The sequence below is a fragment of the Phragmites australis genome, chromosome 14, assembly GCF_958298935.1.
Source record: "Phragmites australis chromosome 14, lpPhrAust1.1, whole genome shotgun sequence".
In the NCBI taxonomy this organism is placed as follows: domain Eukaryota; kingdom Viridiplantae; phylum Streptophyta; class Magnoliopsida; order Poales; family Poaceae; genus Phragmites; species Phragmites australis.
This window is the reverse complement of record NC_084934.1, coordinates 28,077,371-28,144,689: the sequence shown is the minus strand read 5'-3', so window position 1 is coordinate 28,144,689 and position 67,319 is coordinate 28,077,371. Positions and strand designations below refer to the sequence as shown.

The following is a 67,319-nucleotide window of genomic DNA, read 5'->3' as shown; positions in this document are numbered from 1 at the left end:
TGCTTTCACCAGTTTTATGTGTCTGGTCTCTGGTGTCTTGTCTAATTGCTCAGTAGAATATTGTGTGTATTTTCCACAAAAAACTAAACGAATAAAAAAACAAATATTGTGCATATCAAAGATAAGCAGCTTTTGACTTACTAAAATGTAAGAGCTCATTAGTGTTATTATCATCTGCTCAATCAAGAAGTGTGTTCACAGGGGCGTCACGTAGAAATTACGAGGGCTTAGTTTGTAGAAACCACTAGCTTTGGGGGGATCATAGAGTTGGGAAAGAAGTTCCTGAAACATTGGTGACAACAACCAGTCAAGATGGTCTTGGGAATTCTAGATTGTTAGTTATGGTATTACTAGTGTTTAACATCTCAATGAGTCTTTTAAGTAGATCTCATATATGCTGGTTTGGTTTAAAGCCTACTTATGTTACGTTTGAGACTCAGATACAACTATAAGTTAGGTTTTACTCAAAAATAAAAAAATCTTCACGAGAGCTTAGCTAGTGATAGTGGTAGGTGATGGAGGGGAGACATGAGAATCAATTTTTTTTTTTTGCTTGAAGCATGTCCTTAAGCTTAAAAGACCGATCATAACAACATGTATTTTAAGATTTTCTCTTATAATATATAAGATCCAGTCTTAAGATCAACATTTTTTTTTTTGACTTACAACCCATTTTTACACACTTTGCCTTAGCTCTACAGCTAACCTCCACCGAATCAGATAGAATATCACTCACAGCACGTGATGGAGCAGCGGGACTACCACTGGTTCATGCGTGTGACCACCATATCCATATGCATCCATCATGGGGTATCAACTGCCACGTTCAGTTCATGGGGCCGCCCGCGCGTCTCGCTGGCGACCATGCCGGATTGCCGGTCGCCGTCCGTCCATCGCTATCCGAAGCAAAGCATTCACCGCGCGCGGGTCGGTTCGCCGCGGCTGGGCATGCAGCCCGTGGCAACCGGCAGCGTGCGCAGGGACGTCGCGACGCGTACCGTGCCGTTGCCGCCGGTTTCTCCGGAGACCGAGGCCGCGCAGCGCAGCGCCGCGGAAGGCGGTGTCCGGGTGCGCGCTGCATCCTCTCTATGCGTTCATTGCTTTTAGTCTTACTGGCCATTGATCTCGTCTATGTGCAAATGTCAGACAGGAGCTGTAAAAGGTGATCAACGTATATGGTGCGCAGCATGCTGGGCAGTTCGGCGCGTGAGCCAGAGGCAAAATACGAGAGCAGGATTTCTAGAAGTAGAACATATGTGAGCGGAGTAGTAGAGATTAAGTGGTATGAGGTAGGTAATTTCTGTGAAGTTTAGAGATAGTTTGCAGAACTGGAGACGGTACGTTCTGTCTGATGCGAGAATCACAACGTATTTTTTAAATAAGAGATATCACATCTTTTTTTTCCTCTTTCTCTTTTTCTTCATTATCTTTTCTTTTTCATCTCTCTCATCTATGAAAAGAAATTGTTAGAGACTCAGATGGGTTCTATTAGATACGAAGCTGTAGGTGGCTGAGCTCCTAGATCTGCCCTGATTGTGTTGTAATATAAGCTTATGTATGGACTATGCGTGTGCACCGGGCCAGACCGTAACAAGAAATGGTAGTACATGAATGGCATCACAAGTACTTAATTCTGGATACTGCCCGTACAACTCAACACGTAACTGCCGGATTTGCACATCTGGTTTGAACAGTGTGTTTCGGATGGCTGAACATGGCTCGGTATGTTTGGCACGTTCTCTCGGACGGACCCGATCGACCGTAATTGCACCAAGACTACGGCTCTGGCGGCGGCGGCGCTTTTAGTACTCCACTTCAGAAAGCGTACGTGCACGCGAAGCATGCCCTCGATCAGCGTGGCTCATGTGCACGAGGCGAACCTCCAACACATCCACACCTCGGAGCAGCGAGACCGGCCGGCCGGCCGAGCTGTAATGCTATCAGTTCCACCACCTTCACGTGCTGTGACCCGTGAAAGCAGCGGCGCCGGCGCAACGCGTGCTCGATCTACACAACGCTGCCAGGGCCACATTTTGGCAGCCCGGGCTAGTTCGTACACCAGGGTGTCTTTGGTTATTTGAATGAGATGAATAGGTTAAGAAGAAATCGATAATGTTATATTTATTAAAAAGAAGTGTTTTGTTGGTTGTATCTGTCTAAATATATTGATTTGATTTTTTTGTTTGGTTAGCCGAATCTGAAGCCGTATGAGCGGATGTAAGAGTTGAGATTGTGATTAGTTATTCGTATAAAAATTATTTTATGACACTGGTAAATGAGTCCGTCTACATGAGTAGATGCAAAGTCTGCATACATCAGGACAGGCTGCGAAGTCGAGGTTCACTCCCTAGTCTGGATGAGATCGTATATTTGTATCAGCTAGGCTAAACTGGAATAGTGAATACGATCAACAAAGCATCATCCTTCCTAAAATTATACGTATCTATCGAACTAGACTAAGAGAAATTATGACAACCAAACACACCTAAAATTTTGGTGTGCCCATTGATCACTCCACAATGCAAGTTGCCTCTTCTCTTTGTTTAGCAAATTCTAATAGTAGGTCTTGAAAGTATTGAATGACCTAAAAGAGAAGGAGTAAATTGGACACTAATTAAAACCACTTCTACTGAGTACTAAAATAAGTAGTAAATTTATCCTAGAACAAATATAAAGTGACTATGCTAACAAGCTAAAGCGAGATAACTAAACAACCAAGCAACGACACTAAGTAAATTACATAATTTAAAGCTTGCAAGAGGGTAAATACTCAAAATAAATACGGGAAAGTAAAGAGATAGACAAGAAAATACCGATTTTTTTTCGAGGTATCGAGTAGTTGATACTCCCTCTTAGTCCTCGTTGGAGCATCCACCAAGGATATCGCTCCCCTGGAGTCACCAAAACTCAAGTGATTCCTCATGATTGTCATTTCTCCATCTCCAGATTGACGGGCATCAAATCAAGTACATCGCTCTTCCTGAGTCTCCCACAAGAACTCCAAGAGCCCACCGAGACACCTCCAATCACCAAAGACCGGCTAGGTGTTGTCAACCACTAATAGTAACAAGTCAATAGCTTCACTTGACCAAGATCAAGCTTAAACACAGCTAGATGCACACTTGCTAATCTCTAAGTATTAATAATACCCTTAATCTTCCAATTAGGAACTTTGCAAATTACTTAAGTGATTTCTCTTATTTATTGATGACACACACATTATATAGGCTCTTCTAGGTTGTAAGAGCTTGAATGAAACCGAGTGAGGGAATATTTATAGGCTAGAGGTCCAAATCTAGCCACTGTCCAACTACCCTATTTTTCTATGAACGCCGGAAGATCCGGAGTGCACTTGCTCAAACACGCCAGAACATCCGATGTATACCTTTTCAACCACTCCCAATTACCAGCTGTCAATAGCTGTTAAGTCTGTTAAACACTCCGGCAAAGCCTCCAGGCACACACCGGATCATTCAGCATGTAGAACCATGAAATCCAAACTTTAAAATTTTTCTCTACAAGAAATACTCTAGTGTATACTCCGGTGTACATGTCGAACCATCCGGCGTGCATATTCTTCAAACACCTCGCTGAAATCCTCTCTACAATAAATGCTCCAGCGTAGCCTTCTTTACACGCTGGAACATCCGGCATGGACTTCAACTTTTTGTGCTACGTCATCACACAAAAATACTCTGGTGTTAATAAGTCTTAGATCACTAGACTGTCCGGTGTACTTAAGATCTTTTTGCCTTGATCCAAGAAATACTCCGGTGTGTTCATCTCTGGTATCACCTGATCATCTGGTGTACTAAAAACATTTCCGATCTCATCCAATTTAAGCACTCTTGAGCTCTAACTTCTCGACATCTTAACCATGAGCTTCTTTGAGTTACCCGGTGCTATAAATTCATAAATGTACATCTAACTTTATGTAGACTCAACTAGATCAAGCTACAACTCTCAGCCCCCTTTATAGTACAGTTAAAAGACTAAGAAAATAGATCTAAACTACTCTAAGTATTTGAAAAGAGGCCTAAACTACTCTAAGTATCCTTCATTTATGTGTGACACTTAGAACTAGAAGATCCTTAATCTTGATATATATGTCATTCAATTGTCCATTATATTACCTTAGTGACTAAGAAATTCACTCATCATTGTGGACTAAATTTTTGATACACTTCTAAATACACATGTTAGTCGTAATAATACCGTTACCATTAATCACCGAAACACGCTATTAAGTTGATCTTTAGACGTATCGTACATGCCACTATTTGTTGTCGCCGTGTCTTTATGATTAGGGTTACATGTAATATTTGTCACTGTATGTCCCATGTAATGTTTGTCATCAATGTAACCTCCGTGCCGTGTAATATACTAATAGTGCTTCACATCTACAATTGTTCTTAAAAAAATAGATTTTGTATCATCCAAACAATACGTCACTACAAAATTACTCATACAATTTTACATCAAATAAATAAATAAATATCGATAAATTTACATCGATCCAAAATTTCCAAAAATTAACTACTTTGTGATGCCGTTTTGACCATTTTTTGACCGTTTCAATCTAAAATATCGACAACTAACATTTTTCACCGAATGAATATGCACTATTTTTAAAATTAGCGTATACAAAAATTAAATTAAAAAACAAATTTCCCCACCACCCCTGGGAGGACGGCAAGGGGCTACCCAACCTCTCAATAGGGCGGTAACGGGAGCGACCAAGGGGGCAGGCCCTACCCGCCCTCTGGCACCGTCACCTTTGACCGCCCTCTTTTAGGAGAGGGTAAACGCCTATAGTTGTCAGCTTCGATCTTTCATTCCAAACGTGAGAGGGAGTCTCGAATAATGTGTCACCGTTGCTTACAGTGAGGGCGTGTCTAATAATACATGTCATCTAGATATAAGATTGTCCATATCAGTTTGTTGTTGTTGTAGGTTTCATCTTTAGTCTACACCAAGTTGCTTAGGACAAAAACTTTATTGTTGTTGTTGATGCTGCTACTGCTTTTATACTTTGTTTACATATTACTATGGAAATAAATTGAAGACAATATCTTGTCCCAAGTGTTGTAAATTATTGAACAGGAGTGCTATTGAACTGCTGACTCGAAACTGCATGAGTAGTTTAACTTTAGGTTTGCTAATTAAATCAAGTGCCCAAAACACATGTTTGCAGTGGAAAAAAAAAAAGGCCGCCGAAGTACAGTAAAAGGAACAATTGCTGTAGAGTTTCAAGAAAAACTTCACCCATTAGACGTACAAGCATGCCAAGATATTTTTACATCGACGGTTGTCGAATAAGTGGAGTAGGACATAGGTGGTGATCCAAGATCGCAATGGGCATGCTGTGCACAAACGCCTTTGTGTTCCCTCTAGGTACGCTCTACTCAAACAAAACTGCAGGTACATAGCAAACTAGCCTGGTCTGTTCTTCATGAATGTTGGCAGAAAAAGTTTTCCAAATGTTGGGGTCAGATTGATATGCCACGATTTCGTAACATCATTGATCCCCTTTTAAAACTTCTTCCTTGTGTCCATGTTAACCCACCACTCACATGCTCTTGAAATGTTACACGCCCAGAAGTTTGATTTCTTATAGTCCACCATGTTACTGGACTAGGAGCTCATTTACGGTTCATCAGCCAGCTTACTACCCTTCAGGACCTCATCAATAGTCTTGTTGATTATGCTATCTCTGGCCTAATATGCATTTCAACACAGACTTCATGAATACTTTCTATACAGTACAGGGTATCGGAATAAATGAGAACAGAAAGCAAGCTGACCTTTACACCAATGGCGAGTGCTGTTCTGACATTCACCACGTGACCTAACCTCAGTGAGCCTCCTTTGTTGTCCTTGAGGCACAATACGGGAACCTGCCTCGTAGATGCGAGGGTTGGTATGTGTTTTGTTAACCATTTGGGATTGCAATCAGCAGCTACAAGGACAGCCTGCAATATCACATTACAAGATGAGAAATATTTGTTTCAGTCATTCAGTGTTCTGTGTATGGACATTGCGGTCATAGATGTGTAACAATTGGACATTAAAAGACCATGTTTACACTTTGCAGAAAACATCATATACTTGATGCAAGAATTTATTATTAAGTCTTGAAAACACAGCATGTAACTAAAATATGTTGAAAAGTTGTCACATTCAAGAAAATTTTACTAGGCAAGCAATACGACACTGATGTCTTTCTCTTCACTAAAGGAAAACGGCACAAATAATGCAATTAGATCAAATATATGCTGCAATTAAGAACCCATCTCCTTCCACCTAATATATACACAAAGGAACTCCAATTCCATAGGAAAGATTGCCTATGGAGGCACACCAATAGCAAATTAGGAAAGAAAATCAACCTGAAGTGGCACCATAGGAGCTCTACTCTGACCTGAGACAGTTTGTGCTTCACTAGAACTGTGAGTAGAATGAGTAGCAGGAGAAGGCATTCGCTCGAGAACCCTTGTCACATCATTGACCCCAATGGCAAATTGTTGCTGCAAAGGGCAAAAGTCATAAATGCAAAAGAAAAAACACAATCTACTGAGCTTGCTCAGGAGAACAAACTACCGGTAACAATGGTAAAAATTTAGCGAAACCAAGTAAGGATAACAATACCTTCATCCATATCTTTTCTGGTAGTCCTCCCTTTGAAGCCTTTGCAACCTCCACACTCCTAGAGAACAATACATTTAAGCTCTTCTAAGCATCAGAATGAAGCAGCAGGAAGGGAAAAAAAAACCAAGAGAATAACAGTTCTTACCTGACAAGTTTCGATAATAGGTCATCAAGAGCGTCTCCTCCAATGGAATCTGGAGTCAACCTGCTTAGAGAAAGAACACCAAATGAATTAGCAACGCGAAGAATCAGCTGAATTAGCATCACAAATCATAACTGGAAAGACCAATAAAAGGACAAAAACAGGGCAATGCGTGTACACTTCTTCAGCATCTTTCAACGACTTGGTTGGCTTCAGGGACTTCCTCTTGTTGATCATCGGCACCAAACAGGGAAATGCTAGTACCCAGGGGAGCACCTATTAAAAGAAACAGTAGCGGAATTGACCTCTTCATTTCAAATAAGGGATTACTACATTCGATTTACAGCATCCCCGATACTTTGAAGAAACACCTGTACACTGAACGATTCAAAGAACTATAGACTTGCAACACCAAAGCGCAGTGACTGAATCATGAATTGTTGGCCAGAGGTCTCAATGCTCATACAGACTTGAGTTAAAAGGGCCAATTGTGTACCCCCCCCCCCCCCCCACAGAGGCAGAGTCAGAAGATAGGCTCAAACACATGAACTGTGAGCATGAAAATAATCAGCAGTAATACCTGAGTAGCAGCCCGCCGCCGGGTTGAGGTCAGCCGTCAACACGTCGACGCCGAGTGAAGTCCCCTTGGGCCGTCGCGGCGGCGGAGGCGTCAGCGGAGATGTCCCTACCGTCCTTCCGCCCGCTGGAAGCGCGGGAAGGCAGCAAGCGCGGGGAGGCGGCGGCGTCCGGCACGGGAGGCGGCGAGCAGCGATCGCTCGGCAACTCGCAACTGCTTTGGCTGGCTAGGTTTTGACTTTTGTGGGCCGGGATTTGGGAAGGCCTTTCTCCATTAGAATTCAGGCAGCAACGCTAACGGGCCCGTTTATGTCTCCAATTGCCGGGTTTGAGCGCCGCTCCGATCTGCTGCCAAAACTGGGAACTGTTTTTATTTTTATATTTTTAAAATAAAAAAATTAAATATATTTTAAACTTTGACTATTAATAATTTTTAAAATACTTGCTTTGGAAACATGAAAAACGTATAGGTAGATTTAGGGGTGAAAATGGATAAAATATATCTGAATTATCCGATATTCGTATCCGTCAAAACACGAATATGGATATCCATATCCGTATTCGTTTCTAAAACAGATACTAAAATGGATGTATCTAAATTCGTTTTTGAGAATCCGATTCAAATGTGGATATTAGAATTGCTTTAAATTCAGATGTGAAAATAGATAATATCCGTATCCGCCAACCAGAGAACCAAATTTTGCTAATATTTTAGAAATTTCAGAAGTGAACAAAATTTATATATTTCGGATCAATCAAATTTGAACAAATTTCTGTCAAATTTGGCCAAAAAAATTAATTTCCAACATGAATTTCGAATTAAATTTCTAAAATTTCGGTAATTACAGTAATTTCAAATCTGAACAAATTTTTTGCGCACATAAATAAAAATTGTTATCGTTAAAAGTATAGGATATTTGCTTACAACCCGATCGAGTAGATATTCGGATGCGAATTTGGATTTGAACTATTTGATTTGTAAGATATTCAGATTTATATTCGTATTTGTATTAAAATATAGATAACAATATGAAAAATGGACTATTCAATCCGTTTCCATCCTTAGGTAGATTTAGTTTGAAAAATATTTTCATAACTCATAAATTTATTAAATTTATAAATATATTATAATAAAAAATATTGATCAAAGTACACATTAGAGACTGTGTCATATATAAAATGTCAAAGTATTTTTATTTTATTGGAGGGAGTAAAAATACAACGACGCTGGCTGCGCCCGATCCCGGTCGGGGCTAGTAACACGGCTGCCGTCCATCGCTCGGAATCGTCTACGCACGGCGCCTTTATCCGTCGTCCCTCAGAACCGAGGGTGCTTCTTCGTGCTGGGCTGAGCCTCCGAGGAGGTGCTGCACCGCTTGAGGTAGCCGTCGAGCGTCTTCTGCTGCTTGGAGGGGCTTGGTCTGCTGTCGCTCTGGGAAACGTCCAGTGTCTTCTCCTGCCCGTCCAGCATCTGGAGAAGAAAAAAAAGTTGCGTTCTCAGACTCATGGCATGAATCATTGGCATGCAGAAACTTGTATGTTACTGGTAGCTATAATTGGGTTCTTAATTACGCTGTACGCATGCACATGTTTGATTATCGAGCGTCCACATGTTTGATTATCGAGCGTCTCTACCACCACCTTGTCCGCTTCTACATACAACAGTGCCGCTGTCGCAGGATGTGGATCTTCAAATCTATCATGCCAGTGCTGCTTGAAGAGGCAACATTGTCTGCGCTGGACAAAGGTGCAGAAGGAGCAATGACACCATATTATGCCACAAGCGTCTCTACCAACACCTTGGCTAGGGCGTTCACGGCCTGCGAGGTAAAGCTCTTATCGGATTCGAAATCTGACAGTTCTGATACCAAATTATTATGATTTATAATCATAACAGAGATAAACATCCGTCGATAAGATAGCTGAGCTATGTCAGCTGCTAGAGATGGGATATTTAAACTATAGATGAGAGGGACGAATATTAAGGAGAATAGATTAATTCTTCTTACATGATCATATAGAGAGGAAATATTATAATCCTAAATTAACTTCAAATCCTAATTTATCAAACTTATCTCCTATTAGATTGAAAACTAAATCAAACTTTATCTCATAACCAAATCAAATGCAACTCTTATCAAACTTTATCTCCTAATTAAATGACGAGTCTTAATCACCATCATAACATCTACTAAACTGGTGCTACAGCAACCATGGTACTGTTCACACACGTGAATAGTAATTCTGGGCGTGAACAATAATCTCTGCACATTACACCTACCTTACTTAACTCTCGCCCAGAAGCTGCGGGTGAGCTTCCAGAAACGGTAACTTCAATGGCAGACAAAGTTCACATCTTGATTTCACGACGAAGTATTGCCGTCTCACCGTGGTTTATACATAAGAACCGGAACAGTAGAAAATACAGGAGAATCGCAACAGCAATGAAGAAATCAGCCAGTGCCAGAAGTGATCAACTTAAATCCAACAGTATATATAGCTTGGATCAACAAGGAATCAGGACCCCAGCATCCCCAAGTGCAGAAGCCGGTTCATTTCAGTTTTGGTACTTCACAGTAATAATTTAGTGAGGAAAGTACAGAAACTATGATCAAAATGGATATCCAAACTACAAATCAAGCGTGGTGTCTTCCAAATTGCAGTTGAAAGGCAGACAAGGTAATCAGCACTGGAATTAAACCAGCATTCATTGTTGTTCAATCTTTCCAAGTCGGCAGGATGAAAAGCACACACAATGGCTTCTTCCGAGTGAAGCAACCAAGCTTCACAATGATACAGTAAAACAAGTGTACATCTATATCTGCCCACTTGTTTTATTTTTCCTCTTTCTTCTCCCCCAGCCCCTCCCCATCTCTCTGGAGACAGAGCAGAGCCGAGGAGAGGGAAGATAGGTAGGAAACCAGAGCATAGAGCAAACCAGGAGGATCTGGCAACAACAGTAAAAGTGGCTGCAACAGGCATAGGCGAGCTGGTGACTAGAGCCCTCTCGTCTTAAGCCCACTTCAGCATTTCACAGTCTACCAACATAAGAAAAAAAAAGTCTGCCATTCTGACATTCTGTTGTATGCCGATATATTACGCAAGTTTCTGTTTAACATGATGTTCTGGCCTCCAAAGTTGATGCACAACAACAAACTCCAGACTTGAGAATGCCAGTGCATGTTATTGAGCGATAAGCTTAGAAACACAACCCTATTTCGTATAGGCTATATCTTTGTCTTATTCTCACAGGGAAAATAAAAAGGAAATTTGGATGTAATCGCATTGGACAGAATACTAACCATTTATTGCATGCAGATTTAACATGGTAAGTTTGCATGTTTACAAAAAAGAACCATAGCCATGATCAACACAAATCGAACTGTCACCTATTTGGTATATCCCTATTGCCTTTCTCAAGCTGTTCCATACAGCCTCTTTTACTCTATATGAATTCCATGACCTTTCCAAACATGACTATTCATCATCATTCATCAGTACTGTAACACAATCTAATCTGTTTAATATAATCATATAACTTGATGACAACACACACAAAAAGGGGAAAGGAAACCAAGGCAAATAACAATAATCCGTAATTTTGATAAATTATTTGCAAGTGTTCATCTTTCTATAGAGTAAAAGAGACGATCAGAATGGCAGCTGACATCACTGAGCAATTAGAACCATAAACAAACTAGTTCCAAGCCCCAACCCAGTTAACAATATCCTTTTATAGACGGAAATGTGCAGAAATACCTAAGCACCTACACTAAGAATTATACCAAGAACCCTAAAATGAGAGAGACCTTCTCGTCTTATCACACATCAAGTCCCAGGTGTGGAGGACTTGAGCTCCTCGAGCGTGGCATTCACCTGGTCCTGCAGCAGCTCGATCCTCTTCAAGTACACCTCCAGCTCCAAAATCCGCTGCTTCCTCCATTTTCCCCCTTCCATGGGCAATCCAAGCGGTGGCTCAGGCAGTTTTGAACCAAAGGGGTTTGCTCCGACATTTATCACTGCATGTATCATCTCCTTAAATAGAGGAGTCAGGCAACTCTTCTCAGCATCCAGAACACCTGATTGAGGTGACATGACCGGCAACCTGAGAGGCTCTGAGCCATCCATGGTCACCGTCACTGGCATTGGAGTCTGAGGAAGTGCAGGGAGGGAGTCATCCATCTTGACAGGCACTGATACAGGCAATTGCACTGGCTGAGGGGGCTGCACCATGTTGGTGGCATGGGCAGTGCCAGCGCCAGCGCCAACTTCCGTCGCACGCCTACGGCGACGCTGCCGCCCTGAGGGAGACTTGACTTCCCCATTGGGGCTGGTGTTCGCAGGTACGGGAGTGGCGGCAGGTGCTGCTGCAGAAGTGGCGACAACGTCTTCATCGTCAGAGTCAGCCGAGGGATCACGGCCGTGCTTATTTGCAGGGCGCCAGATGTTGCGTGCTATCTCGAAGATGGCCTGCTCGTGCGGAGAGCGGAAGGAGAAGGTGACGCCAGAGTCGCGGAGGCGAGCGACGCAATTGCGGTACTTGCGCTTGAGGCGGCGGAGCTTCTCGACGAGCTGGCTCTTGGAGAAGTCGAGCTGGAGGCGGCGGCGCATGTCATCGTAGAACGGGTCGGTGTCGTACTGGTGTGACGCGAACGCCGTGCCGCGCGCGGCGGTGAATTCCGCGAAGCCGCGGAGGATCACGATCTCGTCCTCCTCGGTCCAGAGGCGCTGGAAGAGGGGCCGCCGCTCGCTGCCATTGCCGGAGGTGACCGGGCAACCGCCGCTGCCGCCCGCCGGGACGGCACGGGGCAGGGCGGTGGCAGAGGAAGAGGTGGGGTTGGGGAGGCCCGGATCGGAGGGGTCGAGGAGGTGAGCGTCGGGGAAGTCGCCGTCTTCGGAGTCGCCGCCGCCGCCTTCCGCGGGGAAGGAGATGCCGGCGGCGGCGGCGACCGACGGGTCGTCGCCGGTAGGAAGCATTGGATCAGAGATGGGATTTGATAGGGATTAGGGTCCAGATGCGGGATTTGTGGGAATTGGGATCGACGGGGGTTTGGATTATCTTGGGTTTTCCCCATTTTGGGGGTCGCCGCAAATCGTTGGAGCTGTTCCATTTTCGTACCTCTAAAATTTTGACATTACATGTTTGCCCTTATTAAGTTGCAAATCAGTGTTTAGTTTGGAGTTGTTCCATTTTCGTACCTCTAAAATTTTGGTATTACATGTTTGCCCTTATTAAGTTGCAAATCACAGTTCAGTTTGGAGTTGTTGCATTTTCGTACCTCTACAATTTTTATATTACATGTTTTCCCTTATTAAGTTGCAAAGCCCCCATTTCCCCAATGCTCAATTCTTCTCACACCCTTCCATTCTTTGGTGTTCTTACGAAATGAACCCTAACCGTATGTTGGGCAAGAAATTTACACTGCGATTAACTTGACATTTTTTCACAGTCTAAAAAAATGTTTTCCTTTAATTTCGCGTGCCTCGATAGGGCACGTCCACACTATCCTCCACGGTGAAGCATAATTTTTTTCTTACCCTGGTGCATGTGCACCAAGGCAGTTGAACTTGGTTTCGCGCCTGCTCTCAGTGGGACACCGAAGTACCCATATCTGGAACGTGTTTATGATCGTAATGAAAAACTTTAATTAAAATTCTTAAAAAAGAAATAAAATGGTTGTCTCAAACCTCAGTACCTCAGCATTCTTCTACTTCGGCCCGGTCCAGCCTGAAAGCCCATAGGCCCAACACATGATCGGTCCATTACCTACCCACTAAACCCTAAACCCTTCCCCTTAAAACCACCCTTCCTCCATTACCGCCACGCCGCCGCCGCCCCCCTCACTTCCCTCGCCGCCAAAACCTTAGTACCTAACCCACCCGAACCGCCGCCATGTCGTCCACGCCGCCGGCCGTCGCGTCCCCCGCTTCTGAGCAGGCTAAATCCAAGAAGAAGAAGCACAAGTCGAAGGACGCCACCGCAGCCGCCGCCGCCACCGACCCGCCGTCGCTCGCCGAGGCCGAGGAGAAGACGGATGGCTACCTCATCAAGCCCCAGTCCCTGGTGCCGTCCCTCGACACCTCCACCTGGCCGCTTCTCCTCAAGAACTACGACCGCCTCAACGTCCGCACGGGCCACTACACACCGCTCCCCTCCGGTCACTCGCCGCTCAAGCGCCCCCTCGCCGAGTTCCTCCGCTACGGCATCATCAACCTCGACAAGCCGTCGAACCCATCCTCCCACGAGGTGGTTGCCTGGATCAAGCGCCTCCTCCGCTCCGAGAAGACCGGCCACAGCGGCACGCTCGACCCCAAGGTCACCGGCAACCTCATCGTCTGCATCGACCGCGCCACGCGTCTCGTGAAGTCGCAGCAGGGCGCCGGCAAGGAGTACGTCTGCGTCGCCCGCTTCCACGCCGCCGTGCCGGACACCGCCCGCGTTGCCCGCGCTCTCGAGGCCCTCACAGGCGCCGTGTTCCAGCGCCCGCCGCTCATCTCCGCGGTCAAGCGCCAGCTCAGGGTGCGGACCATCTACGAGAGCAAGCTCCTGGAGCACGATACCGAGCGCCACCTTGCGGTGTTCTGGATCTCCTGCGAGGCAGGTACCTATGTCCGGACACTCTGTGTGCACCTTGGCCTGCTCCTTGGTGTTGGTGCGCATATGCAGGAGCTGCGCCGTGTCCGGTCAGGGATCCTCGGGGAGCAGGACAATATGGTGACCATGCACGATGTGATGGATGCGATGTGGGCGTTAGATAACTACAAGGACGAGACCTACCTGAGGCGCGTCGTCATGCCGCTTGAGGTACTGCTTACTAGCTACAAGAGGCTTGTTGTTAAGGACTCTGCTGTAAATGCTATCTGTTATGGTGCCAAGCTTATGATCCCTGGGTTGCTCCGGTTTGAGAATGATATTGAGACTGGGGAGGAGGTGGTTCTCATGACTACAAAGGGGGAGGCGATTGCCATTGGTATTGCTGAGATGACCACTGCTGTCATGGCGACATGTGACCATGGTGCAGTGGCAAAGATCAAGAGGGTGGTGATGGACAGAGACACATACCCGAGGAAATGGGGGCTTGGCCCGGTGGCACTCAAGAAGAAAAAGCTGGTTGCTGAGGGCCTCCTCGACAAGCATGGGAAGCCAAATGAGAAGACACCAGCTGAGTGGCTTCGGAATGTTGTGCTTCCCACTGGTGGTGATGTATCAATTGCTAGCATCGCAGCTGCTCCTGAGCCACAGAAAGTGAAGGTGGAACAGGATGCAGTTCCGACTGAAGAGGTCAATGAGAAGAAAAAGAAGAAGAGACAGAAGGATGAGGAGGGTGCTGATGCCGATGCTTCCGTTCCTGCGAAGAAGATCAAGGTTGAGGAAGCTGCCGAGGCAGTGGAAGGGGAGAAGAGTGAGAAGAAGAAGAAGAAAAAGAAAGATAAGGGCGAATCAGGATCAATTGAGGCGGTGGAAGTGCAGGAGACGGACAATCTGGCTGATGAGAAGGATGGCAGCGAGAAGAAAAAGAAGAAGAAGAAGAGCAAGGAAGGAAGCGATGCTGCAGATCCAGAGAGTGCTCAAAATGGAGATTGCGTGGAAGCTGAGAAGAGTGAAAAGAAAAAGAAGAAAAAGAAGAGTCGAGATACAGAGGAGGCACAGTAGGTAGAACAGCTTGCATGGCTGGTTGTCTTTGTTCTGGACTTGCAGGGGAAGTTTCAAATGCATCTCTTGCTTGCTTTGTGTATCCCTTGCAACCGTTATAGGCCTAATGTACCATCCTTAGGTTGTTACCATTCTACTGCTTTGAACTACTATGACAAGTGGCTATATTTTCATTGAAACTCTTGAACAACGATGCCTGTATTGTTGTTTCAGTTATCCGATAATGCAATGAGTTTTGCTTCGTCTTGACTTACTGTGTTCTGTTGGATTGATATTAATGCGCTTGCCAATCTGTGATCAGTCTGCTTTGCTGATGTTCTTGTACTTAAGTTGCAATTCTTAAATATATTGTTGGATTTCAACATTTACACCACTGTAGGAGTTAGGTTCTGACGTGCTTATTGTTTGAACGATCGTAAAACTTGGATGGCATCTTACATTGCTACAGGGAGATAGTCTATGCTCTGTAGAGAGATGCATTAGATGGTCTCTGCTCTTGAGAGGTATCCTCATTTTTTGTGTCCAAAATGCAATGAATGCTTGTGCTGCAGGTGATTGCTGAGTGCCATTATAAAGTGAAACTTGCAACTTCATCCAAACTTCAACTTCACCTGTTTCTGAGGAGCAACAGATTGAGTCGCTATTCCTCGCGGCATGGCATTCAGATATTGACCATCTCTTCACAAGTTTGTCATACGAAAGTTTTACCAACTCATTGTGATATAGTACGCAAGTGATTAACGCATACACAATTTGTGATTCCAATGTAGACTACCAATCGGTTGATTGGTAGATATCCCTGTTGATGCTAGTGTCGTGAATGGCGAGTCCATGATCATCCTAGCTCTAGACTGTCAGGCTTCTATTGATTTTGTGTTTCCTTGCGAGGTCTTTCTTATCTGCTGGTGTCTGGTTGCTGTACAATGTGCCGTGCTTTTCTACATGATGCTTGTAACTCTTCTTTCGTGGTTGTTTCTCCTCCCCTACCTCTGTGTTTGCCTGACATGTGGTAGGTAGGTACACTGCAGTGGCAAATCACAGCAGCTGCTCGTAAGTCTTAACCCCTGCACTGCAGTCCTGTGCAATTTGCACCGGGAGTTCCCGTCCTGCCGCTGCAAACAGAGGTCTGCTCTCATTCTCAATTTACATCCATTTTTTGGTCGAATCCCACGTCTTTCATGCAAAATCACCGTGGAATTCCTAGTTTACAAGCAACTGCTGACAATCTGAGGTTTTGCTTAGGTTTTTTTAGCGGAAGTTTTGCCCTTAACTGGGGCACCTTGCGCTTGGAGGGCCTGTCAGTTTTTTATGGCACGGCAAGCTTCGTGAGGATACAGAACATGAGGCAAGGGTACCATTGAACCATGCTTACCTGGACAGGGGTCTATGCGCGATCAATGAGGCTCATGGCCAAGTTCAGTGACCTCATTGCACCTTTTTTTTACACCGGGGCCCCATTACCTGGGGTCTATATTGGAGGCAAAAATGAGGGGTGTGCGACACCCGGGAATCGAATCTGAGTGGGCTCGATCACATCCTTGTACTTTGTCACTGAGCTCCGTACTCGTTCGTAAAGTGAGAGCACTAGTTTACCATTTTTCAAAGTGGGAGAGTGGATGTTATTTGTGGCGGTAGGGGTATGCTTTCGCGCGCCCCTACCGCGTTAATTTGAAATTCTCTTTTCACGGGCCCTTTGAAATTCGATTTCGACTTCGATTTCGACTTCGATTTCGTCCTCAAATTCGTTTGCTAAAACGAGCAAGGCAGTGTACGCTACTTCTCCCCTGAATTTATCCACGGGCCTTTTAGTCCCCGCATATTGGTCACCAGGCCGACGGGATTACTCGGCCCATGCTGCGCCCACGCGCCTTAATTTTGCTGGAGCGAGCAAGGGCACAGGCCGAAGCTTGCAGGCCTCGTCAACGCCGAAAAATAATCCTACGTGACATGGTCTCATATATTTAAGAACCGGACCTAATTTATCATGTGATATGTGATAAAATTTTCATAAAATATATAGATAAGTTAGAGAAAATTATGGGTGAAAAAACAAAGAAGAAAATAAAATATCACATATCATACCATGAATTAGGTTCAACCCTAAAATACATGAGATCATGTCTCATACGATTATTTTCAAAAAACGTTTGCTCCTCCGGTGCTCGCCGCCCTCATAGGCCACTGAGTTCTAGAACCAACGCGTCGAGCTGGCCTGAGACATCGAAAAGTTTTAGGTTCAACTGCTTGAGACCAGTTGGTGGGTCGCGCTTTTTTTTGGGAGGAACCTACCTATTCGTAGAGTGACGATGGACGAAAGAAAATTAACATCTCCTTTCCTCACCGGGAGACGGATGGAAGGGAAAATTCCATAATATGGTGCGCATGTACTTTCTATTTTGATCTTGTATTAAGGTTGAAATTCGTATCAAAGAGTTAGGTGTAAAAAACATAAGGTATATGAAAGAATCAAGGGTTAGACGGTAATAATAGACGATGAAGATAAGGTGCATGCACAATAAAATCGTGGAGCTCGGAGGCGGACGGTTTCACTGCCTGCAAGGAGCATAGGCACAACAAAAAGACTCGTCGTTGCACCGCGCGATCCACTGGTTTGGCGCGGGGGTTCCCGTTGGCGCGATTGGGGGCGGCGCTGCACGCGTCGCATGGTGCTTATTAGGCTGGCGGAACTTGCATGCGAGGATGGTGGTCCAGCGAAAGGCAGGTTTGCCGGGTGGTCCAGCGCCGGTGATGATTGTGATCTGGCCAGCCTCTCCTCTCCGATCCGATCCGATCCGAATTGGCGATCGCCAGCCGCTTTGCAGTTGCTCTTGCCTCGCCTCGCCACGCGCGTGTGCGCCCTCACGGAGCTAGTTGTCAGATGGCGATCGCTTTCGGCTGTGGGGAGCCAGGTCGCACAAGGAGACGAAATCCTACAGCACGAGGGCATAGTTCTCTTTCTGAACCATATCCGCTGCCACAGGACGCAGGATTAAGTGTACTCATCGGTAGCGGATTAGAGTCACAAAGTAGAGGTTTCTTCCTTTTCCTTTCATCTTTTTCTCTTCTTTCAATTTCATGCTCGAAAATTGAAATGGAGGGCTCTGGGCTCCTAGTGCACCCCGGGAGTAGGGGGCTTGAGCTCCCTCCACCCCCTAAGGTGCATCAGCCTCCTGGTACTCATTCATGTCCATCTGGACAACCTAGGTGGTTAATGTTTCTAGAGATTTTAATATCGTTTTACAATTTTTTCATTCACCAATGAAAAGATCGAAATTCATAAAATTTTACCGAAATTTCGAACATTTCTTCGTCATCTGCTCTGTAGCTCCTACTTATTAGTGAAAGAAAATTCTAAAATTAGATATTTCATTCCTAAATAAATTTCTCAAAAATTATAAAATTTTAACGAAATTTTCATCCATGATGTTTCCCAAGGATTTGCATTGTGTGCAGGTACCGGTCGCTGCCGGGCTCTCGCTCGATCGGGTCAGGCATGGTGATTCGACGAGGGCACGTTTTAATCGATTAAAGCTGCTGAATGCCAACACCTGCTCAATGCTAGTATCTACGTAGTGCTTTGGGACGGTATGAGTATCTGTACAACTATGCTGGAATCTGATTTCCCAGTACAACGAGGATTGAAATCTGCATTGCTTCTTTTTTACCCCCCACATATGAAGGCAGAACGCTACCCCTCACATTAATTTTACTGCTACGTGAATTCGTACACGGTATGGGTGCATATCACATGGCGCTCAGCTGGCATTTTGTGACTTGTCACTTGTTCGCGTCGCCTATTCGAATGAAAAAACGAAAAGTAAAAGATATCGATAAATAAAATACTGAGAGGATTGAGATTGATACGAACAAAAAGTTCGACGGGGACTGGCTCCCGCTAGGAACGTCCATGGTTTTTAACGCCATTTCCCTCTCGATGGGTGTTATGTTCGATTGGTCACGCTATTTCCCTTCTTTACCGACGGCTCTCTCATCACCGGATTCACATCCATGTTCGTTACGTTAACAATTCTATTTTAAAGCTTTCATATTCCGATATTAATTTAAAGTGACAGGTGATATCTCTATCTTTTTCACTGAATCGGTTTGTTATTCACCGATCTCCCTCTAAATCCGGAGATAGAGAATCCCACCGGAGGAAACCTCGCTCTCCCTTCTCCTAACCCTACAGGCGCACTGTTTAGGCGTTTGAAGATTAGTAAGTGAAAAAAAAATTCTTGAAAAACAATGCTCAAGAGCCTAGTAGAATTTCTCGACTAAAACGGAGGAATTAATAATTGATCAAAGTACATGGACGGAAATGTGCAGAGGAACTGTATGGCACAATGGAGAGGGACGAGTAGAGCAGCAGCGAGAAACAGTCGCACTAGAACAGGAAGCTAAGCACAAACACCGACCAGATGTACCACACCCAACACAGTGAGCACCATCCAGGCCAAAGAAGGAAGGAACGAAAGGAACCAGAAAGAAAAAATTACATCTCAAACAACAGACTACACCAGGCACGACGGTTCACACGAGCAAGGTCCCCCATCATCACCTGCCATGAGCAAGGAGAAGCATAGATTGATTAGTTCATCCTTAGACAATATTAACAAAATCTTCAGCATCTCTAAACAAAATTGGGCTGGAAACAGCAAGCAAGGTGTGTTTGTTTGTTTGTTTGTTTTTCACTGTAAATTAAAACAGAATTGTAGCACTCTTCCCTTCCTACTTGTATTCAAGCTAGAGCACTTCTCAGTAAAAATAGCACCGAGTTCTTGGAGAAGTTGCATGCACAATACCTTTAGGGGTCTACTTGGTGATGGCCCAGACGGCGTAGATGATACCGGGGAGGTAGCCGAAGAAGGTGAGCAGCAGGCAGATCCAGAACTCAACCTGCAAGTCAGGCCACCGCAAGCAGTCAGAAACCACGAAGCTGCTGCCAGCTCCTGCACAAATCGTGCATGCTTGGCTGCAAAATCGAACGATTCAGTGTCGTACTCACCCCGCAGCCGAACTTGAAGAAGACCCCGAGCGGCGGCAGGATGATGGCGAGGATGATGTCGACGCAGGTCGCCGTGCCGTCCGACATCTTCTTCTAGTGTTATCCCGGCCCAAAGACTCGCAAGCTATCCGCTAGCAGCTGACGACGGCGAGCCGGGGGGATATCGAAGAGACCAAGAGCAAGCAGGCAATTGGCGAAGAGAGCTAGGTGTAATGCCAGACGGGTGTGCGAGTGCGATGAGCTGAGCTCGCTCACCTGCCGCGAGGCCGCTTATAAAGGCGAGGTCGGTGGCGAGGGCGAGGGCGCGGGCGGCCGTCACGTGGCCGGCGCCGTGCGATGATGCCGAGGCAAAGAGCGCGTTGGGGGGATCGGATCCGAAGGTTCCCCGGCCGCGTGCGCCTCGCTGTTCGCGTGCGCCTCGCTGTTCGGCTCGTCGGCTCCAACGGCCCGGACGGACGCGCCTCTTAAAGCCCGCGGGATTTCGGTTTGTTTTAAGCTTGCGTGCCGACTTTTGGTTTCGTCCACGTTCTGGCACACGGAAACTATACTAGGGTAAGCGGATGCGTGTTTTATTACGATAGTTTCATTTACATTTAGATTCGTGCTAGAAAGGTAAGTAAAAATTGATAGGGTTTGAAAGAATTGATAAATGTAGAGTATCCGGTTACAATAGTAAACAACCGAGATAAGCCATACGTAAATAAGAATATGCAGAGTTATATTTCCCGACGTTCTCTCTCACCTTTTACTGCGTTTGTGATGCTTAACGTTGAAGGCCATGATCGATCGAATTCGTGACACACGCAGTTCTGATCGGAGTGACACGAATTCGTCGGCAATCTCTCTCTAAGCACTTTCGAACTCGCTATGAAGTGCTGTGTAGCTCGGTCCGTCCAGAGTTCTTTTCAGAGCAACGTGGAAGCAGATCCGCCAAACCTGACTGAGCAAATGCCGTTTCATGGTCGGTCAGGCTGCCGTTGCCTGGGGAGACTCCAGCCTCCAGCTTCGTTGCAGCTTGCAATGAACCCCAGGATACGGCGCAGTGATTATACATACCATCATCGGATCATCCTTTCCAGACTCGAGTGCTGCACATCCTTTTCAGGTCGTTGAAACGAGCTGGCACGGAAGTAGTACAACATCCACAGGTCTCCAAAGCTGGTTATCGTGCCAAGCCTACCTGCCAGTAGATATCTTTTAATTTGTTTTCGTGAGAGAGCAATCTTTTGGTATGATATGACATGATTTAGTGTTTAGTGCGATCATGGAGCTAGGGACGCCATCGATCGTGTCCATGGTCTGATCCAGAACGGCCGGCGTCGATTAATCATGCATGAGATTGGAGAGGTCAGGCACCAAAATGAAGGAACTCTTGCTACCTCCTATCTGTCCACTCCAATCCTTTTCCTCTAGCGATTCATGATCCATGACAAGTGAGCAACCTGCTTTCGTTACTACAGTACTAGTCATGATCGGGCGGAATCGGAACAACCGAGCTTTTATTCCATCCGTTTGATGAGAGACTTTTAGCATGTTCTTGTGGATTTTTTTTTTTTTTTTTTTTGCGAGGATGTACTTGTGGATCTAGCTTGTACAGTATACTTGGAAGAGAAGAATAAAAGAAAATTAGGGTAAAATGCACATCTGGAAGGTTTTTTTTTCTTTCATCTGTTCTTAAGCTTTTACATGTTCTCGACCTAAGAATTATACAAAAGTAGGATTATAGTAGATGTTGCTTTTGTCAGTAACTTTAGGTGTGATGCTCTTTCCGTGTTTTTTTTTTCTTTCCTTGTTCCCCATTCGTCTGGGTTTGTTTGTTTGTTTTGTGTTGTAACTCTATCCTCTTTTGATGAAATACTGCATTGCAAGAAAACATACACGATACGATGAAGTTGCTACTGACATAATGCAAGCATAATCCTGCTAGACAATTTAATAGCAGAATGGTCTGTCGACATGTCGGCACAGAGCACAATGCCATTGCCCGTGAATGGAGCCGGACCCCGGCTATCAAACACCACTGCTCTGCAATGGCAGGCGTCGTGGCAATGCCTGCCAAATGGACCAATGAATCATCAGATCAAGCAAAAATCCAAGCTCGTCTCTTGCAGGCACGTTTTCCAGACGGGTGATAGCCTGATAGCGAAGCAATTCATGGGCGTGAATTCATGAAGAGAGGGCGTGGGTCTAGCAACAGGGTTTGAAAATACAACAGTTATCGAGCGGTTATTATGATTATCGAACTTACCGAGCCGTACCGATTTCATAATACGATCCGTTACCGAATTTAAATTCAAAAAAATAAAATTGGATTTTGAAAAAAGAAAAAAAATTAGAAAAAAATCCATAAAAAATGAGGCAATTCTAAGACCATATGTGAAAGAATTTTTCAAAAAAAAATCGTTTACATCATGAAATATGTGCTCAAACATTGATAGTTCCAAAAAGGCCCAAAAAAAAAGAGAGAAAAGGCCGACACGGGCCAAATGCATAGTGCAAACGGTCCGTTTCAGCCCACCTCAATGGGATAAGAGTGTTGGATGTCTTATCCTCGTTGCGCAATCCCCTCGCGTCGTTCCACAGAAAAATCCCCACCTCCGTCACCCCGTCGTCCAGATCCGCGGCGTTGCCATGCAAATCCGTCGAAGACAGCGCACATATCGGGTGAGAAGGGTCAATTATTGACTGCATCGGAGCGGTTACCGACTGCTTAAGCGAGCGTCAGATGACCGGCAATTTTCGACGTGATTCATTCGGTAACCACCCAAAACCTAGGAATTTTTCGCGTGATTCGTTCGGTATGCGATCTTAGGAGGTTGGCAGTTCGGTGAGTGGTCGATTCGGCCGAGCCGGACAAATTAGTGCTTGATTTGCTCGGTTATCAACCCTATGGCGTCGATTTTGGGTCCGATGTGCTCGGTTAATACCTTTTACTGGCAAGGGTAGTTAATATTGGTGAAGTTAATTGTTTCTTGAGATATTTATGTATGACTAGTAATATGACAGTACATGTTTATCAGGTTAATATGCATGGACATAATTAATTTCGCTTGAAGGTTCTTTTAAAATAGATCGATACATTTCGTTCATAGAGTATTATTTGTAGGTTAACTATTGAGATTTCTTCTTCCAACAGAGGCGATACAAACTAGTTAGTGTCGGTTATGGTTCGTTTTTTTTTAGGTTGTTAGGATTGGTTAGTGTTCGAAAGCGTTGGTTTGTGCCTAGTAGTTAGTTTTGTTCAATGTTTACTCGCTGTTGGAATTTGTGAAGTGCTAATAAGACGATATATATTGTTTTGCAGTAATTAATGGCGGATAGAGATGTGGTGTGACAGCACGAGGACAACTTGGCCCCGAAGTTTAGGTGCAATTATTGCAAGAAGAAAAAGAAAGGCGGTGGTGCCACAAGGTTGAAAAAACATTTGACAGGCGTGGAACGAATGTTGTAAGTTGCGAAAGGGTGCCTCCAGATGTGCGTGATTACTTTAGACGTGAGCTTAATAGGGCAAGAGATAAGAGAAAGGGAAGGTCGGAGGATAGGCTTCGGAGGCAAGAGGCAACTGCCCACGTAGATTTGATAAGCGATAATGATAAGACATAAGAGGAACAGGTGCAGCATGTCATGGCTCAGTCTAGGGAGAAGGAAGAGTTCAGGAGGAGAGCAGATGATTCCTATATTGAAGAAGATATTTGATAAGTGGAAATTAGAATGGCTAGAGTATGGTGTGACCATCATGTGTGATTCTTGAGTATTATTAATTTTCTTTTATATTGTAATGGTCGTATATTTTTTCATAAGTCCATATATGTGATTGGCTATAGCCAAGATACCAAGTATCTGAACAAGGTAATTATTTTACTGAGTTGGTAACTTAGTATTGCAATTATTGCATATTTATTTGGTTGATTCATTTATGCAAGGGATAAGATCAGTGGTCAATGATATGATCGTGACTGGTAATAGGTCCAACTATAAGAAGGCATGTTAGGTTCTTAGAAGGGAGTATCCTACTATCGTGTGACAGTCTTGTTTGGCGCATATGATAAATTTAATGTTCAAAGCAATTGGCGAATTTAGAGACCACAACATTGTCATTCAAAGTGCAAGATCTATATCGCGATGGTTGTACAATCATTCAAAGCTCCATGAAATGATGAAGACCGCGATTGGTAGAGAGTTGGTGAGGTAGAATGACACAAGATTTGGCATAAACTATCTATTTCTTGAAAGTTTTCTACGCCGAAGGGATATGTTCATGCAGTGGATGACATCTAGTGAGCCACGGAAGCACTCAATAAGGTTGAAATATATTGGATAAAGTCTCAGTCATTCACTGGTCTGCCCGCTTCATGGATGGCATGTGACGGTAAGACTCCACCTGGCACGAATTGCGTTGACATATCTAACCGTTACATCACTTTATCTACTTTTTTAAACATTAGATCACTTTACCTACTTACAGCATGGTGGTCTATGTTTGGTTCGTCTACACCTACACTAACGATACTTGCTAGACGCCTAGTGTCTCAGTGCACTTCATCTAGTGGGTGTGAGAGAAACTAGAGTACATTTGCATTTATCCACACGAAAGTTCGCAACCGGTTAAGCTACAAGAAGCTCTATAAGTTGGTATACGTAAACTACAACCTGATAATACATAATGATTTAGATACAGACATTAGATTGACTGTTGATGATGATCTAGCTTATGAAGCTCACATTGAATGAGGAGAACAATCCGTTCTGGGACTGGATGGAGAGTGGTAGATCAAATGATGTCCTAGAGCTTGATGAGGAGGACACAGACAGTGATATGCCCCTGCTAACTCACCTAGTTACAAACATAGTGAACCCAATTGATTTGCAATGGTGGACTGGGGAATGTACACTAGCACAGTGGGCTGCTAAAGTGGTAGGTGATACACACGGGAAAGAGGAAGAAGCAAATTGTGCGTCTAAAGAAGAGCAAAAAGATTAAGGGTAAGGGTAAAAGATAAGTGCTAAGCGATGAGAGCATGAATAGTATCTCAAAGAGCCCAACTTACTAAAAGTCTAATGACAACAGCTCAAAGACAAATAGCGATGACGGTTAGGGAGGCGGTGCTCCTCCACGTTCATCCTCTGTCGTTGCTCCCGTACAATTCACTAGCAAGAGTCAGTTTTCATATACCACACAGGACCAGGATCACGATACCCTATCCTCACAAAGACATGTCATACAAGGTGGCTATGATGGACCACGAGATAGTGCAAGCTATTCTAGCAATTATGACATAAAGAGTAGTTCTATATCGTATCCGTATAACTATCTTGTCTCCGATGCTCAGTCAAAACCTCCTATTTAGTGGGTCTATGAGTGGTAAGGTTCTGAATTTTATGACATATTGTAAGGACAATGATTAACCACTTTTGCATAAACGGAGCAAAATTGGGCAGAGCTGCTATCTACATGACGGATAATGTCATGTCCACCGAGGAGTACAATACAACCGAATTTAATTGGCCCATATTAGAAGCTAGTGGTACTGAAGGTGATGATAATTTACTTTCTACAACTACTTTATTTATATACCGTGGTATTGTACTATTTTTTTTTCATCTCGTAGGTTGCACGTGGCGTGAATATTATGGAAACTACATTTTAAGCATTTATCATCACTTTAGTAAGTATTGGTGTTATGGCATATGATTGTGTTTCGAAATTTTTTATGGATAATTTGACATATTTGTTAATTTGAGGTGTTACTTATGTAATGTATGCATATATTTGTTCCCTTGAAATTATCCAAAATATAGCAAAGGTCATGCCAAAATTGTTCCTGGTTAAATAAACATAGTAAATCTCATGCCATATTTGTTTCTAATTTTTTTATAATTTTTTATGATTTTTTGTAATTTTTCTTTAACTTCATAGAAATTCATATAATTCGGTCGGTTATCGACAAATACATCGATTTTTCTAGTTTCGGTTATTGAGAAAACCGTTCGATAAATCGCTTAATGCAGTCGGTAACCGGTCCAATTTGGTCGGTTATTGAACGTCGATTCGATCGATTTTTTTCTCCAAATTACAAATTTAATCAAGAAAATTTTAAACTAATTCTCACCAAATTCTAAACAATTTTCACGATAACCACGAATTTTCGGTTACCACAGAACCGGTTTACAAGCCTCAAACTATATTGTGAACCTTGGGTCGGTAATCCATCCTCAGGAGCGTCCTTATCTGCCCGCATGGAAAAGGAGTATCCAAAGCCTTGCATAATACTCCGTACTACTATTATATAAGCATATGCTGATTTTCTGTTTCAGGCAGCTAATGGCAGCTGGACTCTGAAGCTTAAAGAATAATAATCCTATTATTATTATAAAATCATAGCTAATGACAGCTACTGACTTAGGTCTTTGTGAAGCGGGATAGGTAGTATATAAGCATATGCTGATTTTCTGTTTCAGGCAGCTAATTGCAGCTGGACTCTGAAGCTTAAAGAATAATAATCCTATTATTATTATAAAATCATAGCTAATGACAGCTACTGACTTAGGTCTTTGTGAAGCGGGATATATAAGCATATGCTGATTTTCTGTTTCAGGCAGCTAACTGAAGCTGGACTCTGAAGCTTAAAGAATAATAATCCTATTATTATTATTATAATACTAAAATAATAGCTAATGACATTTACTGACTTAGGTCTTTGTGGAGCGGGATAGGTACAGTATAAATATATAAAATAAAATATGGAGTTGTCCACAGCAAGACCCCGCATGTGCTGCCTGCCTATAATTGCTTACTCCGGTATTTGCAGCCTGCCTGCCAACGGCTACTTGAAGAAATGGGCGGCTAGCAACATGCTACTTAAGGATCCAATTATTGTACATGCAAGTCTATTGGGATTAATTTGGAACATGTATTCAAAACTCATTGTTCATGAACTTCAGATTCTGTGGAGCAAGATACTGTCCTACTGTAGTTACCCTTGTAGGATGGCAGGTGGTCCAAATGGCATCACACTGGCCATTGGGACTTGCACAGAGTTGGTGAATGGATATGACCTGGATCGGATAAGGATACCCCTTCTCAGAGCTTTGCTTTCTTGAATCTTGCAAGTCAATCGGCTCCATCTAGACACCACAAGGAAGTAAATAAATGGTAAGAAATCAACACACACGCAAGAGCTAGCATAGTGCAACCAAAGTCTCTGCTTTATATAGTAGTAATTCAGTGTCCCTACAAACCTCTAGTTGATTCATATGAGATTTTAAAATCATTAGAGAATCACTTTCCAATCACTTCTCCTAGAGAATTTGGATCAGGGACCCAATATAGGTCACATTGTTGTCCCCAGTCCTCTGCACAAACTTCGGATGGCAGCAACGATCAGTAGGACGAGCAGGACATCCTTTGTATTGGCCCATCAACTTCACTGATTAACTGCCCTGATGCATTGCATATGATGCATGATCAGTGAAATCCTGATGCTTTAATGATTCTAATTTTAGAGCTCTTTCCGCTTTTGGCATCCTTTTGATGGAGACACCACCGTTGTATATGATAGCAACAGGTGAACCGATCTATGCGTAAGCAAAAGCTTTGTAGCATACTGATTGCTGAAACCCAGTGTGGAGAAAGACTGCACTTGGATGCCTGGCCTATGTGCTGCGTGGTGTGTAGTTGCCTCTGTTAAGGTGAATAAGTTCATGGAAATTGATATTTTCCACGATCATTGCAAATTTTCAAACAGAATATAACTGGAAGAAACTTCCCCCATCACAAAACCCACATTTCCTCTATGATCTTAGAAGGATTGGAGATCGCGGAGGCACTAAGTTATTGGTGCTTCTTCAGAACTGTATAAGAAATAGGGGAATAATGTTACTGTGGCGGTAGCACAAAGTACTTCAGAGCAGCAGATAGTGAATTCCTGCAACAAACATACAAAACTAAGAAGTGAGATTCCTCGAATTCATCTTAGTGCAGACATATCACTTTTCCTTGACGAATGCTTGGTCAATTATGCAATAATCACGGAATAAATTTATGATCATTAATGAGGAAAATGTGCTCAGAACAGGTTAAGCTGCACATGGAGAAATGACAGGTACTCCATAAAGCAATCCGGAAATGAGAGCAAGTTTGGTGTGGCAAAGAAAAATTAAGCCGATCATCGTTAAGAGTCATATGAAATTACGAAGCTTGATGATAGTCAAACAGAATGAAATGCGAGCTTATACACTAAAACAACCCTTTTTAGACAATTAATAGTAAAAAAAGTGTGCAAGGCTGCAGACTGCAGGCATGGTAGAGAAAGGAGCAAATTGTAAAACCCCTCAATGCGTAACTTGAAACAAAAACACAAGCAGTTAATATTACCCTGTACACTTTTTACTCACATATACGCTCAAATATGTCCTCCGGAGAAAATTTCCTAACAGCATGTTGATGCAGTTGCTATTTTTCCAACATACTCTCTCCAGGCTGCTTATCACTAATTCCCAAGTATCTAAAGAAGTTAGTCACTAGCCTTTCATCAGCAGTTTTACACTTGATCATGCCTTCCGTATCCAGGATATGGCATGAAGTGACTGTAAAGTGTTTCCACAAGTCCTGTATCTTCCCATTAAAATGGCAGTCCGGTATTTATGGATTGCCTTTTAGTAGTTCCTTCCACGAATATTTTTTTTCGAGAAAAAAAAATACACAGATGAATATATATGAGGAAGCATCCACGAGTTGATGATCTTAGATCAAGCTATTTCCTGTTCTCTTCTTCAAGTTCCTCTCTTCTATCAAAGTTCTTATCCTTGTCACATCGGACCACATTCCAGCACTGGCATAGATATTAGACAGCAGAATATGATAGCCAGGATCATCAGGGTTTCGTTCAAATATATATTTTTTCGTTACTAGCTCAGCAATATCCATTCTGTTATGCTCTCTGCACGCTGACAATAGGCACCCAAGAACATCGATTTCTGGCACTTCATGTAAATATGCAATAAAATTCCAAGCGTCATCAAGCTTCCCAGATCTGCTGTAAAGGTCAACGATGCATGAATAGTGCCCCATATCTGGGGAAATATTGTAGTCTCATAACATGGGATCGTAGAAGCACAAACCCTTGTCAATAAGTCCTGCATGACTACAGCATGATAATAGAGCTACAAAAGTCACTTTATCTGGAGCAATTCCATCTATATTCATTAGGTCAAAAAGAATGAATGCTTGATCATCGCAGTCAGTGGCAAAAATCACATAATCAGGAGGAAAGCCTTCCGACCTCATGCGATTGAACAAACTCATCACCTCGAGCCAGTCTCCTCTGTGCACAGTCCCTCCGATCATCGCAGTCCACGCAGCCAAGTCCCTCACTCCCATGCTCTCAAACACGCTCCTTGCTTCACCCAAACACCGACACTTGGCGAACATGTCCACGAGCGTACACTGCACAAGCACATTGGGCATCACGCTGCCACGGGCAATGTCCGCCTCCACGTTCTAAGGAATCCTTCTCCACTGCTCAACTGCTCCAAGCGCCGCGCACGCTTTCAGAACAGGCGGGTACGTGGACCGATCAGCAGTAACCCAGCCGTTGCGCACCATGTCCCCGTGCCGCTCCAGCGCCTCCGAGGATCTGCGGGCGTCGACGAGGCCCCCGATCACGGTGTTCCACGAGAAGGAGTTCCTCCTGGGCATTCTGCCGAACACACGCATCGCGTGCCCGACGTCACTCAGCCTGGCGTACGCGCGCACCAGCTGCGCGGCGAGGACGGTGCTGCCGCAGCGGCCCACAGACCAGCAACGCGGCGTGCAATCTCTCCACCTCTGCGATGGAGGGGCCCGACGGCAGCCGGAGGCGAAACGACTCGTGCGAGACGGCATTGGAGGCGGCGGTCTCGCGTGGGCTACGACCGCTGCAAGCGTGCCGATGAGGCGTCGCTTGGGAGGCAAGAGGAGGGCGCCGGTGCGGGCGAGCCGCCGCCGGGCTTCGGTTCCAAGCGGCGAGTGGTTTGGAGCGGGGAAACCGGCTGCCATTGCAGCTGAAAGGCACTCGTAGCCTTTGATCCCAACTTGGACGGCTCGGCTGAGATACTAACCATTCTCCAAGGGCCTTCTGCCCTTCTCCAAGCTGCGGTCAGTGGCCACCGGTGAGCCGGTAAGTAGATTTCATTGTTGGAGCCATTGGAGGGGTTTCGAAGGTTTCATTGGAGGTTTGATAGCCATGGATTTGGCTTGAATGCTATTGGAATTTGATTTGGATGGCTTTTGGTGCTGAGTTTGATTTGAACTCGGAGCCTTAGGATGAACTCAATGGATCTGGATTTGGTGCTGTTTTGGAGTTTCAATGGTCGTGTTTTGAACGTTTCCAACTTTCGATTTGCCATATGACAGTGAATTGGTTGGTTGAGCTTTGGAGTGCACTCACCTCGATTTTGCTTTGATGCTAGCGGTTTGGAAGGAAGGGGCCTAGGAGGTTTACTTGATTCGGTGTACATGTTGGATTTGGTTTGGAGTTTGCGGTAATGGTTAGGAAGGATCAACACATTCATTGATGGCTGAGATGGAGATAAAATTTAAGGGATTATTGAATTGTATTCACATTGCTGCTTTTTTATACAATCTTTGTGGATTATGTGTTTGATTTGGTATAGAATTAGGACATTTTGGATGCAAGAAATGTATGTGGATCATGTGTTTGATGTGGTATAGAATTAGGACATTTTGGATACAATCTTTGGCTTTGGTAAGATTTTGTTGCTGCCTTTTAATTGATCATAGTTCTCAACTGATGTGATGTGTGGAACTTGATGAATATGTTTTTTTTTTTTGCTAGGTTTTGGAGATTTTTATGGTGATTGTGCTCGCGAGATGTATACTTGTGTCTTGATGTCAAAATTCAGTATGACTTTGTCTGCTTGTCTTCATGATTCATTTCATATACATGTTCTTATTTTTGGAGCCTCAAAATGGTTTTGTGTTAGCTTATGCACTGTGGCCTAGTGATCAATTTGGTTCTAAGTGGTTCTTGAGGAAGAGGTGTGAAATGTATTAAATAATGGTACGACAATAAGAGCATGAACAAAAATTCACATATAAAGATAAAATAGCACAACAACACATATTCAATGAACATAATCTTGCATGAAAGTGCTAATAGTTTAGTAGCAAAGACACCTCCCATTATGTAAAATAAAGAACTAAACAGCATGTGGTTGATACAAAAGAAAGTGCTCTCAGATGATTACAACAGTTGGCCCCATGACACTGAGGTCCTGCTCCCTAACTGTCCAATTGACACATCATAAACTGGGCTACAATCTAACATCTCAACTAGATGCAAAACTGAAAAATGTTCTCTGAAATTGAACTATCTTCCTGGACAGAGCTACTGCACACGATTACTGAAAATAAGTAAGCTAACTCTTTGAGAAAACAACACTAACAGAGCAGCAGATTAATAGAGCAAGAGCAAAAAAATATTCGGTTCTTTCAGAGGTTAATCAAAACAAGATTAATTGAACTAACAATTACAACAACACCTAGTCCAGAAATCAAGTCTAACAGGTAATATATTGAACAATAGCAGAGCTCCAAGAAATTGGTATACACGATGATCAAAGAGCTCCAAAAAAACTTCAGTTATCGCCTATACCAACCAAGAAAACAGAGAACTACATAGGTTCATAACTATTGTACTCAGATAACAAGCCCAATTTCTGTGTATTTAGTCATCACCGAGCATATAAGTACCAACACCAATGTTGTTCAGATCAAAATGAGGTAGAAACTCACAGAGAAACACGCTAAAACGCGTTGAGTAGAGAGGTTAGGAACGACTCTCTAGCCGCTGTCCCAGAAATCCTATTCACCGCACCGCGTCGACGAGTGCGGGCGAGCCTCGACGTTCACAGCTCTGACCAATACCAACACAGGAGATACTCCACTTAATCACTGCAAGTACTAAAGCACCAAATCCAGAGTCCAAATTCAACTCGACTCTAGATCAATGATGACAACCATAATCAAAGAGGAATCAATGAGGAATGAAGGGGAAAGGGGATTTCTCCATCCTCTTTAAGGAGAAGGGGACTGTTGAGGAACGGGTTGGCTACACTTGCCTAAAAATAAAAAAAATTACCGTATTCACCCAGAAAATCATGCAAGTAGGAGATCATAGATCGTTACCACTTAACGCGTAGTGCAGTGGAAGAAGAGTTAGAGAAGACCGATCCAACGTCATGCTCGTCAAACTGCTCGAGTAGCTTCTCAACCACATCCGCAACTAGCCCCGCGCAGGTGGTCATGCTCCTTGACCAGCTCTAAGTAGGTGATCGTGCTTCTCAACCAGTCCCTTGAGCAGGTCTATCACGTCCTCGACCAACTCCGAGCAAGTGGTCGTACTTCTCGACCAGTTCCTCGACCGGGCGAGTAGGTATGTTGACCAACCGAGTAGGTCCTCGACCAGCCGGATAGAAGCGTCGCAATCTTCACACCGAGGAGATCAGCACCGCAATAGTAACAGCGCCTCTACGGTAATCACACATACTGGGCAGGATCGCTGAGCGTTGATGTGCTAGCACCGTGTACGCGGCTAGGGTTTTGGAAGATCGTGTGGAGGGTTACGGCTAGTGTTTCGGAGTGGCTCACCTCTGCACGCCCCACCCCACACATCTCCTTATATAGAGCTCGCTAATGGGATCCTACGTTGGAAGCCCTTTATGTCTCTAACACCTCATGGATCATAATCGAATCAAACCCATATACAAATTCAAATCGTATATATATTTTTAGATCAAAAACCCTCGCAACCACTACACCGCTACTCCATGGTTACCAATCGTGTTGAACGTGGTTGACCTCGCCAAGAAAGCTTTTACTTCATGCGAATTGAGAACACAAGCAAAAGAATAGAACATGCAATCTGAAATACTATTACGAATATAGATGAAGTTCACAAGTGGGGTTCCTCAAACCGAACTAGCGGCGATACTGCAATGTGGTAGAATAATCTAAGAAAAAACCGAATTGTTCAAGTGTCTATGGCTAACTATATATAGAGGGACGACACTGCACCTCTCTCGAGTGATTGCGGCATGCAAAAAACAAATTTCAAAGTGGGTCCAGATCCGTTGGAATATCGTCTCGTATCCTTTCTAGGATGCATTTAAACACCTCCGTATGACTCTGTATGGAAGAGATATGATCTAATTGACACATGATTGTCTGTTTGAATCTGAATCGAAATATGATGCCGAGTTGACTTCTTGGAGTCTTTATTTCCACTCTCTGAATGCTCTCTAAATGAGTTTTGAGGTGGAACCAAATCCATTGGAACGTAAATGAAGTCCCTTTTCTAGATTGTGCTCACACATCTCCATTGGATTTCAGATGAAAGAATTACTAATACTTTTATTCAGACCTATCAACAGAGTCTGAATTTGATTCAGATTCTGAATCCAAGTGGTACATGGATTGGAATCCGAATTGGCTTGACTTAGAGGTGATGTGATGGCTTGTAAAAGGTTGGAGAAGCTTCCTTGTCTTGGAACCAAGTTTGGCGAGAGGGCCCCCAACCCACAAGAGCATACCGAAGATAATAATCTGACAACATATAATTCTCCAATATTAGGCAGTAGCATATTCTCACTGTAAATAAAAGCTTCATAAACGAATTCACCTGTCGTTCCTCACGAGTGGTCGTATCTGGAGGTAGCATGGTCACATCAATGACAATCAAGGTTCATATCTTTCTTTTTTCCCCAATTAACATGATAATTTCTAAGTCTTGAAAGTGAAAGTGGACTCTTTTTTACTTTGCTTTATTAAGATAATAATACAAGATAAAATCTTGGCATCCAATATGACTTGCACACATCAAATTAACATGAGATACAAAGTGTCAACAATTGGTAAAGTCTATTATTCAAATATTTATACAAAGAAGGGATACCTATTCAATAACTATGCGTATTAAATAGGATGATATAAGATTTTATATAGGTTCATGTCTCTCTTAAGATAATAGGATGACATGCGTATTAAATCCGATCGTAGATTGAATCTATTGTGGATTATAATGGGTTGTTTCTGCTTCTATTAGACCTTGTATTACTTCTATTTGGCTCTGTATCCCTTGTTCAACCCGCCGACCCCTTTCCTTTCTTATATAGTCGGGTTTGTGAGACATACTATACTCAGAGCCTCTAGCGTAATTTTTTACACAAAATAGATGTCTAATACCATGAAAATAACATAATATAGATTTTTGAAACAACCACATGTGAGAAATTTCGAGGACCCATGGAGATATGGGGACCAGGGTAGGGGAATGTACCTGCCCCCACTTTACCTGATGGAGGAAGAAATCCCTTTAATAACAGTCTTATAGGAAGAGAAAGGGCCTTATTCCCGTCACTTAATTTGGGAATTACCTATCGGAAAACAGGGACAACCTCGTTGACATCCCTAAGACAACCCATGCTCTGTTTCTTTCCATTACATGGAGTAGAGTGCAATGATTTTTTTTTTTAAAAAGGGGATTTTTATTTTTACCACTGTCCCGATCTTTATTGGAGGCTATATGAAAAATAGCTCCACCTTGAAGCACAGCTGGCAAAAGTGCAAGAGCTGAGAATCGAACCCCCGACTCATTGGTTCGCTCCTCTTAAGCTTACCAACCGAGCATTTACTTGTTCGCAAATGCAACGGGTTTGCCCCTCCTTCGAGATCAATCGAAGTATTCACTTGAGCGATATGGAAATCTGAAGCAGCAAATGCAAGGCCAAAACAAATCAGACGATTTGGCGAGGCTGAACTGGAACTAATATATTTGGTAGTGTTTTGAGTTTGAAACAGTGACAACTGAGATTAAGTCATACGAAACTCGTTGTCGTCGTCATCTTATATTCAGCAGCGGTTCTGCTTAATTTATTCATGTCAAACTAAACAAGGCGTTAATCTTTGTTCAATAGTGTACATCTGTGTTCAACAATAGAGTAAGTTCCATAGATTTCGCACTACGCATCGAAACTTGTGACAATCATGGGGAGCCCGTACTTTGGCCGCAGCGTGATCACGTCGGTCGGCGCGTGCACGTACTCCGGCGAGAGCGTCAGCGCGAACCGCTGCAGGATTGCGGCGACCACAGCCCTCGCCTCGATCATCGCGAAGTTCTGCCCGATGCACGCCCTCGGTCCCGTGGAGAAGGCCAGCAATGCGCTGAGGTGCTTCGGCCCCTTCTTGGTGGCGCCGCCGCTGCTGTCGAACCTCAGCGGGTTGAACTCGCTGGCGTCTTCGCCCCAGACCTCCTTGTCACGGTGCATCGTCGCGATCGGTATCGTCAGGATCGTGTCCTCGGGCACCGTGATGCCGCCCAGCTCGACCGGCGACCTCGTCCTCCTCCGGATGAGCGGCACGGGGCTGTACAGCCTCAGCATCTCCAGAAGGAACAGGCTCACCTGTGGACACGCAACATTTGCAACTCGTAAGCATCCGTTACTTACACGATCAATACTACGAAATGTCGGCAATGGCAGCGGCTGAGACTTGCCAGCTTCAGCTTGTTGAGCATGTCGTGAGTGGGAGCCTGGTCCCTCCCGCCACACTCCCGCAGCACCTCCTCCCTGAGCCTCTGCTGCCACTCCGGGTGCGTGCTCAGCAGGAACATGGTCCAGCTGAGCAGGTGCGATGTGGTCTCCTGCCCCGCGAAGAAGAAGGTCTTGCACTCGTCGATGATCACGTCCATGCTCAAAAGTTGGTCCCCGCCGCGCTCCGGCGCGCAGGCCTCCAGCATCAGTCCGAGGAGATCGTTCCCGTAGCCCGCCTTGTCCTTCGCGGCGAGCCTGTTCTTGATGATTTGCATGAGCGTGTTCCTCACCTCCTTGTCGAGTTTCCACACCTTCCGGTTCTTTTCGGTTGGAAGATACCTGAGGAAAGAATCTCAAACTCACAACCTGTTGTCTAATGTTCATCCCTAAAACTAGATTTTGCGCGTTTGCACAGCAATATGTGCGATGCGCTTATGTGCTTCACCTGAATCCTGGGATTTGGACATTGAAAAGTGTTGAGAAGGCAATGAACTGCAACTCCTTGAGTGCCTCGAACACTTGTTTGCCCTCCCTGTAGCTACTCCCGAATGCCGTGTGAGAGATCACATCTGCAGTGAGCTCTTCAAACTGGCCGCTCAGCTCAATCTCCACCTGATGGCACCCCTTCTTCCCCTGACTCTGTAGCTGCGCTTCCCACCCGGACACCATTGACTGAGCACAGTCCGCCATCGTCGCTGTCATAATCTGTTTTCAAAAGTTATCACAAGAACACGTGGAGATAGCTCCGTGGTTCGTGCCATAGCATCCATGCATCATCCGTGTACCTTGAGCTTGTCCATGTTGAAGGCCGGGTGCACCACCTTCCTGTGCCGCTGCCAGTCGTCGCCGTTCGCCAGCACGAGCCCCTCGCCGAGCAGCCGGAGAAGGTTCGAGTTCATCCGGTTTTGGGGGAACAGCCCCGTCCGGTCCGCGAGCACCTGCTTCGCCATGGCGAAGTCCACCACGCATATGTCCGGCGTCGATCCGAACCAGTACAGGAACACGCGCCCTGCTCAGCAACACATCAAGAACACCACATCAGCCAGTGAAACAGGATTAGTGCCTCAACGGGGAGCTGCTAGCTACCACTCTTAATCTGTGTTACCGTAGAGGGGGATCCATTCCCAGAACTGCGGCTACGCGATGATCGTGAACGGCGGGCGCTGCACGAGCCACATCGGACGAGGAGCGGAGAACGGCGGGCGCTGCACGAGCCACATCGGACGAGGAGCGCTTGATGCCGGCACGCGAGATGGTGGAGGTAGACTCTTCGTGCGGGCACGCTGCGAGCTCCCGCCCACAGAAGGCGAGGGACCCCTCTTGCGCCTCTTCTCCTCCTGGTGGTTCTTAAGCTTGAACTCCACCGTGAGTGATGTGCTCACCAACTTGTTGAAGTTAGTGAACTCATGTGCGGATAGTCGGTCCTGCATCTTCGAGTTGAGGCCATTGACAAAGCGGTATTGCTTCCGCTCGTCAGTGTTGACCTCATCAGGAGTGTACTGTGCAAGGTGATTGAACACTTGCACGTACTCCATCACCGCTCGACCTCCTTGCTTGAGGTCCATGAACTCTCGCCTCTTGATCTCCATGAGGCCCTTCGGAATGTGGAAATCCTAGAATTCCTGGCGGAACTCCGCCCAAGACACCCGGTGGTTGACGGGGTGCATGGCCAAGTAGTTGGACCACCACGCGCCCGCCGGGTCTTGAAGCTGATTGGCAGCGAAGAGCGCCTTCTCATGGTCCTCACATCTGAGGAGAGCAAGCTTCTGCTCGATCGTCCGGAGCTAGTAGTCAGCGTCCAAAGGATCCTCAGCCCGCGTGAAGGTAGGTAGCTGAGTCCTTAGGAAATCTAAGAAATCATCTCGGCGCCCGGCTCCACCCCCTCCATGAGGAGCCGTGTTGCGCACGAGAGCCTCCAAAAGCGCCTGATTAGTCTGGCGGTTCTGCTCAATCTGCATGAGTACTTCCGCTATTGTTGGCGGCGGGGGAGGGTTATTCTCATTAGAACCCTCGAGGTCATTCGACTCACGACGAGTTCTCACCATACTGTACCGAAAAAAGAAAAGGGAAACGTCAAATTCCGACATAGCCTAAAAGCATTCACCAGGTATCATTTGCTAGACTACCATACTAACATATGTACGGAAAATGCATGCATATGCAATATGAAAATGATGACATGCTCGATCCTACCTACTGTTTCTTTCTCAAGCACTCCTCACCGATTGAGCCCCCGATATTAACCGCCATCGGGAGGCGTTCCTTACCTTTTCCGACGATGCACATTGTCGGAGGGTTAACTCCTATCGCAGGGATCCTAAGGGACCCCTTTTTAGAGATTCAGCCGGGGGGATGATTCTGAATATTTTTGCTGGAGAAATAAATGGATGTAAATGTGATGGCAGGTGGGGTGGAATGATCCAATGCAGAAAAGAGTAAATGCGTCGGGGACTTTTAGACAGGTTCGGGCCGCACTGCGCGTGACACCCTACTCCTGTGTGGATGCTATAAATGCCCTGAGAATGTCTCTCAGGAACGTGCCGGTTACAAGAATGTCTGTCTATCCTAGAGCCTTGGGCTCCTTGTTCTTCGGTTTCTATGCTCGTACGAAGGTGTTCTTCGATCTCTGAGCGAGAGTCTGTTGGTTCTATGTGCGCTTGTCCGAGCTTGGATTCACCGTCCGCTTCAACTTCGGCTCCCCCTTCGATCTGTGTGTGTCGGTCGCTTTAAATACCCGCCGGCGGAAGCGTACCCCGAAGGGGAGGGCACGAGTTCCAAGGCGCCATAAATGGAAAGGGCATCATCATGGCCTCTGCGTGAAGTGACGGGGGATGAAAACGCGCCCCGCGCCCGGTCTTCAGGCTTCATGATGGTGCTGGCAACAGGCGCCGTGGAGAGGGCCCACCAGGCAGCCGCAGAGCGGCCTGGCGTGCCCGCCCGGTCTTGTTCGCCTGCCATAGCAGCGCGACAGACGGAACGCCTCGGGCCCCGCGATGTTATCTCGAGGCGCGCCGAATGGCACGGGATGAGACCCGTGCATTAAATGTCCCCACGCCCTTCTGCCAGAATATGGCAGGAACTGACACCGAGCGTGGCGGGAGCAGTTGGAGGTGACAGGCCACGCGCACTCTTAAATGCGGCATCGGGCCTTTTACTGGCTGACACCTCATCGCTGGACCCCTGTGGGAGCCACCGACGGAAGACTCCTTGGGCCGTCGGGGAACCGAGTGCTCGAGGTCACTATTCACCTCCCCGAGCACTCTCTCCCGAGAATTCCCTCTCTTGGTCCTCGGGGAACCGAGTGCTGGGGGGCCACTGTTCATGGCCCGAGCACTCTCTCCCGGGCTTGGCTGTACGGATCCTCAGGAAACCGAGTGCTCGGGGGCTGCTGCTCGCAGCCCGGAGCACTCTCTCCCGGAACTACCTTCCTTGGGTCGTCGGGGTACTCGGGTGCCCGGGGGGCCACTGCTCGCAGCCCCGGGCACACCCCTCCCGGTACTCGGTTCTCCTGGTCGTCGGGGGACTTGGGTGCTCGGGGGTCACTGTTCACCTCCCCGAGCACTTTCTTCCTGGTCACTTAGTCTTTGCGGATCACCGGGGAACCCGGGTACTCGGGGGCCACTGACTGTGGCCCCGAGCGCCCTCTCTCGGGACTTAGTCTTTTTTACCTCGCGGAGATGACCCCGCGGGAGGGCGCCATGTGGCGGATTGCTGGCCCGGCCTCGGGATTCGGGGACCCCTAGTTCCTGATTCACCGACACACATACTTAGCAAATGAATCACAAATGCATAATGAAAGCGAAAACAAACACTTCAACCGCCGCTCATAATACGTATTAATACTTAAGGGCATACGTATAGCATTTCCATACATATTAAACATGAAGAGGCATAAACAAAACTTAGTGAGTTGTTTAGGTGAAGTTAACCGCTTACTAGACAACGCACTAATCATGTTTAGGCTACTTAATTAAACCAATCTCTGATGCCACGCTATAAGGAACCATCCATATAATATTTAATCATTACATCGATTATTTTCATAATCACGACTACAACAATTAACCAGAATATCACCCCGGTAGTCCCGGCACGTGTTTTGTGTCCAAGATCAGAACACATGCCTTCCAACATACACATCACAACATAGCTTAATAAAGAGCGAGTAATAAATATTTATATTACAAGTATTAAGCATGCAACTGATTTCAACAATTTACAACAAAAGCGAGCTAGGAGGAGACAAAAACCCCTCAACTCCTAACCACAAAAAACTACGCAGCGGAAAGTTAAACTTATAAACAACAAAAAAGAATGGCATCACATGCCTTTAGGCACCGTCCCAAAAACGTCACTTTCAGAATAGGATGCACTACTCTTGCCCACCACCAAGATCGGCAGGTATGAAGTAGCCAAACACCGTATCTTCCTCACCAGCAGCACCTGAAACGCAGGTATGAGTACGAAGGGTACTCGCAAGACTTCAACCATATAGAGTACATAAACATAGCTCGACTCTAAAGATTATGCATTGAGCCATTAGCAAGGATAAAGCCACATGGTTATGTTAAACATAAGCAGTAAGCAATCTAGACATCTATGTGTGAGCAACTAACTTAACCAACAACATAATTCTACCCTGCATATACCAACTGAACATAAAGGTAAGTGTAACCAACATAAACATAAAACTAGAACCAACATGACCATATATGTAACCAAGAACTAACTCGTCCATCACCATAATAACCGAACCATCAACCACATATCCGAACCATCACCCACAAACGAGAACTCTACGTCCGGGTGCAGATGAAACAATAGCATGCTCATGACCGAGAGCGCGGCAGTTCGAACTGTTTATACACCCTGCAGGGGGATACTCCTGGACCCACATGACACGAGGACCATTCGGCTTGTGTCACCCGCTAAAGTGCACACAAGAAGGTACTCGTGACAACCTTTCGCAACCAGCCCCAACCGTTTGGATCATGCATCGCTCGGTGCGGCGGTACTAGAACTACTCCCGGAGCAAACTAGTATCGCTACAAGCTCACCCGCTCACACCGTCGATGTCCACGCCCAAAAAGCCACAGCTGCGAAGATATTCGGCTCGCCTTACCATTAGATCGGCATGTGGTGAGTAAGGTAAGTGCTAAAGCCAACTACCCCGACGATCAGCCTTAAACGATGCAAGCGGTCTACGATGCCCGAGTTCCTCTCCCGGCCTACCCCCAAGACTTTCCTTCGGAGCAAACGTCACCCCTAACACCGCCCACATCTCGTCTCATACTCACCACTCAACCAACCATCATCAACACATATCCAACATTGTGATCATAACAAAAGTAAATAACGCCTATGCTCGTGAACGATGAAACCATTCACCGCTCGACTTCTACCGAAAGACCTATGCATTGCTAAGCATTTCGATTAATTTGTAATCTAGACAACAACATATTCAAGGCGACAAGGGTATGAATAAACAACATCTCAAGGTAGAGGATATGCAATTCAACATAGGATCTACCCATCTATACCCGACAATGACTCACTAAACATGCAAACATACACAAACATAATTTATCAATTTTAGACTTCATTCAATTCGATTAAACGGGTGCAATATGCAAACATAATAGGTTGTTTGCCTTGATGAACTGGTTCACAAAGGTGCGGCACCTCGGGATTAACCTCGGTCTCCGGGATCGATGGATCGGCGCGCTCTAAGAAACATAACGCGTGCAATGGTAAGCATAAATGAAATGCAACAATGTAAGCCACAAGGTGCAAATGATGAAATGTCATGAAAATATGCTTTAAAATGTAGGAAAACATTTTTCCTAGCTTGAACGAGTCATAAGAAGACAAGAAAATTTGGTTTCATCCATTTTGGACTTGCAAAGAATTAATGGTGAATTAATGAAGCTTAAGTCTAATTAATTAGACTCAAAAAGTTAATTAATTATTTTCAGGATGGAGATATTTTTAACAGGTAGAGGATGTTAAAATGAAACCAACAAAATTGGTTTCATGATTTTTAGAGTTCGTATGAATTAATTATGAATTTTACAAGTTATCAGCAGAGGAGAAAAATCCTTTGATGAACAGTACACTGGATACTCTGGTGTAGGCCGGATACTCCGGTACCCCGGAGACTCCGGGAGACTCTCCGGCAGCGCCTCTCTGTTATTTCCGGTGGGGGCTCGCCCGGAGACTTCGGGTAGCTCCAGAACTGGACTGTTTTGAGGGGAAAAATTGTCCGGAATGAATTGCGATCTTCTCCAAACCAAAAGGGAACATGTTTGAGCTAAGTTTAAGGGTTCTATAACTCACTTAACAACCTAGAAACTTCATTACTAACTCAAATTTATCCAATTCCTCAATTTAGGGTTAAACTCACAAAAACTCTTGAATTTCACTCTTTTGCGAAATCGACCAATCGAATCACGAATTCATGCCATGGGGAGCCTAAGGGACTTACCCACGGCACTTGTGAAGGTTAGTGGCCGTCGGGTGATGAAGAAAATGGTGGAAAATCGAAGAATTCCGGCGTTCTTCACTTTTCAATCCTAACACCAAAAGACATCCAAATCGGCTCAAATCCTTCGGGAATGAGCAAACAAATTGGAGGAATGGAATGCTTGTGAGCTTGTGATTGCAATGGTACCACATACTCACCTCGAATCCCTCTCTTGAGCTCGCATTTTGGGAGAGAATGAGAGAGGATGTGAGAGGGAGAGAGGGCTCTTGCTCCCTTTGCCTTGGCTGGTGGGGAGCACGGGTGGGAGTGAGGAGGAGAGAGAGAGGAGCAGGTGGGGCTGCTCCAAGGGAGTGAGTGGGGTGGTTGACCCACATGTGGGGCCCACATATTAGGGGAAAAGTCCGTTTTAACTGCGAATTCAATCTTTTTCTCTCCTGAATTCGATTCTCTCATCCGATTGACATAAAATGAATTGCGCTAGAGTTATAAAACAAAATTACATAAAATTAAATATAATGCTTAGGAAGCATAATTATGCTTAATTATATGATTATGGAATTTAGGACGTGACTTCATGGCAGCATATGACATAGGGTTATTATCTAAGAGACACCCGAACCTGTATAAAATCTCGTGTTTTCCTCTTCAATACACACAGGTACTGAAGGTATTCCTATTTTTATATAAATATTTGAATAATCGACTTTACCAATCGTTAACATTTTGTATCTTGTGTCAATTTGATGTGTGCTAGTCATATTGAATGTCAATATTTTATCTTGTATCTTTTATCTTAATAAAGAAAAGTCAAAAGGAGTCTTCATTTTCACTCTCAATACGTAGAAATTACCATATTAACCAGAAAAAAAGAGAAGACGCTGAACCTTTGATTCTTATGATCTTTTGACAGTCTAGATTAAATCAAATAGTCCATGCCAAATACAATTAATAAATAGCTAAAATTCAGAATAAATAAATAAGGAGTTTGATTACCATATTAATTTGTAAGCAAATTAGCTAAATATGGGTCTATGTTAAATAAATTAATGAATAACTAAGATCCATATAATAATATAGGAATAAGTGAAACTAGCAAGGCACATCCATAGGAAAAAAATTGTAAAAAATTAAAAAATCAGACAATAGATTTACTGTTGCGTAGCTCGGGCCACAACATCAGAAAGACGCGCAGGACAAGGCACAACCTACAATATACAAATGGTGGAGCCACGGCTTAATGTGGTGATAAAAGGCACCAAAAAAACTATGATGGGAAAAAAAAGATGTAGCCTGCAACATGATACAACCAAGGCAAAGTCGAAACCTCTATATCATGACAATAGGCAGGTGAGAAGCTATGCTTAACAGAATTTGTTAGAAGAATTTAAAAATTGGACAATAGATTTACTTCCGCGCAGCTCGAGGCTAGGACATTAGATAGACACGTGGGACAAGGCTCAACCTGTATGCTACAAATGGTGGAGCCGTTACTTATAGCTTCAAAAAGGATGCAACCTATAACATGATGCAATCGCAACAATAGGCATACGTGGAGTTGTGTTTGAATGAATTGGCTAGAAAAATAAAAATTAGATAATATATTTACTTCTGTGCAGCTCAAGGTCGCAACATTAGACAAATGTGTGGGACAAGGCACAATCTACAAGCTACAAATGGTGGAGCCACGACTTACAAACATGACAAGAGGCACCAACAAAACTAAGGATGGGCAAAGCACGATGCAACCTGCAACATGGTGCAACCATGGTGAAGTTGAAACCTCTCAATCATAACAGTAGATGAGCGAGGAGTTATGTTTGACTTAATTTGTAAAGAAAATTTAAATATTAGATAATAGATTTATTTTTGCATAGCTCGATGCCACAACGTTAGACAGACGTGTGGGACAAGGAACAATTTGCATGCTACAAATGATGAAGCCGCGACTTACAACAGTGATAAGAGGCACTGACGATTCCATGGATGAGAAAAGTAGGATGCAGCTTGCAACATGATGCAACAAAGGCGAAATCGAAACCTCACAATATGTTTGACAGGATTCATTAGGATTTTTTTTTAAATCAGATAATATATTTACTTCTGTGCAGCTCGAGGCCACAACATTAGACAGATGTTTGGGATAAGGCATAACCTACAGGCTACAAATGATAGAGCCGCGACTTACAATGGTGACAAGAGGCACTGATGAAACTGTGGATGAGCAGCAATGATACAACCAAGGCAATGTCAAAACATCGCAATCGTGATGGTATATGGACGAGGAGCTATGTTTGACTGAATTTGATAGGAAAAATGAAAAATTAGATAATAGATTTTATTTGTGCGTAGCTCGAGGCCACGACATCAAATATACACACGGGACAAGGCACAATATGTATGCTACAAATAGTGGAGCTGTGACTTGCAGCGATGACAAGAGACACCAACGAAACTGTGGATGGGCAAAGCAGGATGCAACCTACAACATGATGCAACCAAGGCTGTAGTAAAAACCTCGCGATTGCGATAGTAGGCGAGCGAGAAGTTATGTTTAATTGAATTTGTTAGCAATATTGAAAATCAAACAATATATTACTTCTGCGTAGCTCGAGGACACATCATTAGACAGTGGTGCGAGACAAGGCACAACCTGCGGGGTACAAATGGTGGAGCAGTCAGCGTGACAAGAGGCACCAATGAAACCGTGGATAAGTGAAGCAGGATGCAACGTGCAACATGATTCTTTCAATAAAAATAAAATAAGAAAAAATAATCGAGGAAAAAAACTATCATGTTATATAGAAACAATTATATTGAGTCGGTTTCTACCGTTGCCAAGCAAAATAAAATAAGAAGCAACCGGCGGTATACTGAGAAAAAGAAAGAAAGAAAGTTATCTATATAAATACAAAGTCTAAAAAGACTTATATCTCCTATCAAATGTATTATAAAAAGACTTATACCTCCTATCAAATGTATTATGATACTAGATTTTACAGCAAATCTAGCTAAGTATTTGCATAGACCACCTTGTTAGTTACATATTAATACTAATATTTTACTAGCTTGTAACGGGAATGGGACCCTGTCAGATACCTATTACCCGCATGGGGACGGCGATGGGAAAAAATGCCCCCGGGAGGAGAAATGGGGATGGGTGATTTTTCCTTTAGGTGGGGACGGGTACATTCACCCACCGCCCGTAGAGAATCTCCCCATTTCCATCTCTGAATTTTCCCATTTCCATCCTTAGGTTGTATAGCAGGGAAATGCAATACCACTGCATGTGCCTAATGGGAATTACTCATATGGGTATTGGGAAATTCCCATTACTCATATGGGTATTGGGAAATTTCGCATTCCTATCTAGCGTGCGTATGAGCGCGTCGCGTTGCGAACTCCTTGTACCAAACTTTTCTATTTTAATGAAAAACATACATAGCTCTCCTGCATATTGCTAAAAAAAAAAATCCAAGTCTTAGAATATAAGAAATAGTTTATTGATGAGAGTGAAATACCAAAACTTGTTCAATCCAAACAACCAACTCGTCACATGCGATTCTTGTGCAAGTATATTACACACCAGGCGACAACAAAATGAAGCAACAAAGAAAACTTATCTAGAGTACAACGTAGTGCAAAAACCCTACTCAACGAATACAATACGTGGCATCAGCATAACTTGCAACTCTACATCTGCAGGCTCTTGAGGAGCATGGGGAGCCCGTGCCTGGGCCGCAGCGTGAGCACGTCCATGGGCGCGTGCACGTACTTGGGGGACAGCTTGAGCGCGAACCTCTGCATGATCATGGCAATCACAGCCTTGGCCTCGATCATCGCAAAGTTCTGCCCGATGCATGACCTCGGCCCGCTGGAGAAGGACAGCAGTGCGTTGGGGTGCTTCGCCGCCCTCGTCACCCCGTTCTCGAACCTCTCGGGCCTGAACTCGTCGGCATCCTCGCCCCAGACCTCCTTGTCCCGGTGGATCGTCGCAATCGGGATCGTCAGGATCGCGCCCTCGGGCACCTTGACGCCACCGAGCTCCAGGTCCGAGCTCGTCTTCCGCGTAATCAGCGCCGCCGGGCCGTACAGCCTCAGCGTCTCGAGGAGGAACATGTTGACCAGCTTGAGCTTGTTGAGCATGTCGTAGGTGGGAACCTCCCCGCCGCACTCCCGCCGCACCTCCTCCTGGAGCTTGTCCTGCCACTCTGGATGCGTGCTCAACAAGAACATGGCCCAGGTGAGCAGGTGCGAGGTGGTGTCGTGCCCGGCGAAGAAGAAGGTCTTGCACTCATCGATGATCTCGTCCATGCTCAGCAGCGGGCTCTCGCCGTGCTCCGACGCGCAGGCCTCCAGCATCAGCCCGAGCAGATCGTTCCCGTAGCCCGCGGTGTCCTTAGTGGCGAGCCGGCCCTTGATGATGTCCATGAGCATTCCCCTCACCTTCTTGTCGAGCTTCCGTGTCTTGAGATTCTTCTCAGTTGGAAGATACCTGAACACTTGGATCTGTACATCGAAAGCGGTGGAGAAGGCGAGGAACAGCAGTTCCCTCTGCGCCAGAAAGACTTGTTTCCCCTCCCTGTAGCTGCTCCCGAACGCCGTGCGCGAGATCACATTGGCAGTGAGCTCCTCGAACCGGCTGCTCAGCTCGATCTCCACGTCGCCGCCCTTCGCCAGTTGTGCTTCCCACTCGGACATCATCGACCGAGCACAGTCGGACATGGTCACCGTCATCATCTGTCGTGTCAAATGAAAATGGCTCAATAATTAGTTGAGAGGAAGTCCCACACGTACGTCTGACTTGAGAAATGCAAGTACAACACATCAACACGTGTTTACTTTGAGTTAGTTCCCGGACGCACGTGCTTCGTACAAGCGTGTATGCGTACCTACGTACCTTGAGCTTGTCCATATCGAAGGCCGGGTGCACGACCTTACGGTGGCGCTTCCACTCATCGCCGTCGATGAGCACGAGCCCCTTGCCGAGCAGGTGGGTGATGTGCGGGTTCATGAGGTTTTTTGGATACAGCCCCGTGCGGTCGAAGAGCACCTGCTTCACCACGTTCACGTCTGCCACGCACACGTTCGGTCGCGCCCCGGTCCAGTACAAGAACGTCCGCCCTACATAGCACATGCGACGTTAGAACACAAAACAAAGAGCTACTACAACGTGATCGGGCATTGAAGCAACAGGTTTCTGTTTGTGAAGTGAAACGTACCGTAGAGCGGGATCCACTCGCGGAAGTGTGGCTGCACCATGGGGATGAAGTCGTGGTCGGTGACGTCCAGAGTGGCGCCGGCGACCGCGGCGTGGAGCCGCTTGATGTCGCCGAGGTTCCCGACGAAGAACTTGTACCCCGGCCCGTGCATGCCCTGCACCCGGAGCCTCCTGGTGATGGCGTAGGGGCGCCACACTAGGTGCACCAGCGCGTTAAACGCCCACGACGCCAGCACCGCGGCTGTGGTCGCGGCCACCATCCAAGCCAGACCCATGCTCACTCTCTTCCGGCTCAGGTCAGCTCGAGTCTGCACGGCCGAGAAGGAAATCGTCTGGCTGCTTTCTTGCCCCCTGTTGACACCGGCTTTGATCGACGAAAGTTGGTCACTTGGAGAATCTCGTGTGTGTGTGTGTTGCTTGTGTGGAATGGTGAGGAGACTGGAGGCGGGATGGAGGAGATATTTGTACCGCGTTTTTTTGTGGCTGGTGCTTGGTGGGCACGCGTGGTTTGTCGGGTTATGGAGAGGTAGGTGAGCCGGTGAGATCATCGATGATGTATGGGAGCTTCGGCTGGACGTGCCCTCGAGGCCCACATCTTTTGGGTGCTGGGCGCGCTTTGCTTGGATTGCATATGCGTATTGCAGACGATTGGACCCCGTGTCGCAGGTTCAGGATTAGCACGTGTATCACGTTGCTTTCGAAGTAATCAAATCGTAAGGAAACGTGAAACAGTCCGATTCCACGGCGTATTTGAGGTACGGTTTGTTTCAACTTGCAGATCGCGAATGGTAATCACAGTTTATAAATTGAAATAAATAGATGAATTATACAATTTAGCTATTAGGCTGTAACAATTCAGTAATTTATCTTTAATCAATTTATACAGATTGTGCAATTCAGCTTTTACAATTAAATTTCTTAGCGTCTATTTGTTCCAGTTATAGATGATAAAAAATAATTTATAGATTGTAGATTGTAAAAAATTAGATCGTACAATCTGTAGAAACTAGTAAATTTCACGATCTATAATATTTGAACATACTTCTAACCCTAACAACAAGCAACAGTACTAAAAATCCATCAGTTTCATCAAGAACTCACAGTCGGGTTGATGAAGGGATGAAGTTGACGATGTGTCGATTTGCTGCCGTGCAGATCGAAGATGAAGCAGTGCAGAGCGGTCGCGCAGGTGCGCTGCCCAGAAACCTTATTGTCGTCCCTCGTGCGGGCTTCACGACGGCAGAGGCTCGGAGATACCGCTCACCCTCCAACATTGTGTCCGGCAGCACAGCACACAGGACAATGATCTGGATGGGTGGAGAAGAAAATGTGGAGCAGAGATATCTGTCCCCAAAAGCCTGGACGTCTCCAGGATTTATAGGGAAATGGCTGCCCTCTTGGAGCCGTTTTCTCTCATAAAATTCCCACAATTGCAGCCTCCATAACAGACCAATAACCCGCAGAGTTAAGGCATTGATCGCGATTAAAACAACTAATTATGGCATTGATCACAATTAAAAAGGGAGAGCAACAAAAGGGCTTGCAATTTTGTGCTGCCACGCCACGCCACGGCGCGGATATTCACGCGAAAAATACGCGAATACGCGCGCGCGCGTGCGTGTGAATATAGCAAAGTATACTCTCTCTTTCTCATTTTCTCTATTTCAAAGAGGCCAGAGAATTCAAGTATTTAAGTTGATCTATATCCCCTTGCCTGGCAATACGGGACTAAAACTTCTTGCTTTGCCTTCTCATGAATGGGCTTTAAATGGGTCACATTCCAACAATCCCCCACCAATGCCAAAGCGAGAAAAAGAAGGAAAAAAGATCACTGTATTATAGTGCTGTTAATATACCAGTCTTTTAGTATAAGTCCCGTACGGGTTGAACTTACACCTAGAATACCAAGATTCAACTTTCCACAACTGATGAATGGACTATGCCTTGAATTCACAGTTTTGTGTGGACAGATTTCACTTGAAATCGCAACTGATACTAGGCTGCTAAAACAACCTCGCCTAAACAGAGCGTTTATGGTCTGCTCCCATATCTTCTCATGAGCTTTCTAAGAGAATGCCCTGTTCTCATGAACTGCGACCAAACAGTTAGGCTCAAGTAGGTGTTTTCCTTCAAGATATCCTGCAGGCTAATATCTTCTGCAATGAAAAACATTAAGGCTTTACGCCAACCTTCCATGCAGTCAAGAGTATTTTTATTTTGAACATGTGTAATGTACTCTTTGGTTACATCATCAATTTATTTTTCCTATTACCTAATTCACGGGATCTCCGCTCAGAAGGATAGGTTACCATTGTGATGCACTAACTTAAATGGGCCTCATTCCCATGTCCTTGGACATCACTGAAATCGCATTTCGTGGTAATCCCTTTGTAAAAGGGTCTGCCAGATTTTTCTCAGTACGCACGTAGCTCACAGCTATTACTCCGGAGTTTCTCATTTTCCTGACAGATTTAAGTCTACGCTTCACATGTTTGGAGGACTTAGTATTGTCCTTAGTACTCATAACCTTGGCTAGCACAGTTTGGTTATCGCAGTACATAAGGATTTGTGGTATTGGTTTCTCAACCAATGGTAAGTCCAATAGAAGCTCTCTTAGCCATTCAGCTTCAACAGTGGTTGTCTCTAGTGCAACAAGTTCTGCTTCCATAGTTGACCTCGTCAAAATGGACTGTTTTCAGGACCTCTATGAAACTGCACCACCTCCAAGTGTGAATACATAGCCACTGGTGGCTTTGATCTCATCTGCATCTGAGATCTAATTGGAATCACTATATCCTTCTAACACAGATGGATATCCTGTGTAGTGAATCCCAAATGTTGTTGTGCCTCTCAAAAAGCGCAACACTCGCTCAAGTGCCTTCCAATAATCATCTCCTGGATTTGACGAGAACCGACTTAATTTGCTCACAGCAAAGGAAATGTCAGGTCTCGTTGCACCAGCCAAATACATAAGGGATCCAATTATTTGTGAATATCTCAATTGATCTATTCCTTGTCCTTCGTTCTTTCGAAGTTTCACACTCGCATCATAAGGAGTCGGAGAAACTTTACAGTCTTCAAAGCCAAATCGGCTAAGAATCTTCTCCGCATAGTGGGATTGATTTAAAGTGATCCCATCTTCACTCTTGATCAATTTAATATTCAAAATAACATCTGCCGGACCCAAATCTTTCATCTCAAAACAACGAGACAAGAAGGATTTGATTTCATCAATCACGGCAGTATTTGTTCCAAAAATTAGTATGTCATCAACATACAAGCACAAAATTACTCCTTGACCCCCACCAAAGCGATAGTATACACATTTGTCTGCCTCATTGACACTGAATCCAGCAGATGTTAATGTGTTATCAAATTTTTCGTGTCATTGTTTAGGTGCTTGTTTAAGGCCATACAGGGATTTTAACAATTTGCACACCTTATTTTCTTGCCCAGAAATCTGAAAACCATCTGGTTGCTCCATATAAATTTCTTCATCCAACTCTCCATAAAGGAAAGTTGTTTTTACATCCATTTGATGAACATGAAAACCATAGGAAGCTGCTAAAGCAAGAAGCACTCTGATGGTAGTAATTCTTGCGACAGGAGAATAAGTATCAAAGAAATCCTCTCCCTCTTTTTGGGTATAACCCTTGGCCACAAGCCTAGCGTTGTACTTTTCAACAGTACCATCGGGCCTTAATTTCTTTTTAAAGATCCACTTACACCCAACTAGTTTACACCCGCTTGGAATATCAGTAATCTCCCAAGTCCCATTAGACATGATAGAGTCCATCTCGCTATGGACCGCCTCTTTCCAATACTCTGCATCAGGAGATGCAAAAGCCTCTGAAAGAGTTTTTGGCACATCATCGACAAGATATACAATAAAATCATCACCAAAGGATTTTGCAATCCTTGGTCTTTTGCTCATCCTAGGGGCCTCATCAACTATATTGTCATCCTTGTCAGATATCTCATTATTTGATTCAGGTGGTATAACGGTTTCAGAGTATCTACATGAGTTTCATTATACTCATTATAGTTAGAACTGCATGCTGCTCTCATGGGATAAATATTCTCAAAGAATGAAGCATCTCTAGACTCCATGATTGTATTAACACAAATTTCTGGAGTATCAGATCTCACTACTAAAAATCTATAGGCCGTGCTATTTTGAGCATAACCCAAAAACACGCAATCAACTGTTTTGGGTCCCAGCTTTCTCTTTTTCGGCGTAGGTATATTGACTTTTGCCAAACACCCCCAAGAACGCAGAAAATTGACATTGGGTTTTCTTCCTTTCCATCCCTCATACGGAGTGACATCTCTATTCTTTGTCACAACTCTGTTTAGGACGAAAGTGGCTGTTAAAATAGCTTTCCCCCACCATTCGTAAGGCATACCGGCACTCTCTAACATGGCGTTCACCAAGTCTGTAAGTGTCCGGTTTTTCCTCTCAGCTATCCCATTCGACTGGGGTGAATATGGTGGTGTAACTTCATGAATAATTCCATGATCAGCACAAAATTGAGAGAATTCATTTGAGATATACTCTCCTCCGCGATCATCACGTAATCGCTTAATTTTCCTCTCAAGTTGGTTCTCAACCTCGGCCTTATAAATTTTTAAGTAGTTTAGAGCTTCGTCTTTTGTTTTTAGTAAATAAACATAGCAATAGCGTGTTGCATCATCTATTAAGGTCATGAAATATATCTTGCCTCCTTTAGTCAACAATCCATTCATCTCACACAAATCAGAATGGATAAGATCTAGAGGTGCCAAATTCCTCTTTTCCTCTAATCCTTTAAAAGGTTTTCGAGGTTGTTTAGCTTGAACACACGATTGGCACTTTGATCCTTTGACAAAATCAAATTTCGGAATTAACTCTAATCTGGACATTCGAGCAATGGTGTCAAAACCAATATGACAAAAACGAGAGTGCCAAGAGCTGGTCTCGCAAATATTATTCATGGATGCAACATTCAAATTATAATTAGACTCGATAGTACTTAGGCGGAACAAGCCTCCGCTCTCATAGCCTTTACCAACAAAGTTCCCGAATTTAGACATGACAACTTTATTGGACTCGAACACTAACTTATAACCATCCCGACAAAGCAAAGAACCACTAATAAGGTTCCTGTTTATTGTTGGAGCATGCTGCACGTTCTTCAAATGGACAATCTTCCCTGAAGTGAGCTTCAGTTCGACCATACCAACACCAAGAACAGAAGCAGCAGATCCGTTTCCCATCAGGACGGAGGAAGACCGCGCTCCCTGGTAAGAGGAAAATAAGGAAATATCAGAACACACATGTATATTGGCACCAGTATCAACCCACCAATCTGTTGATTGTAATACTGAAAATACAACTGGTAGATTACCATACCCAGAAGATCCGGCCTCATTGCCGTTGTTGCCAATAGTAACATTCACAGCCTTCTTGTTTGGCTGTCCATCTTCTCTAGTTTTGCGGTAGCAGCAGTTCTTTGCAAAGTACCCATCTTTGCCACACACAAAACATGCTTTGTCCTTCAATTTCTTCTCAATGTTCTTGTTTTTGAAGTTAGTGGTTTTCTTTGGCTTTCCACCATCCTGCATCTTGCCCTTGTTCTTGTTGTACAATTTTTTCTCTATGATGTTTGCATTAGCACCATTTTCCGCTGCCGCGGATGTAATCGGCATGTCCTTTGCTCTTGCCTTTTCCTCCACATCAAGGGCTATAATAAAATCCTCGGTGGAGATCTCTTCCCTCTTGTGTTTCAGGCTAGTGGCAAAATCCCTCCATGATGCAGGAAGTTTGGCAATAATACCCGCTGCCACAAACCTATCAGGCAGGACACAACCCAAACTTGCGATCTCCCCCAACTAGAAGCTGTAACTCATGCGCCTATGCAACTATCGACTTCGCAGCATCCATGCTGTAGTCATAGAATTGCTCACAGGTATAAAGCAAGCGACCAGATTCGGAGACCGTAAATTTGCGCTCAAGTGCTTCCCACAACTCTGTGGGGTTTGTGTAATTCATATACACATCGTACAACTGATCTGATAACAAGGTCAAGATGCAACCGAGTGCAGTGTCTCTTGCACTCCCAAAGTTGGTATTGTGATCAACCGTGAGTGGCATCTGTGGATGGATTACCCACCACAGTCCCAACGACATGAGCCAAAACTTGACTCTAGTCTGCCATCTACGGAAGTTCATGCCACCAATAAACCTCTCAGGTTTCATTGCATCCGAAACACCAGCCATTGCTGAATAAGAATTAGCGCGATAAGGTTTCTGGAATGTTGGTAATATGCGCAAAAATCTAATTCCAGATTTTATACAAAGGCATATTTCACGATCTATAACATTTGAACATACTTCTAACCCTAGCAGCAAGCAACAGTACCAAAAATCCATCAGTTTCATCAAGAACTCACAGTCAGGTTGATGAAGGGATGAAGTTGACGATGTGTCGATTTGCTACCGTGCAGATCGAAGATGAAGCAGTGCAGAGCGGTCGCGCAGGTGCGCTGCCTAGAAACCTTATTGCCGTCCCTCGGGCGGGCTTCATGACGGCAGAGGCTCGGAGATACCGCTCACCCTCCAACCTTGTGCACGGCAAGGAGAAGGGCCGGCGAGATCCGGCAGCACAGCACATAGGACAGTGATCTGGATGGGTGGAGAAGAAAATGTGGAGCAGAGAGATCTGTCCCCAAAAGCCTGGACATCTCCAGGATTTATAGGGAAATGGCTGCCCTCTTGGAGCTGTTTTCTCTCATAAAATTCCCACAATTGCAGCCTCCATAACAGACCAATAACCCTCAGAGTTAAGGCATTGATCGCGATTAAAACAGCTGATTATGGCATTGATCACAATTAAAAAAGGAGAGTAGTAAAAGAGCTTGCAATTTTGTGCTGCCACGCCACGCCACGGTGCGGATATTTACGCGAAAAATACGCGAATACGCGCGCGCGTGCGTGTGAATATAGCAAAGTATACTCTCTCTTTCTTATTTTCTCTATTTCAAAGAGGCCAGAGAACTCAAGTATTTAAGTTGATCTACATCCCTTTGCGTGGTAATACAGGACTAAATCTTCTTGCTTTGCATTCTCATGAATAGATTTTAAATGGGCCACATTCCAACAGTAGAAGGCATATTACTAAATCTAAAAACTAAATTGTACGATCCAGTATGTTTGTTTTAACCCACAATATACCATCTACAAACTGAAATAAATAAATTTACTTTTCACGTTCTTCGGCTAAAATAAACTAGCAGAAAAAACAGCACGAGTACTTAACTATGCCTACCCAACCGCCACGACGGACCAAATCAAAGGAAGCTGCTTGCACGCGTTATTAATTAATTAATTAATCGATGCAGCACCGGCCCAGGGTTGAGCGATTCCAACTGACCTGTCTCGAACCGTCAAGATCGAATCCGTTTCTTGTCAAACAGGGTACTCGTCGAGCGGATAGCGTTTCTAGAAGCAGGAAGTAAAGGGGAGACAGAAAAGAACGGCGGATGGAAACTTGAACTGCCGAGCGTGCATGTGCCAGCCAATTTACTTAGAACTGAACTGGTACACATGCTGACCTGGGTTCTGATGCCAATTTTCGAAAATATATAATAGTTTTACAATTTTACATTAAATTAATATTATTTTAAAAAAACTCTCTCCTGCGCCAGCTATATCTGGTCACAGACCGAACAATAAATAGCTCGTTCGCAATGGGTTCCAGCCTCCGGTCATTACCGAATTATCCTCAAATGTAGGGGAGCGAGCTCATCCCCTATCCGGCTACCGAGCCCATCCCCGCGCTTGCTCCCGCATGCTCGCCTCCCGCGCATCACCTCCCGCGTGCGCAGGCCTCCCACGCTGCACTCTTGCACCCAAGTGGCGACCTGGCGCAGTGTGATTCGAAGGGAGAGAGGGAGGGGGAAGAGGCCGGGGAGCTTCACCTCGGCAAGGGGGAGCTCGTGGTGCGGTCAGCTCGATTGGAGGGTGGCCGGAGAGGCGGGTCGACGGAGGAGGTTGACCTCGAGCGGAGACGGCCGGCCGTGAGGAAGAAGAAGGTGCATCGGCGAGCTCTAGTCGGGCTCCGGCTTAAGGAGGGGGTAGGCGAGCTCCTAGCGCGGCCCTTCGGTGGATCCCGACAGTGATCGACGAGGTGGATGGCAAGCTCGGCTCGGCGGTGTGCTCTGCGGCTGCTGCTGTGCTCTGCTCGGTGGCGGCTCATTCGGCTCTGTGGTGGTGGCGCTCAATGCAGCCGTCAGAGAGAACAGGAGGTGAGCGACGGAGAGAGCGAGGAGAGGAGCCAAGTTGAAGATAAGGTTGCTCTTGGCCGAGCGGGAGATGCTTGGCTGCATGATCGAAAGCTTACTGTCTTACTGGGTTCATCACCATTTTTTTTACAATGCAGTAATCGAACTTACAAAGAATGGAAAATACGGATAATTATTTTGTAAACTACATTGTTAAAATAATACATAATATATTATTACAATTGTAAGAAACTACAATCCTCTATATCGTTACCACATGTGCTTGACTAGATCATCTTGAAGCTGACTATGAGTCTGCCTATCTCCAATGTTGTGATGAATTTGAAGAAACTCATCCAGTTTAGGCGTATGAGCATGTGATGGTCTGATAGTTTCGCCAACACATTCGTAATGAAAGTTTTCATCTTCATCTCTCTCATCTTTAATTATCATGTTGTGCATGATGACAGAAGCTGTCATGATTTCCAATAGTGTGTCCTTATCTCAAAATCTAACTGGTACATGAACAATGGCAAAACGAGTTTGGAGAACTCCAAAAGCTCATTCGACATCCTTCCTTACTGCTTCTTGAGCTTATGCGAATAATTTTTGCTTATTTTCTAGTGGAGATTATATTGTCTTCACAAATGTCACCCATGGAGGATATATACCATCCGCAAAGGTAATACTTTATTGTATAATTGTGACCATTGATAGTATATTTTACTTCTGGAGCTTGCCTTTCAGCTAGTCTTGCAAAGAGTGGGGAACATTGAAGAACATTAATGTCATTGTGAGACCCAGGTAAACCAAAAAATACATACCAAATCTAAAGATCTTGTGAAGCAACGGTTTCTAGAATGATTATAGGTTCATGCACATAGCCACTATATTGACATTGCCATGCTGCAGGATAATTTTTTCACTTCCAATATATGCAATCTATGCACCCTAGTATTCCTGGAAAACCTCTTGCCTCCCCAATTGTAAGTAATTTAGCAGTATCATTCTCATTTGGTGATCTTAAATACTCATCTCCAAATATTTCAACAATAGCTTTTACAAACCTTTGCAGACTCTATAGCCGTGCTTTCTTCAATCCGAACATAATCATCCGTAGCATCCGCTAGTACTCCATAAGCTAGCATTCGAAATGTTATGGTAATCTTCTGCAGAGAAGATAGCCCAAGATGTCTAACTGCATTTCTTCTTTGCACAAAATATTCATCATGGTCTTCTAGCGCATGCACTATACGCAAAAATAGAGAACGCGTCATTCTAAACCTGCGCAGCAAAGAAGAATGAGTTGTAGGCAAGAGGATCAACAACAAAGCATGAACACAAATATATAAACTGATTACAAACCTGCGCCTGAAGACACTTGGGCCGTAGGTAGGAGCATATAAAAAGTAGTCTTGATATAGTCTCAAATCTCTTGCCTCTCTATTGCGATGAACTTCTTGACGCTCAGGCACAAAACCGCCATGACGTGGTGCATTCAAAAGCTTATATTGATTGTGTGATATGTGTGTGGCAGCAATAATAAGTTCGTCATCATCATCTGACGACGATGAATCCAGAGCTTATTACATGAGGAAGCTGCGGCGACTCATTGTGATGTAGTGGAGGAGAACCAATATATAGATGTTCGAAATATAGTTGTTGGGAAAATATATGTTACAAAAATAACTGTTGAAAAAATATCCGTTAGAAAAATAGCCATTGAAAAAATATCTATTACATAATTAGCCGTTGAAAATATAGCCGTTACAATTCAAATGTTTTATAAGATTTCAATATAATATAGGAGAGTGAGAAATATAGGCTGAGATTTAGAAAATCTGTTGAAGAGTGAAGAAATATAGGGAAAGAATCTTTTAGAAAAGACCTCTATATAGAGATACAGGAGGTGAGTTTTAAGTGAGATGCTGGAGATGCTCTTAGAGGATATGATACAGAGTTGTTAGTAACAAGGGAGAGAAAATTAAAGGCAATGCAGGAAAAAGGGAGAAAGAAGAAAGAAACGTGCTGACCATGGCTGGGCCCATTTCAAGATCAGGTAGGTAGTCACGGTACCTGGCGTCAGCCCAAGTGTTTAGGCCCATTCTCCCTAATCCTTTTTAAACGGATCACTCCGCTCAAAATTTACGTCATACTGACAGCGTGACACGTTAATATGTCATGCATGCATGCATGGTGCATGGCATTACTGGCAACAAATTCTTCTCCAAAACGTTACCGTATCGGTCATGACATCCTCCAGACAACTGTTACCAAGCACGATTAAATTCGTCAGAACCAAACGGTCACCAGCCCACCGGTTGCAATCAAAGACCACTAAGAGCACCCACAATAGGACGCTCAAAGTAGATATTTATGGAAAAAATTATATTTTTTTTCAACTATATTGGCACATATATTTAGACAGAAGGCAATGTGCTTACTTAAATACTATTGTTTATATAATGCTAACAAGATAGTTAGTTATATTTAAACACTTATAGTCTTTATTTATATTGAAAAATATAATTTTTATATAGATGTTTAATACTCCCCTCTAAACATCTAGCTATAAACAGTATTGTTTATGCCCTGAGTATCCCGTTTCGCAAACATATCGGTCGTGCGAAAATACAGGCACAAATAAACCCCGGCGAGGAGATTGGTCTCCGATCGGCGGCCGGCTTACATGCGCGCGTCGCACACGGCGCGCACCCCACCCGGTCAACCTCGGCGACCGCTCCGCTCCCACGTCTCACCGCCCCTTACGCGCACGTTCCCCTGCTCCCATCTCCCCCACTACTCTACCCCCTCCCACTACCACCCGTCCGCCGCCCGCCGCGTCGCCTATATAATACCCGCCCACGCCGCAACCGCTTCGTCTCTTGTCGCGCCCGGCCGTGGCATACACACGTTAGCTTCCACACGTCCCCGTACGTGCAGTGCAACCGGACATATGGGGCTCCCGCTTGAGCCATGCCGCGTAGGTGCCGAGGCGCCGGCCGGCCAGCAGGCCGTCGACAAGGAAGCGGCGGCCGGCGGGTTCCGGACGCCGAGGCGCGCTCAGGAAGGCGTTGCGAGTGATGGCGAGGAGCGGGTGGTGTCGTGCCCGCCCGCGCCCAGGAAGCGGCGGCCTCCCGCGGCCGGCGCGGTCGCGCAGCGGAAGGAGTTCTACGCCGGGCCCGACCTGGATGCCTTCTTTGCCGCCCACAAAGTCTAGACGCGCTAACTAGCTCGAGCTCCACGCAGTGGTCGGCAGGGATGCACCGATACGTAAGTCTGATAGTCTAGTGCTGTACGTACTAAACCAGTAGCAGCAGCAATAGCTAGTAGCATTCTACATTATGATCAAGTTACATCCTCTGTCTGTGCAAATTGACCCGATTTTAGTGAGCTTCCTGAACCATTCACGGTATGTTTGATTTTCTGTGGCACATCTGCAATTCCACATAATTATCGATAATGCAACGGCAGCGAAATCTTCTTATCCTGCCCAAGGAAATGAACGAAATCTTCTCTTCTCATGTCAACTAATATAAAGTACCGGTTTGTTTTGAGGTAATTTCACCCTTTTCTTCCCCTGTAAAAGTAAACACTCTTCTTGCAGTAGTACTGTTTGTCCTAAAAAAGAAAAGAAAAGGAGAGATCAGTAATGTTGGTGATCTGCTTGGACCTGAAAAGCTAATTGTAATGGTGCAATACTGGAGTCCTTAATGTGCTCTCTATATTTCTTTTTACAAGGTGCGCACATATTTTAAGATTGAGCAAATTTGCTCAATACCATTGCAAGAGACCGAGTTGCAAAATATCATTGCATAGAGCTTTAGGGAGAATACCATTGCAACGCTCCTTTGAGTTGGAAAATGCCACTACCTTGACTTTGTCTGTTAAGAACAGATTGATAGAACAAGTACGCTCATCTAAAACACATGAACATTAGCTCTAAGAACAAACACATATAATTGCGGAAGCGTAAGCACTGACCATTTATCGGTGATGCTATCAGATGGGGTTTAGAGGTGAGATCACGTCGGTGTAGTCGAAGTAGAGGTGATGGCCCCGGAGGCGGCCTTTGCCCTACTGCAGCGCCCTAATGTTGATCGGGAATGCGTGTATATTTTAAGGGGGAACAAGGCCTCACAAGATAGCTTACCTGTCAGGTGCTGGCTCCCCCTCATCTATATATAGGCGCAGCATAGAACGGGACCACAACCATAGTAAGTCGGCTGCGCCACCGATCACGGCGCTAGGTCAAACGGGACTCCCCCCTTTTGTCGGACGTCAGTTAGAGTTTGTTAGGAGAGGGGGCCTGAGATCATATCCAACATTCTCCCCTTTGATTGTAAGGCTATCATCATAAGCCCACTCTCAATGAAATAGCACACCAAGGCAAAAGATTACAGCGGCTCATTAAATACCACTGAAACCCAAAACCTATAGTACACTATTTCATTTCGAAATGGAAATTCGTTATTCATAATGGGAGTTTGTTTGCATTATGGTCCTCTTATCCAGAATCATAGGCTTTTCAATAACCCCATGCCGGCAATATGATCACGAAAAATATGGGGTGGTAAGCCTTTAGTAAGCGGATCCGCAAGTATTGACTTAGTACTTATATGCTTGGCACTTATTGTTTGATCCTGGATTCTATCTTTCACAACGTGATACTTAATGTCGATATGTTTGGCAGCACCACTCGACTTGTTGTTACTCGTATAGAAAACTACGGGTTGATTGTCGCAGTATAATGTAAGTAGTTTTGAAATACTATCGACCACTCTTAATCCTGGGATAAAGTTCTTTAGCCATACAGCCTACCCGGTAGCCTCATAACATGCCACAAACTCAGCTTGCATCGTTGAAGATGATGTAAGTGTCTGCTTGGAGCTTTTCTACGAGATAGCTCCTTTAGCGAGGGTGAAGATATAACCTGACGTAGATTTCTTAGTGTCTACACACCCCGCAAAGTCTGCATTCGAATAACCAACGACTTCAAGGTTATCGGATTCTCTAAATATGAGCATGTAGCTTTTAGTGCCTTGCAAATAGCGAAGGACTTTCTTAACGGCTTTCCAGTGGTCCCATCCTGAATTTGACTGATATCTACCAAGCATCCTGGTCACGAAAGCTAAGTCAGGGCGTGTACATACTTGAGCATATATGATGCTTCCGACAGCTGAAGCATAAGGAACCGTCTTCATTTGATCAATTTCATATTGATTCCTTGGACATTGATATGTCCCAAACTTATCGCCCTTAACAATAGGAGTAGGTATGGCAGAACATTTATGCATATTGTATTTCTTTAGTACTCTGTCAATGTATGCCTTTTGATACAAACCTAATGCTCATTTGGACCGATCTCGATGAATTTCAATGCCAAGAACATAAGAGGCTTCACCGAGATCCTTCATATCGAAATTAGAGGAAAGAAATCTCTTGGTCTCAAACAGCATATCCTTATCACTGCTGGCCAATAAGATATCATCCACATAAAGAACTAAGATGGTAAATTTTTCCCCTTTAAACTTTATATAAATGCAGTTATCAACTTCATTTTCTTTAAAGCTAAAATTTCTGATGACTTTGTCAAACTTGAGATACCACTGCCTAGACACTTGTTTTAGACCATAAATTGATTTCTTAAGGTGACATCCCAAATGTTCGTTGCCTTTCATGACAAAACTTTCCGGCTGAGCCATGTAAACATTTTCTTCCAGGTCACCATTAAGGAATGCCATTTTTATATCCATCTGATGCAACTCTAAATAATAATGCGCTGTGAGCACCATAATTATTCTGAAAGAATCTTTACTTAATACAGGAGAGAAAGTTTCATTATAATCGATTCCTTCTCTTTGCGAGAAGCCTTTAGCTACGAGCCTTACTTTGAACCTTTCGATGTTACCATTAGAGTCATGTTTAGTTTTGTAGACCTATTTACAGCCTACTGTTTTGGCTCCGTCAGGAATTTCTACTAGGTTCCACACATCATTATTGCTCATAGATTTTAATTCGTCATTCATGGCATTAAGCCACTCAGACGAATGCTTACTCATCATGGCCTCTTTATATGAGTTGGGATCTTCTGTCTTCCCTATGTTATTAACATCCTCATTCATATAAACAACATAATCGTTCGAGATGGCAGGTCTCCTGTCACGCTGTGATCTTCTGACCGGTTCATTATGCACTGCAGGACAAGGATTGAGTATTGTAGGGGACTGCTGAGGCTCATCGTTAGGTATATCATTAGGAATTTCAGAGACCTCAACAGGGGGTGTACTGACGTTAGTTTCTACTGAAGGTGCAACCACCTGAGGCACAGGGATGTATGACTCTTGGATCAGCGGAGTAGGAACATAAACCCGTTTTTCTTCAAGATCAACTTCCCTTGGCTTCATATCACTGTTCTCAAGAAACACAGCGTGTCTTGTTTCTACGAACTTAGTGATCCTATCTGGACAGTAAAAGCGATACCCCTTTGATCTTTCCGGATACCCGATAAAGTGACAACTAACTGTCTTAGGATCTAATTTCCCAATATGTGGATTAAAAACTTTAGCTTCAGCTGCACAGACCCACACGCGTAAATACTTTAATGAGGGTTTTCTTCCAGTCCATAATTCATAAGGTGTTTTTGGAACTGATTTACTGGAAACCCGATTAAGAATGTGTGTGGCTGTCTTAAGTGCCTCCATCCACAGTCCAACTGGTAAACTAGAATAGCTGAGCATACTTCGCTCCATATCCATAAGCGTGCGGTTGCGTCGCTCAGCTACCCCGTTTTGCTGAGGTTCACCAGGTGTAGAATATTGGGCTACTATGCCATTTTCCTGAAGGAATCTGGCAAAAGGACTAGGGATTTGCCCATATGTGGCATGCCTCCCATAATTTTCTCCCCCGCGATCTGATCTCACTACTTTAATCTTCAGGTTGTGCTGATTTTCTACTTCAGCCTTAAATATCTTAAATTTATCGAGAGACTCAGATCGATCTTTAATGGGGTAGATATAGCCATAACAGGAGAAATCATCAGTGAAGGTAATGAAAGAATTAAAACCGTCAACTGATGCCACAAGAAAAGGACCACATATGTCCGTGTGAATTAATTCTAATAATCCTGTGCTCCGAGTGGCCCCTTTCTTTATTTGCTTAACGTATTTTCCTTTAATGCAATCTATGAAGTGGTCAGAGTCGGAGAAGTCTAAGGGTTGGAGAATCTCTTCCTTAATGAGATGCTCCATTCTCCCCCTCGAAATGTGGCCTAGACGACAATGCCACAGTTTTAAAGAAGTCTCATTAATTGTACTTCTCTTTCTCTTATGGCTTACATCATAGACATTCATCGTCACAGAGGATTCATTAAGAGGAAGCATATAAAATTTATCTTGTCGGATGGCAAGACCAATAACATCTGAATTAAATTTAAGAATGCATTTATTATCTCCAAAATTACAATGAAAACCATCATCATCTAACATCGAAACAGAAATGAGATTCCTCCTCATGGAAGGAACGTAAACTACATTATTCAGTCTAAGAGTGAAGCCACTATCAAGAACTAATGGAATGGATCCGATAGCTTCAACTTGAGCTTCCTTCCCATTGGCCACTCTAAGACTTCGCTCCCCCTTTCTTAATGTTCTCGAGGTAAGGAATCCCTGTAAGGAGTTCGTAACGTGCACAGTGGCACCTGAGTCAATCCACCATGAATTAAGGAAAAAATCAGCATAAAGTGATTCATCAATGAATGTTATGAAATCATTACCCTTCTTTGCAAGCCACTTCAGGAAACCAACACAGTCCTTTTGGTAGTGGTCCTTCTTGTGGCAGAAGTGGCATCCGTCATCCTTAGATTCTTGAGAGGCAGAAGCAGAAGGAGCAGGTGCCTTGAGCGCCCTCTGTGCTGCCTTGTCATGTTTAGTGACGAAATGCAACTTCTTCTTAGACTTGAAATCCCCTTGGAATTTTCTTTTATTCTTGGGGCTGCTTACTTGATTCACAAAGTCTTTATTTTCAGCCCTCACCTTCTCTTCCTCTTGGACGCACATTACGATCAAGTCGCTCATGCTCCACTTCTCTTTATGAGTGTTGTAATTTATCTTAAAAGAAGTAAACTCAGGAGGCAGAGAGGTCATAATGAAGTGAACAAGAAAACCCTAAGAGATTTTCATATCCATGCCCTTGAGTTTAGCAGCCATGTCTGTCATCATCATGATATGTTATCTTATGCCACTGGATCCATAATTATACTTAGTGTTGAGGAGTTTCTGAATCAGTGTACTGGCATAAACCTTGGAGGTGCCTTTAAATTGCTCCTCCACAGATGCCAAGTACGTCTTAGCTTTTTCTGAGTTTGGAATTGCTCCCCTTATAGTATTTGATATTGAGTTCCTCATTATCATAAGAGACATGCGGTTGGACCACTCACACTTCTCAGAAAGTGCATCATAAGTTTTCTTTAATTCATCATAATTTTCCACGCCAATGGCGGGAGCTGTGGGAGCGTCAACCCTAAGTGCATAGTCCAGGTCCAAAACACCAAGGACAACAGTCACTTTAGCTTTCCAAGCAGGAAAATTATTGCTCGTAAGTTGCTCTATACCGTCAATAGTGGTGGCAATAGAGGAAGCGTTAAGAGCTGGGGAGAAGAATTGGGCCAGATCAGTAAATTTATCATAAGGAAATAATTTGCACGAAAATAACCCTACGTTGGTCTGATTAAAATCATGCAAAAATAAAACTCCAATCCGCATCACCGTTGGGCAGAAAACGGAAAAGAATTTAAATAAACACATAAAAATAGCACATAATTACAGTCAACTTTGGTCAGAAAGTAATTATGAACCTATATAAATTGATCGTAAAATTCTCCAAAAAAAATTTCCCGTTGGATCCAATTCAACCAGAGAATTAACAATAATATTTTATGCATTAATCATCATTAACTTTGGGCTATTTGCATTAGATATTCCAGTGCATAAATGGAAAAAAAAATGTTAGAAATTACTGAAAAATTCCAAATAAATGGAAAAGCCCTAAGTTTTAAAGAAAACAGCCCAAAACGGCCTTTCGGCCTGGCTCGGCCCAGACCTGTGCACGCTACCATTCAGCCCGAAAAATGGACTTTCAGCCCATGTAGCACGCGGCCCAGTCGAGAATGCAGCCTAGCAACGCGACCGGCCCAGAAAACAGCGCGCGACCCAGCTCCTTGCTTGCGCGCCAGCCCGGCCGAGTGCTCTCGGGTTTTTTTCCAGCCATTCAAGGCGATCCAACAACTGACTCAAGAAGGCGCCCGGGATAAAACGTCGTTGGCCGAAAACCCTAACCCTAATTCATTTTCCTCTCCCTCCCCGAAATCTCCGCGTGACTCGAGAGAGAGCGGCGGCTCGTGAGTTCGCCGGCGACGGAAGCCGCCGGCCAAGAGAGAAAGAGAGAGACAGCAGCGACCACGGCCGCCGATCGCCCAAGAGAGAAGAGGGCAAGGGTGCCTCTGTGAGCCAATCCGTTGGAGCACGCGTGCCACCGAGATCGCGCGCGCCTCCGTCGGTTGGTTTGCGGTGGAGCCCGGGAGGAGGTGGTGGTGAGCGCGCGGCGAGAGGAGGTGCCCCGTCCCGCAGCGGAGGCAAGAAGGGCCGAATGAACCACGCGCACGCACGAGGAAGATCCCGCCGGAGGAGAACTCCGACTGGCATGAACAGCGACGGAAGGCGCCGGAGCCGTAAGTCCTCCACCCTCCCCCCCCCCCCCCCACTTCTATTGCTCTAGGGTTTCTGAAAAAAGGGCTTAGGGTTCGGGATTTTGGGGAAATTTTGGGTTTAGGGTTCGGATTTGGGGCGGAATTGAGGATTTCTTAGGATTTTCTTAATCTCCCCGATTCTCCTCCTTCTAATTGCTTTATTGAGCATCATTTGCTTAATCCCGAGTAGGATCTCCCCAAACCGTGTCAACCTATGCCACACAAACACATATATATGTATAAACATGACTAAATCATGACAAAATGGCTCTAATCCGAGACATAAAACACTAATTCACATTAATCCGAGTCTAATTGGGGCTAATTATCATTTAAACATGCTCAATTAAGATTGATCCGAAACTGTCGGAGAGTGAACTCCTGTCGCAGGGATCCCGAGAGACCCCTCTTTAGAGATTCGGCCGGGGGGATGATCCTAGAAAAGCTTGTACGGGAAAAAAGCGGGAACGGAAGTAAATGCGCTGGCTTGCGGGTACACCGGGTTTTTGAACAGGTTCGGGCCGCGCGGGGGCGTAACACCCTACTCCTGTATGAGTGTTATATCTATCCTTGAAGGGGATCCTTCAAGGATATATCTGGTTCTCCAAGGAGAGCTGTTTACAAAGAGCTGGAGGCTCTTATGTTCTAGCTAGCTGGTCTCTTGATCGTCTTGCGATCGGGGGCTGTTGTTTTCTTGTTCTTCGACTGACTCTCTTCTTCTCCTTTTTTTCTTCTCTTTTCGGTGTCCTCCATCCTTTCCTTTTATAGATGCGCCGACCTCGACATATCCTGAATGGGAAAGAGGGGACGCGAATGCCCAGGTGCCACGGAGAAAGGCGTAATCATTTCATTTTGGCGAAGTGACAGGGGCGGTGGAGGAAGGCGGCGTGCATTCGACCACCAGCCGCTGCGGAAGCTTCGGGGTGCTCTGAAAAGGGCCCACCGGACAGCCTCAGAGGTGCCCGGTGCGCCCACCCTGTCCTGCTCTCCTGCCAGGGCAGGGTGGCAGGCCGAGCGCTTCGATTCTGGCGACGTTATCCCGAGGCGCGCAGGCGAAAACGGGACGGGACCCGTGCATTTAATGGACCCACGCCCCCCTGCCATTGCATGGCAGGGTCTGACACTGGGGCGTGGGCAGCCGAGAATGTCAGGATGTCAGAATGTCAGGCCACGCGCGCCTATTAAATGCGGCATCGGGCCCTTGACTGGATGACACCCTGACGACGGGGCCCTTCGAGTCTTTGAACGAGCTTGCGCGAACCTTCGGGGGACCGAGTCCTCGGGGGCTGCCACGTGCAGCCCCGAGCACTCTCTCCCGAGCACTTCAGCGGGACCTTCGGGGCACCGAGTCCTCGGGGGCTGCCACGTGCAGCCCCGAGCACTCTCTCCCGAGCACTTCAGCGGGACCTTCGGGGCACCGAGTCCTCGGGGGCTGCCACGTGCAGCCCCGAGCACTCTCTCCCGAGCACTTCAGCGGGACCTTCGGGGCACCGAGTCCTCGGGGGCTGCCACGTGCAGCCCCGAGCACTCTCTCCCGAGCACTTCAGCGGGACCTTCGGGGCACCGAGTCCTCGGGGGCTGCCACGTGCAGCCCCGAGCACTCTCTCCCGAGCACTTCAGCGGGACCTTCGGGGCACCGAGTCCTCGGGGGCTGCCACGTGCAGCCCCGAGCACTCTCTCCCGAGCACTCTGTTTCTACCTATCTTGCAGGGTGGTGATATGTGGTGGACGGCCGGTCTGGCCTCGGGACTTAGGGACCCCTGGTTCTAAATACACCGACAGTAGCCCCCGGGCCCGCTGGCAGTCGATGGGACGGAGACTGCGAATGGGCCCTTCGTCGCGACCGAGGCCAAGGCTGGCCGGATGCCATGTGGCAAGCTTTCGAGAGGTGGCCCCTGCGGATTTTAGACCTCAAGTATGCCCCAACGGGAAAATGAGTGGTCGCGTGTCCATACAACTTCCGAGGGGCACGATAATCATACGGGCGGCCCGCGCGG

At 45.0% G+C, this 67,319-nt stretch overlaps 6 protein-coding genes across 7 annotated transcripts; 1 reads left to right on the top strand and 5 right to left on the bottom strand.

Annotated features, from left to right (window-relative positions):
• Positions 1-5,219: 5,219 nt before the first annotated feature.
• On the bottom strand, positions 5,220-7,627 carry LOC133889974 (uncharacterized). Of its 2 annotated transcripts, none has more exons than XM_062330401.1 (7): positions 7,371-7,627; positions 6,969-7,066; positions 6,794-6,853; positions 6,649-6,706; positions 6,390-6,527; positions 5,805-5,972; positions 5,220-5,718 (listed from the first exon to the last, which is right to left on the bottom strand). In XM_062330401.1, the coding sequence occupies exons 2-7, from the start codon at positions 7,025-7,027 to the stop codon at positions 5,647-5,649; spliced, it is 555 nt and encodes a 184-aa protein (XP_062186385.1). In that variant the 5' UTR covers positions 7,028-7,066; positions 7,371-7,627; the 3' UTR covers positions 5,220-5,646. The 2 variants fall into 2 exon arrangements, with proteins under 2 accessions (XP_062186385.1, XP_062186386.1); XM_062330402.1 differs by having other exon boundaries at positions 6,794-6,856; positions 6,971-7,066.
• Positions 7,628-10,651: 3,024 nt separating this feature from the next.
• LOC133890566 (probable transcription factor At3g04930) lies at positions 10,652-12,654 on the bottom strand. The gene has a single exon (XM_062330998.1). It carries the CDS (start codon positions 12,341-12,343, stop codon positions 11,195-11,197), a length of 1,149 nt encoding a protein of 382 aa, XP_062186982.1. The 5' UTR covers positions 12,344-12,654; the 3' UTR covers positions 10,652-11,194.
• A 518-nt stretch (positions 12,655-13,172) lies between these two features.
• On the top strand, positions 13,173-15,269 carry LOC133890565 (H/ACA ribonucleoprotein complex subunit 4-like). The gene has a single exon (XM_062330997.1). The coding sequence runs from the start codon at positions 13,260-13,262 to the stop codon at positions 15,018-15,020; it is 1,761 nt and encodes a 586-aa protein (XP_062186981.1). The 5' UTR covers positions 13,173-13,259; the 3' UTR covers positions 15,021-15,269.
• Positions 15,270-19,286: 4,017 nt separating this feature from the next.
• LOC133891325 (hydrophobic protein LTI6A) lies at positions 19,287-20,280 on the bottom strand. Its single transcript, XM_062332044.1, has 3 exons — positions 20,026-20,280; positions 19,823-19,916; positions 19,287-19,578 (listed from the first exon to the last, which is right to left on the bottom strand). The coding sequence occupies exons 1-2, from the start codon at positions 20,110-20,112 to the stop codon at positions 19,833-19,835; spliced, it is 171 nt and encodes a 56-aa protein (XP_062188028.1). The 5' UTR covers positions 20,113-20,280; the 3' UTR covers positions 19,287-19,578; positions 19,823-19,832.
• Positions 20,281-34,995: 14,715 nt separating this feature from the next.
• On the bottom strand, positions 34,996-36,622 carry LOC133891555 (cytochrome P450 709B2-like). The gene is made up of 4 exons (XM_062332280.1): positions 36,399-36,622; positions 36,059-36,318; positions 35,577-35,952; positions 34,996-35,484 (listed from the first exon to the last, which is right to left on the bottom strand). Exons 1-4 carry the CDS (start codon positions 36,561-36,563, stop codon positions 35,044-35,046), a joined length of 1,242 nt encoding a protein of 413 aa, XP_062188264.1. The 5' UTR covers positions 36,564-36,622; the 3' UTR covers positions 34,996-35,043.
• Positions 36,623-45,695: 9,073 nt separating this feature from the next.
• On the bottom strand, positions 45,696-47,766 carry LOC133891554 (cytochrome P450 709B2-like). Its single transcript, XM_062332279.1, has 3 exons — positions 47,317-47,766; positions 46,995-47,218; positions 45,696-46,834 (listed from the first exon to the last, which is right to left on the bottom strand). The coding sequence occupies exons 1-3, from the start codon at positions 47,588-47,590 to the stop codon at positions 45,788-45,790; spliced, it is 1,545 nt and encodes a 514-aa protein (XP_062188263.1). The 5' UTR covers positions 47,591-47,766; the 3' UTR covers positions 45,696-45,787.
• Between the last annotated feature and the right edge of the window lie 19,553 nt (positions 47,767-67,319).

Excerpts from the sequence above, each read along its gene's own strand:
- LOC133891325 (XM_062332044.1), bottom strand. The coding sequence starts at position 20,112 with ATGTCGGACGGCACGGCGACCTGCGTCGACATCATCCTCGCCATCATC. Across the intron at positions 19,917-20,025 it reads TCTTCAAGTTCGGCTGCGGG|GTTGAGTTCTGGATCTGCCT; the intron begins GTGAGTACGACA and ends CCTGACTTGCAG.
- LOC133890566 (XM_062330998.1), bottom strand. The coding sequence starts at position 12,343 with ATGCTTCCTACCGGCGACGACCCGTCGGTCGCCGCCGCCGCCGGCATC.
- LOC133891554 (XM_062332279.1), bottom strand. The coding sequence starts at position 47,590 with ATGGGTCTGGCTTGGATGGTGGCCGCGACCACAGCCGCGGTGCTGGCG. Across the intron at positions 47,219-47,316 it reads CGAGTGGATCCCGCTCTACG|GGCGGACGTTCTTGTACTGG; the intron begins GTACGTTTCACT and ends TGTGCTATGTAG. Across the intron at positions 46,835-46,994 it reads TCGATATGGACAAGCTCAAG|ATGATGACGGTGACCATGTC; the intron begins GTACGTAGGTAC and ends TTGACACGACAG.
- LOC133891555 (XM_062332280.1), bottom strand. The coding sequence starts at position 36,563 with ATGGCGAAGCAGGTGCTCGCGGACCGGACGGGGCTGTTCCCCCAAAAC. Across the intron at positions 36,319-36,398 it reads TCAACATGGACAAGCTCAAG|ATTATGACAGCGACGATGGC; the intron begins GTACACGGATGA and ends TTTTGAAAACAG. Across the intron at positions 35,953-36,058 it reads GTCCAAATCCCAGGATTCAG|GTATCTTCCAACCGAAAAGA; the intron begins GTGAAGCACATA and ends TTCTTTCCTCAG.
- LOC133889974 (XM_062330401.1), bottom strand. The coding sequence starts at position 7,027 with ATGATCAACAAGAGGAAGTCCCTGAAGCCAACCAAGTCGTTGAAAGAT. Across the intron at positions 6,854-6,968 it reads TTGAAAGATGCTGAAGAAGT|GTTGACTCCAGATTCCATTG; the intron begins GTACACGCATTG and ends TTCTCTAAGCAG. Across the intron at positions 5,973-6,389 it reads CTCCTATGGTGCCACTTCAG|GCTGTCCTTGTAGCTGCTGA; the intron begins GTTGATTTTCTT and ends GTGATATTGCAG.
- LOC133890565 (XM_062330997.1), top strand. The coding sequence starts at position 13,260 with ATGTCGTCCACGCCGCCGGCCGTCGCGTCCCCCGCTTCTGAGCAGGCT.